Below are 72,089 nucleotides of genomic sequence, written 5' to 3'. Positions count from 1 at the left end.
ATTCATGTTCTTCTTGGTTGACTATGTCCGACAATTCAGATAAATTAGCCATTGAAAAACTGGCTGAAGAACTACACTTGAATAATCTGTTCATTGTGTTTATCCCTAAAGATTCTTCGTTTAGTAATTTACTCCTAAAGTCTTCTCGTTTAGTATTTTAATCCTAAATTATCCTGATAAAGACATACCCTACTAAACACATATCCATAACCTACTGAACACATACCCTAAGTTTTTTCCCAACCCCTTACTGCCCACCTGGGACTTACTCACGGGGACTTTTACGGATTTCTAAGGGTGGTCCAAAGTGGGTGGTCAGTACAAGGTGCTCAACCGAAGATAACTAGAATTAAACTACTAATAGAAAATTCAAACAGGAATAAATAACTAAAGGAAAGATCAAGAGAAATATATATGTATATGTATATATATATGTACAGTTAGGTTCCGGTGAGGGATCCCTCATTTTATTAAAATGAGGGACTCCCCTTCCCGATTGAATTTCGATGATCCGAGCAGTTTTCATTGAACGGTTCAAAAAAAACTGCTCGGATGACGCCCTTCCCGGTCATTTTCTTTGTTGATTTCTTGCAAGGCCCCTTAAAATTACGTTCTGCACACATTGAACGGTTCGGATTTTCAAAATTTGATCGGAAAATGAAAGTCCCTCGTTTTAACAAAATGAGGGATCCCTCACTTGAAAATTCCTCTATGTATGTATGTATATATATGTATGTATGTATGTATGTATGTATGTTCTAAGTTTGGAATAATTAATGATCATCCCAAAAGAATATGAAAAAAGTAACCAAATTAATTAAGGTGCTGGCCGGAGTGATTTTGCCAACTTCACCAAAACTATGCTCTGTGCGGAGTAACATGCATACATGTGTGGAGTTCAGAGTATCAGCTAGCTAGCTTATTAATATAGTACTGATTAATTCATGAATTCACTAGAGGCCGGGAAAACAAAATCAATCAAATGTACGTTCTAGAGTATTGAACAGCTTATACTTGACATTAATACATCATCTTAAGGTGATAGAGTGAATCAATCTGACTTCGTTGTTTATGATGATTTGAGAAAAACCTTAGAAAAGTAGAAACCTAACGCATCGGAGGCATTTGCAAGCAATTAATGGTAACACATAATCAAACGATGGAGGCCAAAAAGGTATGTGTGTATATATTCAGTAAGCTTCTAATGCGGACCTCCGCATCCAAGCAAAGTGCGGACCACCCCATTTCTCACCTTTTTCGATTGAATTTTGATGATCCGAGCCGTTCAATGTGTTCAGAACGTGATTTTAAGGTTAGCCAGGAGAAATCGGCAAAAAAAATGACCGGGAAGGGCTTGATTTGAGCAATTTTTATTTGAATCGTTCAATAAAAAATAAACAAAAACTGCTCGGATGAAGCCCTTCCCGATTTTTTTTTTTTTTTGCTGATTTCTTGAGAGTACCCTTAAAATCACGTTCTGAACACATTGAACGGCTCGAATTATCAAAATTCAATCGGAAAATGAGAGGTCCGCACTTTGCTTGGATGCGGAGGTCCGTATTAGAAGCTTACTCTATGTATGTGTGTCTTACCCCCTGGAGAAAATATGTCCAGTTGCCTGTCATTTTGATCGAAATAGGGCCGGGCCGGGGGTAGATTACACTGCCAACGGATATCGTACAATCAAAAGTCCTTAGCTCTTTTTCTCGATCCTTCTAATTTGTTCGCAACAAATCGATCCCTAACATTTTTTGCCTGGCAAAGTTGTGAAGTTGGTTGGAAGCCATTCCTCTACCTTATAGTCTCTGGCTTGATCAAAATATAACTACCTAGCTTTTTGGCGGCTCAATTGAAACGATCGATGCCCCTTGTTTCCGATATGTCTAAGGAAGGAATTGGCTTAATGATATTTTCTCCATGGTCTAAAAAACCGCATTTCATGAGCATGCGATATATAAAGATTATATATGGAGGGAAACTGCCCAACAAATTAAGAAAAAATGAGACAAGTACTACTCACAATTTTCGGCATGTAAGAGTTACGACGATCCTAATTATTTAACTACTTTTCTATCCCTTTTTCAACACATAGTCATTTAGTATCGATCAGACTGGTACGTACGTACTTATGTCAGCTCATGATTGTGCATGATGCTTAATTAAATTGGTCGATGAGAACTATAGTACTATATATGTACGTTATTGTGGATTTAGAGAGAATAATAATAAAAATAAAAAAGGGGTCTCAAAGCGCTCTCAGTTTAACTGATCATGATGAAGGGCAGAAAATAAAACTCTAGATTTTTTTCAGTGACCACATATATGGAACTGAATACTGGTCTATCTAAGTTTTCGTTAAAAAAAACAAATAATTAAATACACAATTCGATGCACAAACCGATGAATATCACTTAAATCATAGAACCCTCTTCCCCGGAAAGTTCAGGTTTTCACTTGTTCTTTAGTTAAAGCACCAGCGGCCGCCGCAGACAGGTGTTGGAATCCATCGGCAAAAAATCACGATCCTTCAGCTTGTACATCACTCGATTTACTGCTGTTTTGGCTGTCGACTATGGCAACTCGAGGGAGCTTGATCGTGGATTGGCTCTCGAGCTGCGTCGATGGGTATATTGAATTTGTAGAAATTTGATAACTATTTCGGTGGAAGGAAGAGAAACAAAAAACAAGTTCTTTCTTTCTTACTAATCAAACTTTCTTTCTTTTATTTCTTTCCCCACTAACTTACAACTGGATAGTACTCTATTTATAGTGCTAAACAAGACTCTTAAAATTCGTATTAAAAACAGCTTTAAAACAGAACAGTAAATTCTGACCCTTCCTTGCTAAAACTGCCATAACTCTCTGTAGAAGACTCCAAACGCACCCCTTGGCCTTTCAGCTACAAAGCCTCTTGACCTTTTATTTTCCACTAACTTCTAAATTTAAAACCCACTAAAGATAGCATTTAATGTTTATTCAACAGAATTCCGCTGATGTGAGAGAGAGAGAGAGATAGAGGGGGAGGTGGGAGCTTTGAAAACATAGTTTTAAATAGCGGTAGTGGACTGTTTACCGGTAGTGCGCAGTACAAGTGTAGCAACTATAGTAGGAGTATCGAATGATGCGTAGCGGGAATCAAGTGTAGCGATCATGAAATTTTTCAAATCCATTTTGGCACCAAAGCACATCTAATGGCATAGCGGTCATGTAGCGGGCGAAAAATTGGATATAAAGCGATACGTAGCGGAAACCGACCGATACTAGTGTGAACCTTGGATAGTACCGGTATAATAGCGTATAGCGATACCAGAGGTCCGAAAAACCATTACGCAGTGACCAGTACGCTACGTAGCAGCCTGTTTTGAATCTATGTTTGAAAATCTGTTAGTGGCCGGTAATCATATCAAAACCCCAGCTAAGGGTAAATTTGTTTCCTCGAAAAAAACTTGACTATAGAGTAGCTTATGAATAAAGAGGTGTTAAAGGCGGGTCCATTATTACCATGTACGTATAACAAAGAGAGAAATATTTTCATAAAGGGAATTGATTTCTACACACACCCTTTTTTGATAGCCATATTATATTTTTTGAATTTTAGTGTATGTATTTTTTTTTGTTGAAAGACAAAAAATGAAGTTTGATATAAATTAAAAAAAAAGCGTAGAAATCAATTCTCTTTTTTTTTATAAATTGGTGTCGTCTTCTAAGTGCATGAATCGTAGTTTTAACTATATGGAATACTGTACTTCGCTTTAGTAGATCTAGATATCAATTCCACAGTACAACCCAACCATATTTAAGGAAAGGGAATTCCAATCATCACACAAATACACATTTATCAATTTCAATTTTAAAAAACATGCCTAGCTACGTACAAAGAGGATGGCGTGATTTATCCGTACGTACGTACTCAGACCTCAAGTGGTCAGTAGTGCACTTATTCATCGGTGCCCATCTAAGAACCATGGTACATTTCCTCTAGCTAGGCATTGACGAAAGGGTATATGTGATACTCCAACGTACAACTCCCAGCCATGATTATCCCTCCGTCTTTTACATATAATATCTTTGGAACATAACTAATCATCCAATCAAGACAACTTTTACAATTAGCACTAGAAAGATCTCTGGTGCACTGAACCAACCCATAAATGGTCGTCGAATTTCCAATCGCCAAAGCCCCAGAAGCATACAACTTTGGGCCAACATAAGCTTCTCCCTCCAACTGGTCAAGTAACTCCACGACCTTGCCATCGAAATAAGCTGGGTCGCTCACATTGTTATAATATGGATAGTAAAATGCTTCCGAGAAATCGACTTGGCCAAAGAAACTGAGGTTGGAGTATCTCAACAGACAATATTCATACCATATGATTGCTTCTACCTTGGATGGGCAAAGTTGTTGAATCTCAGTGCTTGCCTGACTAACACAAGCTTTGCAGTCTGTGCTATTGATGTCACCTCGGCAGAGAGCCAAGCCGTAGACCTGATTTGGGCTTAGGCCTACCGAGCCATTACTAAACCCGGTCAGCGGGGTTGTGTAGTTGAGATAACTCAAGAGTTTGTTGAAGTTCTTTTTGTAGGGGCCATTGGGATTGGAAATTGTGGTGGCTGAGCAGTCATGGTCAATCGGGTTGGTTGCGAGGGCGAGTTGGAAGAAGAGAGAGATGGAGAGGAGATAAAGAGGAGAGAGAAATCTTAGTGAAGACATGGTTTGGCTTGGTGATGAGAGAAATGGGTAAACTCTATAGTGCATTGATGGGTTTTTATAGATGGAAATTCCTAAGGGTTGAAAGTAACGTCCAATTTTATTTTTGGGGATTGGGAAAAAACTAGTTCAAACTCCATAAGAGGTACATTGAGAAGGGGATGCAAATGAGATACGCATCCCAACAAAAGATTTTAAAAAATTCAATAAGGTCGGCCTTTTATTTTTTTAGAAAATTAATTTGAAGTTGTGAAACGATGCGACTAAAATAATGCGTAGTAAGGGCGGCACTGCTGACGGGAGTCCAACCTCACTCTGAAAGAATATTTTATATTTGTAGTGAGTATAACTTTGAAATTTTAGTCTAGTAAAAATTCCTTCAAAATTCAAATAATTGTATGCATTCTGCATTCGTATGGAATTCTATTACTCCATTGGACCAAGAAAAAATAACTTCACATACTTAATGCTCCGTTGGACCGATTTTTTTGGTAAGTATGCAGAGTATTATAGTCAGGGGCGGAACCATGTAGAGGGCGAGTATGGCATGTGCCATCAAAAAAAAAAAAACTGAAAACTATAATATAATAAATATGTGTAGATGTCTAAATAAAACTATATATGCTTTAGTTTAGTAACTTCAGTTGCTATAGTTCAGTTGCAAAAGCGTGTGTGACTTGTAGCTAGCCTGTGCCTTTACGGGGGGGGAGTTCGAATCACCGTGGTGGCATGCATCCCCTTCTCTCTCTCTCTCTCTCTCTCTCTCTCTTTGTCTCAATTTTTGCATAAATTGCCACAAGACCCTGACCCTGGCTGTGCCGTGCCATACTACGGAAGTTGGCACTTCATCAACTTCTTTCCCATGTTGGGAATTCTTTTTGAGAAGTTTAAAATTATTCGAGTCAAAAAATGTCCACTCCATATCTAGAAAGTTTATACGCTCGCATGAACACACACTTACGGGGCACGTATGTATATCCATATACAGTATATGTTACTACTACGTATTTACATCTAGTCTAGCAAAAAAAGGAAAACACACCCAACCTTTGGTTGTGCACAAACGTCTAGCTTATGATTGCAGCAGTCTTAAATGATTACTAGTATAATTTTAGTGATGTCAATCAGATAACTTTTTGTTGTAAGAGATTAATTGATTATTCAGTGTTCTTAAAGTTTTGCTCAATAGATTTTTCCCGTGTTGTTTGGCCATTTAAAAAAAATACGCTATTATATGAATGGAATTAATTCTAATGGGTAGACTAAATTCATAAGACTAAAAATGGGTTATGATCCTGGTAGTGTGCGGTTATAAACTAGGTTATCTCGGTAATTATCCATGAAATACCAACCGTTCAATTTGATTTGAATAATAAAGTTAATGACAAGACTTTTCTCTGCATATCTATGGTTGATTTTTTATTTTTCTCCATAAAATTTGTTGTAATTCAATTTGATTTCTAATAGCTGTGGATACAGATTTTAGATTTTAGCTTCAGATTCTGCTGCAAATTTTAGATTTCAGATTTTAGTAGAAGTTGAGAAACATGTTTGTTGCAATTGCGATATTATAAGAATTTTATTCCTTTTTTAAAAATTTGTGTTGCAGAATTTCAAAAGCTACTCAAATCCAGTTTTTGGATGTTGAGAATTTTATATACAGAAAAATCAACTCTCTTCCACCCCTAAAAGTTTCGGAGTTCGAGCAATAGGTCGATCGTGTGTTTTGTTCTCGATTTTCTTCTGTGCAAAGAAGGCCGAGCAGAGGTGGTAAATTCTGGGCTGATTTATCCTGGGGACAACGTGGCATTGGCGAACTGCTTGCACAATCTGGGCAAAGCCGGAAAACGTCTTAAAGAAAACGACCTAATCCGTGACTCAACCCAAACGTCGTTCTTCAATTTGGTATTCTGTATTTTAGTAGCAGATTTCAAGGTAATCCGTTCTTGTTTTACAACAGTGGTCATAGGTCACTCAACGCTTGCTGAATGCAAAGTTTAGTCCTATATATAACAGATCATGCTTGTACAAGGCCTATTAAAGTTGTGAAGGTGTCCAAACTCATTAAAATTTCTCAGTTAAGCATGTTCGCCCTGCAGCAATGCTGGGATGGATGGCCTACTGGAAAGTCTATGTCGCTTGGGCGGCTAAAGCGATCAATATTGTACAAGGCAGACGCAGGTCATTACAGATCTTCATCACAATCATTGGTTGAGAATTCATATTTGATTGGGTTCCTTTGAATTGTCAGATATTAATTATTTTTAAGAAAATCTACATATATTACTCCTCGTGATACAACAATAAATAACTTACACATGTATCAAGATATAGTATTGCACTAAAAACTGTTATGAGGATAATTGTGCGGCTTGGGACAAAAATTTGAACAAGATTCAAACTCCCTATATTCCTAATATAAAGTTGAACATGATTCTATGCAAATCTTTTGTAGCATATAACACATGATCTTAATTAAAGAACGTTCGTCATTAACCATCTCAATCGAAGAGATTAGACGACTCTTCATTTTCTTTGTGAAATTGTGACAAGATATCAAATTTATGACAACATTTTTGACATTAAAGATCTTTCAGATTAATTTGTTGTGAGGCGAGCAATCTACTTTTGCAGTCCATCTAATAAAAAAAGTCAATAAATGAAATAATCATGAAAGCAATCCATCTGATCTCCTCATGATGCAACAATAAATAACTTACACACATATTATGATATAGTATTCCCCTAGAAATTGTTAAAGCATCACCAATTCAACACTCCATTTTTGCCTCCATTCCTCCATTGAGAGTATCAAAATAATGTATTTTATTACAAAAATAATTTTTGGAGGAAATCTAACTTCTACCTCTATTTCTTTAAAAACTCACTCCAAATCTCAAACTTCACCATTTTCCCTTCAAAATTTAAATTCTCATTTTTCTAATTTTATAAAAAAATAAAAAATAAAAAACATACTCAATATTGGAGTTCCAAACTTGATCCTCTCAAATGGAAGATGAAATGGAGGATGTGTTGGCATTGTATTTTTTCCAAAAATGGTCCTCTCAAACGGAGAAATGGAGGGTGCATTGGAGATGCTAGCTCTTATGAGGATAATTATGCGGCTGAGACAATAATTCAAACATGATTCAAACTGCCTATTAGTTGAACATAAGTCGATGCAAATCTTTGTAAGGTATCACACATGATCTTATTAATTAAGAAAAGTTCGTCAATGATCATCTCAATCAAAGAGATTAGATGACACCCTTCTTTTTTGTGAACTTGTGACAATTAAGTTATTGAATTTATGACAACATTTTTTTTTTATACTAAAGATCTTTGATGTTAATTTGTTGGGAGGCAAACAATCTACTTTTGCAGTCCATCCAATAAAAAAAGTCAATAAATAAATCAATCATGAAAGCAATCCATCCAATCTCCTCGTGATGCAAAAATAAATAACTTACAAAAATATACTCCCTCCGTCTCATAATGTTTGTTCGGTCCGCAAAACGAAGATGTAAAAATAATACAATTTTTGTAAAAAAAAAATCAATTTTTTTTCAACAATTCACTAGATATCGATGAGTTCTTTTAATTTATGAAAAAAGTTTGAATTTTTTCTTGAAATAAGTGCATTATTTTTGAGTCCTCGTTTTGCGGACCGGACAAACAATTTGGGACGGATGAAGTATTAGGATTAGATATAGTATTGCACTAGAAACTGTGATGATGATAATTATGCGACAAAGACAAAAATTCAAGCATGATTCAAACTCCCTATAATGCTAATAGTTGAACATGATTCTATGCAATCTTTGTAGCGTATAACACATGATACTAATTAAGAAGCGTTCGTCATTGACCATCTCAATCGAAGAGATTAGACAACACCCTTTTTCTTCTTTGTGAACTTGTGACAAGAAATTGAATTTATGACAATATTTTTTACAGTAAAGATCTTTCAGGTTAATTTATTGCAAGGCAAGGAATCTATCTCCATCCAATAAAAAAGTCAATGAATAAATCAATATCAAAGCAATCCATCCAATAAAGAGAAATCAAGTTATGCATCATAAAATTTTGATTTCGTTTTTTTTCTTAAAATGATTGAACAAAATATAAGAGCATCCACAATGGGATAAGCAAAAGTGAATAATCAAAACTTGTTACATTAGATTTTGATTATTCATTTAGAGGTTGTTAGAGCATCCGCAATGGAAATAATCAAAATCAATAACCAAAATATGTCACGTCAGCATTTGATTATTCATTTAGTGCATTTTTTTTAATCAAACTTAACAAACTTTACCTCTACATTGGTTATTTTTGCATCTCTAGAAAAAAAAAACCCCCACAATAAGCAATACACCTATGTTCAATTACAAACGAGTTCTAATCACGCACCCGACCACACCAAATTATTCTTCTCGACGAGACGATTCTAATGTGGGGTGTTTTTTATTTTTTTAGTTTTAAATTTGGTTATTGGGTTTGATTATTGAGTTTTGGTTATCAGTAAAAATTGTTAAGTTTGGTTATGAAATGGATGGAATTTGGTTATTTGCTAAAAGACTTGTAACTTTGATTATTACAATGTGAGGTATTTTTTTAGCATTGTTGTTAAGTTTGCTTATCCATACCAATTTACTTATTACAATGTCGATGCTCTTATTAGTTATTTTTTGGCTCATAATCAAAACCAATGGACCCACTGTTAGCTCTTCCTTCCTCCAAAATTTTCCCGTTCATTTCACGCCTACTTCATCCCTCCAGAGAATACAACCAGAAAACACACCCAACCCACACGAGCCCCATCGTAAAAAATAACCCTAAATTGACTGAAATCATCCACCCATAATCCTCAACCACCCCCAGCAGTCACGAAAAAAACAAAGAAACCATAAGAAATCAAAGAGAAGGAACACAATAAAAAAAAAAAAAAAAAAAACCTCACAATAAAAAATACATAAACGGTGGATTCGATCCGGCGACGGGTATCAAACGGTGAGTTTGATTCACCCAATTCAATTGGGGTATCAAAAACAAAAGGTGAGCTTGATACACCACCAGATCATGGGTATCTCAAAACTTCCATTACGGATTCACCATTCTCAAAATCTTCCCATGAAATATAGAAACCCAAATCGGGGAATCTATGCTCTCACTTTAGCCGAATATACATGAAAAAAGGAATAAAAACATAAAACATAGAAAAAGAAAAACAAGAGCGAAGATGGGTACCTTAATCCGGCAACGGTGAGTACCGTCGCTCGGAAGAAAAGACCTTCAATTTGTGAGAGGTAAAAAGAGAAAGCAACGGTGAGAAGGAAGAGGAAAGAGGAGAACGAAGAGAAAAGAGGAGAGACAGAAGGGCTCAATTTTTCAGCCGACCAATTAAAACCCGTGTGTCACAATAGGAGGCCTCCCAGTTGTAGTAACTTGTGTAAGGTGGGATCCACTAAATTTAATTTCTAGCAAAATATTGTAAGTTTTGATTATTCAAATGTCCAAATTTAATTATTGGTTAAGAGGCCACGTATGCCAAATTTACGTTATCAAATGATCTTAGTCCTTATTTTAGAACTGTATTCTAACATACATGCTTTGTCATTCATTGAGTTTTCAGCGGACAGATTTATTCCAACATCTTTTTCGGCAAGTTGAGAGTTTAGGTGAAGACTCTAACGGTATATTGAGAATTTATTGTATATGACCTCCATAGGATATTGCATTTCAGTATTAGGATTTTATTCATCGCTTCTTCCCTTCATATAATCTTTGGGAAAAAATGGGATCCTTCTTTTTGTCGGTGGTAATTTCTATTGGTTGGTTCATGGGATGGTTGTGCCCCATAGTTATCATTAAGATGAATTTGACTTTGTCTTTGTTTAATAACGAAAATTCATGTATCGTTCGATTACTTTATTATATTATAGGCTGCATGTTCCCTGGGTTAGCCTTGTGGTGTAAGCAGTGACGGATCCAGGAATTTCTACAGATGAGTTACTCCTTTTTAACCAGTCCTATACATGTGAAAGTCGTAGATGAACTCACGTTAATTTTCATGATTCAATTCGAAAATAAGTATATATGTGTATCATATATTTTTCTTGTTAGTGTTAGTTAATTTTGCACTTGTAAAAAATAATAAACAAAATACAAAATATTAATGAAAATAAGTGTTCATAAAGTCAGTTAAGGATGTGTTTGAGTCCCAACCCAGTACTCAAAATTCAAGGAGAGAAGTGTTTTTTTTTTAACCATTTGACACAAAAAGAGACAAGAATGCTAGTGCCCAGAATCAAACCGATGTCATTCAGTTTGGCAGCAGGGCTCTCTACTACTGGAACAACTGAGCAATTTCATTAATTTTCGGCATATTTTATATAAATTACTTACTTAGTTTTGGGAGCCCTCTTTTAGGGCTTTACTTTCAGCTGGATCACCTGATCCATTTGTGCTTTTATTTGATCCGCCCCTGGGTACAAGGCCGATCACTTCTCATTATACTAGTTGTTATGTTTTTTTTTAGTTAAGTTTTTTGACGACTAGTATTTTCATATTATGCTAGGACCCTCTTTATTTCATGAATTTTTTTTATTTTTCATTCAAATTGCAAGAATGCTACTAGCATGCAAGTATTTTGAATGGATTTTGCCCATAACTCATATAGATTATACCAAAATTATTTATCATTGTATGAACTTATTTGAGATGTCAGATATAGTCATAATCTTCATTAATTATTCTTCAACCCACTTTCACAGACCAAATTCCCATATCCCCGTAGAGAGAGAGAGAGAGAGAGAGAGAGAGAGAGAGATGTGCACATGTTGCGTGGAGGATTCTTCAACTCGCTGTAAGTGATTTTTTTGTACTTTAGTGTTTGTTTGTTTTCTTTAATCTTAGACACATGTAATTACTACTCTTTTCAAAGGAAAATCTAATTTGTTTTAACAGTTCCTAATTCCGTTGCTTTATGACTATTATATGAGTGAAGAAGACATGGTATGTAATGTAGCATACAATTGTTAAAGGGAAAATGACGGTTCAAAACATGTTTTGATAGTTAATACCCGCGAAGAACATGTCCTTGGTGGGTATTAATTATCAAAACATTTCCTGGACCGTCATTTTCCCATTGTTAAAATATTAAAGTCGGCAGAAAACCATACAATTGTTTAATTGGGCCATCTTCCACCATTTGCATTGCTTTCATTTGGCTGTTCAAACGTGTTCCTTTACCTTATTAATACTAGAGGCCGGACACATGCGATGTGTGTGGAAGTCGAATTTTGCCTAATTTTAAATACTACTGACAAACTTCTAAAATTGTCTATTTGTAATTTTCAAAAGAACATTTTGCAATTTAAGTATAAAACTATCAAAAATATTCGAATAAAACTCATCTTCATATTAAGCCTCCTACTAAACTTAAAACTGATCATTTGATTATATACAGTATAAATATTTACCATAAAAAACCAATGTAATATAAGTTCCACTAATGGACTTTTGGGACTTTTTTTACTTTTTCTTGTTTTGTTTTTATTCTAATTTTCTTCGGCCTCGTTCAGTTGCCAGGAAAGGATGGGAAAATCAACTTTCCCATAACTTTTGTAGTGTTCAGTTGGCAGGAAAGTAGTGGGAAACTTATTTTTTTAAGTTTTTCTGCAAGATTTACTGTCTTGCAAAAGTGATCTAGCCAAAAGCATAGGATTTTGCATCACGGAAAAAGTTTTCTCCATTGTGGGGCCAAAATAATTAGCGGGTAAGAATAAAAGTGAATGACGCCAATACCAAAAAATACGAATTAGGTTATTAGAAAGACACTTTGAGATTTACGTGAGTAACAATAATTTCGACTACGTACTATGCTGCTTTCTGAGATAATTGTTTTGGAAAAAGATTGGTAGTTTATTTTTTTTGGAAGTATTTATTTATCTTGTCATTGGTCTTCAATTTTGTTTTGTACTAACTAATTTTCAGTGAGTTTTTGCATCGGCAACTAATCAAGCACAGTTGTTTAATGTTTATTTATTTAGTTATCATCTACTTATTTTTTAAACTTCAGTTGTACGGTTGATTATCAGAGAATGTCAATTTAAATGAGGGATTTGCATGACCATTTAGAATATAGCAAATTGAATATGGAACTGCAAGTCAATTTCTTTATTTCATGTTAAGGCTTTGCATTAGATAAAATACATTTTCCGTATGTGCTAATTTTTGAAATATGATAGCCTATTATTTAGCTCTCAAAGTTACTTTTATTTAAAATTAGCCATGAGAATAAAATAAAGAAGCTTCTCCATGAGAATAAAATAAAGAAGTTTCTCATAATTGTATATTCCCTGCAAATGAACCACTAAACTTTAGTTTTCTTGCAAAAAAAAATATCAAATGAATACTCACAGAAAAATAGATTTCTTTTTCCTTTATTTCACTTTACTTAACTTTTCTTGAAAATAACTTTCCGGTACAACATTCCTGGCAACTGAACGGAGCCTTCATGTTTGTTAGCTTTGCACTTAACTTTTGTAGATTATTGATTGGTCTCGTCAAGACGAATCAGAAAAGTAAAAATTTTGACTTTTACCCAAATATTTTTGAAAATACCAATGATAAAGCCTAAAAAGCTGACTTTTTTGTTTTATCTTGGATATTTCAAAAAACACTTGTGTTTAAGTCATAATTTTTTACTTTTTCGATTCATTTTGGAAAAGAACAAACGTGAAAAGAATTTGAATGAGAACAAAATAAGAAAACTTCCAAAAATCTTAGCGGAACTCTTCATCTTCAGTATCTTAAAGGGTTACAATCATTATGTGATCAAAATTCCAGCTGAGAAATATTAAAAAAGAACTTGTTATTAATAACTCATGAGGTTAATTCTTGCTCTTTGGTGGAAAAGTATTCAATCTTCATCACAGTAACTTCAATCTTGTGACGTCCTCCCATAGCCAGGCTCTTGGATGGTCACGGATTTCACATCGCTTAGTGAATGGAAAGTGTAGTGCTATATATATATATATATATATATATATATATATATATATATATATATATATATATAGATCATGCCTCTTGTAGTAGGCCGAATTTAACGGCTCGGACCATGAGTATGAGAAGTACAAACCGAGGTTAAATACGAGAGAGGTAGCCATACCCATGACCAGGTTCGGCAATGATTGGAGCACGAGGAGGGGCCACGCCATACTTACCCAATGCCTTAGCTGAGGAGAAAAGTCTTCCGGTTTGGCTACCGTCAGGATCACTTACTTCGTCAGTGCCATCCCCCCTTCGAGTCACCTGCCCTCAGGTTCGGCCGAGGGTGAGGCTCGGCCAATCATTGCACCACATACCACCCCACGCGCTGAAGTCGTTATGCCAAAAGATAATGATGGGCGCACATAGGGGTGCCAGCTCACACAAAAAACGGTTACCAGACCTTATCAGTGACGTCACGATGACATCAACCAACCTGTGCAAGGCACATGCATGTACTTTGAGAGCAAGCCAAGCAGACTCTATAAATACCAAAGCAGGACAATCCTAAAGAAGTGCATGCTTCTACACACTAAAACCCTAGTCACTTGCTTTTGCTCTCTGCACATTCTCATCTCTCGCCGGAGAGCCTTGTCAGGCAACCCCGGCCAGGTTTTAATCATGCGTTCACTGTGCAGGAGAGGGCAAGAAGGCTAGGCAACGTCGAACCAATTGAAGAGGAGCTCAGACCAAGGATCAAAGGGTCACACATCTTGTAACGACCCTGATTTTTGGTAAATAAAAATTTTGTTAAGTATTTAAATTTTATTTTTAATTACTTGGATTTCCTTTAAAATTCCTTTTTAACTTTAATAATCCGTCATAACTAGATTTGAGACATATAAAATTATATTTCTTTGCACCAGACAATCTAGTCATTTTCAAAAGACAAGTGTACTTGTAGAAACACTTGTATATTTTCCTAGTTTATAAAATAAAATTTTAAATTATATTTCTTGACTTAAAATGCTACCTGGCCAGTAGAATTAGTTTTCAACCGATTAGTTGGAAGAACCGAACTACCAATTCATCTAGTTACAATCTCCTAACCATAGATGAACCTTTACCCATTGGACAATAAAAGTTAGGAAAACTTTTATCCATTGGACAATAGAAAATCTAGATTTTCTATCAAAGATATTTTGTGCTAGATTTGATAAAGTACTCATATATAGTTGTATATAGACTTATATACACATGCCTAAAGGACATTTGGTTATTTCAAATATTATTCAAGTATATATTACATTATTCTTTTCATCCATTGGTCAAAAAATGCAAGGGAAAATATTATCCATTGGATAATAAGTTAGTCTTACTAACTAGTACTAGGGTTTATTAAATAAATCACTTCCTAGATTTTTACATGTGTTTATATGCATTAAAAATATGTGAATATCTAATTTCCTAGATTTCTAAGTACACTAATAAATATATAAGTACTAGTACTTCTTGAATTATTCTAATAAGAAAATCTTGGCCATATATTTTATTTGATACTTGAAAATCTTGATGGATTATAGGATACCTAATAGTACCTACATTTATATTTAAAAACTTGAACATGTGTGTATATATATATAATAATATAATAGCAACATGTACTTATTAGATTAGTTTATTAGGAAATTTTGATCTTATATTTTTTTTATTTGATACTTGAAAATCTTAAAAGATTATATAGTACCTTGTAAAGTATTTTACTAGATTTTCTAAGTACACAAATATATTTATATATGGGTACATGTACCTTTTGTCCTATTATTTTTCTAGAAAAATCTTAACCATTGGACAATAATTGCTAGGGAAAATTTTATTCCTTGGGTAATAGCCAAGACTTTTGCTATAAATAGCACCTCATCCTTGCCATTTAACTCATACCTTCCAACCTTTCAACTTCTCTCTGTAGAAATTCTTGAGTTCTTACTTTGTTCTTTCTTGTTCTTGGTGTTCTTGAGTTTTTTCTTGAAGTTTTTCTTGAAACTCATCTGAAGCCGCCACTAAACCGCCACCCGACCACCCTCTCGATCCAAAAGTTAGTAGTTTTAAGTCAAGATCTAGTTTCGAGAGAAACCTTTCTCTTTCGAAGCTCCCGGAAGCTTACTCTAGGAAGTCACTCCGTCCGATAGCCGACTTACTTTTCCGTAGCCGCCCTACCGCCAAGAAAAACGGTAGATTATTCTTATCCCCTATCTCTAAGTATATGTAGAGTCCTTTGTCCACTAACTCTACGTATAACATAGAACCGTATGTTGGAGAGTATAACGTAGAATCTTCTTATATCCTAACTTTAAGTATATAAGGTTATCTATCGCCTATAAGGTTTGAAATGCATGATAGTTAGTAAACTTATTCTTGCTAATGGAAGTATGAGCATGTTGGAATAATCAACTTCTACTCTAATAAACATGTGTTGTTTTGAATTTCCCACAAAGGAAGAAAGAACAGTTTTTCAAAAGACAAGACTTTATCATTGATAGAAGTATTCATATTCTGATCTTTAGATGGTTATGTGCATGTGTTATGAATTGTTTGTATTACTTGTCTTGTTGTAAAGCATAAGTGATTTTCACTCCAAAGGCTTTCGTACATATGGCGCTATCTTTAAGTAGTGGTTTGAACATGATTAGTAATATAGAGTTGGATGATCTTGCTAGTTTAGTTTCAAGATTACAATGAATGATTTATGATTACGTATGTGAAAAGTCCTACCGCGGAGTCGTTGCATGAAAACGAGACACGGAAATCGAGAAAGTAGAAACATGACACCTAGGGTGTGGTTAATGAAAAGGCGTGTTTTGAAAATGTGAAATGTTTTGAAAACTGCAATGTGGCCGGACATGGTAGCCCATTGTATAGTGTGTGTTTTGTGTGCCAATGGAAACCCGGAGCGGCGGAACCGAGGTAGGGTGTGTGACTTGGTTACCGCGAAGAGGTGCCAATGCCAATTGTGTGCCAATGAGAACCCAGAGCGGTGGAACCATTGTGCGAATACTCGAAAATCCAGAGTGGCGGAATCGAGGTTGGGTGTGTAAAAATTGATTTTGAAAATGTCGATTTGGAAAATGAAAAGTGGAAAATGGAGATACGGTTTACGAGATATTGCATAGGAGAAACTCAGAAATCATGAACACCAACGTTAGTTGAATAGTGAATGTGGATGTGTCATTGTTAATTGTTTTGTTAAATACGCATGTACTATGTGGATCTCATTGATTCTATGCCCTATTATGTGTAAGTTATGGGTTAGTGGTATGGGATTGTTTTGCTGAGCTTTCGTAGCTCATCGTATTACCTTTGGTGACCCTGACATATTATACTGGTGGCGACGCTGGTATAATGTGTCAGATTTTGTAGATGAACAAGGAGAACTCTACACCTTAGAGACTTTCGGAGCCAAAGAGCTGGCTAGGATGGAGGAGCAAGCGGAGCAGTAGGTAGGAACCCTAGTTTTCCTTCTTTTTGTTGAATAAAAGTACTCTTGTGAAAATTATGATGTAATATTGAGCTAGACTCTATTTAGATTTTCAATGAAAATGTCTATTTAACGTTCTCAAAATTCGGGGCGTTACACACCTCTATCTTGTACAAGGCCTTTTAAAGCCGTAAGGGCATCGAAACTCATCAGAACTTCATAGTTAAGCGTGCTCATCCTGCAACAATGCTGGGATAGGTGACCTATTGCTTTGCCAATAACCTTGCCTTCAAATAAGGTTGAATATCCCAAGCATAGGGCTAGGTCGTTGATAGCATAATATCTGGAAATCCGGGATCGTACCTACAAAGAAATTCAAATATAGCTTGCTTGGATTGTAGGTTTGCAAAGGTTTGCGGGGTTTAGACGATCAACTTTTGGTTTTGCTTTAAAAGGTGGAAAACAACTAGGAAATAGTTTTTATCTAGACTAACAAGTGGCAAGGTCTCGGGGATCAAACCACCCGCGACTTAGCCGACTAATGGTTCTCTTTGATAACTCAAGTGAGAGTCACAGCTTTGTGCTCTCACTCGAAAGGTTTAACTTGAAAAATCATATGTAAAGATGAGCCTGCAAATGGACCAAAACTTATTTAGTCATTTAATCAAACACTCAAAGTGCTAGGGTTCCAAGCATCATACGTGCACACACACGATTTACGAGTATAAACAGTAAAGAATCAACGCAGAGATATACGTGGTTTCCCAAAACCGGGTACGTCCACGAGAGCGAGAGCGGTTGCTGTTCTTTATTATCACAGTATGAATTAGGGTTTACAACATAGAGTATTTATATTGACTCTATTCTAACCCTAATCTAGTATTTGGTCTGTATCCCAACAATACCCCTGTACGAACCCTACCGTACAACGCCCCTCGCACCCCCCAATAATATATGAGCCATAATTCTAATAATCTCCACCTTGGCGAATTCACTCTCGTCCCTTCAGAAGATAACCATCGCTATCATGTAAGTTGGGGGGATGCCTCTCTTTTCCTAGCACCGGGAGACATTAACCAAGTCCAAGCAATGCTCAAACTTGTCTGCAGTAACCGTCTTTGTCAACATATCAGCTGCATTCTCAGAAGTGTGCACCTTTTCCAGTATCAAATCTCCTGCATCAATCAACTCTCTCACCTTGTGAAACCTCACGTCGATATGCTTGGTTCGAGCATGATACACCTGATGCTTTGCCAAATAAATGGCACTCTGACTGTCATAATGCAACTGAACTCCACCTTGATCTATGCCAAGCTCTTTAACAAACCCTTTCAACCATAATGCTTCCTTGGCTGCCTCAGTCACCGCCATATACTCAGACTCAGTAGTGGATAAAGCCACCAGAGGTTATACCATGGATCTCCAACAAATAGGCCCACCCACAAGTGTAAACACATAACCAGTTGTAGACCTTCTGTCATCCAAACCCCTAGCATAATCCGCATCCACATACCCAACAATATCTGACCCTGTTGCCTTCCAAACATAATCCCGCGATCTGAAGTACCTTTCCAGTATCTGAACATCCACTTGACTGCCTTCCAATGCTCTCTACCTAGTTTGGCCATGTACTTACTGACTATGCTAACTGCATGTGCCAAATCAGGCCTCATACAAACCATTGCATACATTAAGCAACCCACTGCACTTGCATAAGGCACCCTTGACATATCCTCAATTTCTTCATCTGACACCGGACACTGAGCTGAAGATAATCTGAAATTACTTGCCAATGGAGTGCTGACCGGTTTGGCATTATTCATACTAAACCTCTCCAACACTTTCACCACATAATTCTTTTGAGATAACCACAACTTACCAGCTGACCTATCTCTGCGAATCTCCATCCCAAGTATCTTCCTAGCCGCTCCTAAATCGTTCATGTCAAACTCTTTACTCAATAAAGACTTCAACCTATTTACCTCAACCATACTCTTTGCAGCAATCAGCATATCATCCACATAAAGAAGTAAAAAAATATAGGAACCATCATCAAGACTCTTAACATAAACGCAACAATCATACTCATAGCGCGTGTACCCAATCCGTATCATGAAAGAGTCAAACCTCTTGTACCATTATCTTGGAGATTGTTTCAGCCCATAAAAGGACTTCTTCAACTTACAAACAAGGTGTTTAGTCTCTGGCTGCTTGAACCCCTAAGGCTGTTCCATGTATATGACTTCCTCCAAATCACCATGGAGGAATGCCGTTTTCACATCCATCTGCTCTAACTCCAAATCATCGCTAGCCACCGATGCCAAGATAATCCTGATTGACGTATGCCTCACCACTGGAGAAAAGACCTCATCAAAATCAATCTCCTTCCTCTTTGAATACCCCTTTGCCACTAACCGAGCCTTGAACTTTTCCCTCTTGTTTTCTGTTGCTGCCTCTTTCTGCTTGTATACCCACTTACAACCCATTGGCTTCTTTTCCTTGGGCAGTTCTTTCAACTCCCAAGTCTTATTCTTATGCAAAGACTCCATTTCCTCTACCATGGCTTCCATCCATTGGTCCTTTTCAGAACTCGTAATAGCATCCTGAAAAGTAGATGGATCCCCACTAGTAGTAGTCAATGCATAAGAAACCAAGTCATCAAACCTATACCTCACTGGTGGCTTGATAGTGCGCTTGGTTCTCCCAGCGGCCAAGCTTTGCTACTGCTCCTATTGTTGCTGTTGATCAAGCTGTTCATCTGGCTGAGTATCACCTATATCAAAACTCTCCAACTCAATCTGTACGCCCTGCTGTTTGCTGTTCACTTCCTCTGCCTCAGAATTTTGAACCCTCTGATGTGCCTTGATCATAGAGTCCTCATCAAATACTACATCCCTACTGATCACCACCTTCTTTATCTCTGAATCCCAAAGCTTGTACCCTTTGACCATTTTCTCATAACCAAGAAAGATACACTGTCTAAACTTCGCATCAAGCTTTAACCTCTCATCACTGGGAACATGAACATAGGCCGGACACCCATAAATTCTCAACCCTGAGTAGTGTGGGGGTGGTTTTCTTCGTGACCTTTCCGGTGTAGCTTTCTTTATCTGCTGGACCGTGGGAGACGGTGTTGAACCTGGGGTACCTGCAGAACCGGAGGGGAATGTTCCTCCGGAAAAAAGCTCCGACGAACTAGTCAGTAAGTGAAAAAAGGAGAAGAAGAAGTTTGGTAAGAAATAGGCTAGTAGAGAATAGAGTGGAGAGAATGCAGTTTAGAAGAAGTTTTTCTGATCCCTTTTCTCAGTGATAGTACCCTTCTATTTATAGGCGAAGGGGTAGAGTGCTGAGCAAGTTGGCTTTGCTTTCCACGCGTCGAGTTATGCTCGGATGACGTCATGCAGTAGGGCCATTTAATGAGCGCCACTTCCCAGATCTTACAGAGTCACATGGGTCGATGTCAGAAAGGTCACATCGCTCAGAGATGTCACTTCGAATATCAGAAAAGACAGCTTACTTATCAACAGATACTTCTGGAAGGTTCCATAAACGGTGATACTCGGTGACGAAACTTCTCCGAGCATTTGATGTACTATCCGAAGAACAACTTAGCCGAACGAGAGGACATCCCCGGGCAAAAGATAAGATCACCGAGCGAACTCGAGTTTATGTGCGTTCGGATAAGCATACAACGTTCGGAGAAGCACCCGGGGATCCATCTATCCTTCGGAAGATTAATGACACATCACACCTAAGCTTACCTTTATTTAGAGACGAACTGAGACAACTGGATGATGGGTCAAATAGCATGTGAACCTGCTCCCCCCATTGGACCTTGTGAACCCTATAGTCCTTCTGATATTTCGGCCCCCTACAATAGCCCCTCAACTCCTGCTTTACTTGCTCGGACGGAAACGAGGAGTTGAATAATAAATGGCCGAACGTCAATGAAGATCCGAAGAACGAATGACTAGACGAATCGTTGAAGTTGTTGAACGGAAAAAATGTTTGGAACCTTTTGACATGTGCTTGCAGCTTTCATTTAATGCTTCTGCAACTGCCAATTTGAAACGTTGCCAGGTGTCACGATTACATTGGGTGGTCGTACGGCACGTTTCGTTACTTGCCACGTGTCCTTCATCGAGCGTCACATCAATCTCCCGCTCAAATCCAACGGCCAGGGTTCAATACCGCTTCGAATTCTGCACTCAGTATAAAAGGGCAGGGGATGGAAAGAGAAAATCTCTTTTTCCCCCATTCTCAATCGTTTTCCCTGTTCAAGCGCCGTTTGAAACCAGAAATCACCAGAAATCTGCAGATTTGAAGGATTTGATCACAGATTTCTCTCGATTTTTCAGGTATTTCTCGAGTTCTTTCATTTGTCGATGCATTTTGGTTATTTTTGAATGCCTCTAGCCCCCTTAAAGTTGGGTTTTTTCCTTTTTTCGCCTGAACTAAAACAGTCACCTAATCTCCCACGTGTTCATGTGTTCTTTCGAACATATGTTCATCTTCAACTCGTGTTCTTCCGAACACGAGGGTACCTTTAAGCATGAGTTTTTCCCAAAGGAACACTTATTAAAAAGCTTGGTAATACGTATTAAGCTTCTGAATCACTGGTCTCTTCATTAGAGACACGTAGGGTTCCCAATCGTTTCCTCGAGCGGTAGGAATCCCTTCTTCGGAATTTCTTCCGAAGGGTGATCATTCGGGAAATACCCGAGTAGACTAGAGATCTCTCGGAATAACATAGAACACCGGACATAGGCACTTAGACTTCTGGCCATGCAAATCGCTAACGGTCTTATCCCATGCACTTATTTGTTTCTAGGTGTGGAATCCTCGAAATCAACTTCGTCGAGCGAATCTTATCAGTCGGTGGATACGGGAGCGTTAGACTTCGGTAGAGTTGAGCCTGGATTAGCCGAAGTAATCAGAGACTTAGCCCGGAGCTACCGAACGGGGTCAAGCGGTGGGGTTCCCGAGGGAGTAGAAGGGATCGACTATCCCGCCAAGGTGATTCCCCTCCAAACAATGGGCCCAGACCCCAATATTATAGATATAGACGAGGAATCGTCTGATAGAGAACTTTCACACGACGAAGTGGAAGAGGAAGCAAACGCTGAGGGGGCAGACGAAGCTGAATCCGAAAGAGAAACTCCTGTTGCCTCGTCAAGCCAAATGAACGAGGAAACCGGCGTCGTCGGAGAGTCTTAGTCGCGACCTCCGAAGGCGAAGAAAAAAATCATTCAGTTGGATCCCGATGTAATTCCCAACCGAACGGGGAGGGATCCCTGCCCTTATTTGGTGTGCTTCCAAGACGAGAAGAGCTTGAACCTCTTCCGAGCAGTTTACGACTTTCCTGATGACGTCATTATCACGCCGGTCCAGGGCCCCAGAATAAGATATAGTGACGAACACATCACCGTTCCCTTGATGGCGATTACGGAAGGGGGTCTACGGTTCCCGATGCATAAAGTCTTGAGTGAGATCCTTCACCGCTTCAATCTCACTCCATGCCAGTTGAGTGTGAATTCTTACCGTATTATTCACTCGGTAATCAAGCTTGCTAAGGTAAAGATGTTCAGACTCGAAGCCTACCATTTTTTTGAAAATTACATGATGTCGTGAAACGTTAGGTATTCTCGGTACTACCTATGCTCCCGAAGGAAGATAGAAAAAATCATTCCCGAGGGTATGTACAACTCGGAGAAATGGGCCTCCGATTATGTTGAGGTTCGGGGAAATTTCCAATTCCCCGAACTAGAGTATGGACAGTTCGAAATTGCCACTCGAAGGGGGACTCCGAGTAAGAACAGTTATTCATTTTTTTGGTGCTATTCTTATTGTTGTTCTTATTATACTTATATCTGTTATTTTTGTTGTGTTTTCCTTCGGCAGATACTACCAAGCTCAACAAGATTCTCTTAAGGGCGGCGAGGGGCTGTGGTCTTGTTGATTCTCTCCTGACCATTCCAGCGGAGGAAAGAGACGCCCCAACAATTCTCAGGTACAAAGCTACGTACGAGGGTTGGATCCGACGAAAGGTAACCGACAAGCGTGAGCAAGCTTCTAAAGTTGGCTCCGAGGACATCCTAGAAGAGCTTCTTCCGAGCTTCGATAAACCTCTCCAAGGGACAATCCGCTTACCCACCGAAGAAAAGTCCTTTCATGAATAAGAAGAGATGCCTCCGAGGAGTATCAAAGCCGTTCTTCAGAAGAAGTTGGAGGAAAAGGAGAAGGAGAAGGCCGAGCTTTGGAAGGCTGGAGTCCCAGGTGCTTCGGGCTCCATGCCAAGCAAGAAACACCACCCCCCCCCCCCCCCCCCCCCCCCCCCGCCCCCTCTAAAAAACGTCCTTTGAGCGTTCCTTCTTCCTCGAAGGATTTACTTGCGAGCAAAAAGACAAAAGCAGCTCCGAAGGGGAAGAGCCAGGAAGTGGAGCTACCGAAGGGGACGCTAGGGGAGAGAGAGAGAGAGAAAGGATGGAGCTGTCCTCTGACCTCGACACCCCGTGGGTGCCTAACTTTGTCACAACGAGCAAGAAGCAAGTTTTGAAATCAGACAGCCTGAAGGAGGACCCCTCCCTAGCTTTTACTCTCCACTCTGGGCTGGCCTTACCGAGGGATATACAAAGCCCCCCGTCTCTGAAAGCAGCCTTGAGCGAGTATTACTTTCATGTTGGAAGAGTAAGTAAATTTTTCGTACTTGCAATGATTATTTGTACACTTGCCCTAGTTTCCCAAAATAACTTTCATTTTGCTTTGACTGCAGGGCACCCAGTCCATCATGAGTGCCCAATGTTATCTCACCGAACACGATAAGAAGTCCAAACTGCTGAAGAAATCGGTTGAGCATAACAAAAGCGTTGCCGAGGACTACAAGAAGAGCTTGGAGCAATCCGAGCTTGTGCGACAAGGCCAGGAAGTTCAGATTTCAAATTTGAATGACCTGATAAAAGGACTCCAGGACTCGGCCGAGCGTACAAGGGCCGAAGGAAAAGAGGAGGGCCTATCCGAAGGAAGAGCCTTTGGGCGAGAGGAAATGAAGAAGGAGATGGAGAAAGAGCTGCAGGGGCAGTATGATAAAGGGTACGACAAGGGGTACGCCCAAGCTGATGAGGATGTGGCTGACCAAATTCTTGAAGTTCAAGCTGAAATTAAGGAGGGTCAGCACAAGGAAAGCTTCATGCTCGGGTATAACAGGCGTTTCGACGACGCAGGAGTTGAACCTGACGACGAAAGGAGGACTCCGGTGGAAGTACCTCCCCTCCCCCCTATCGAAGCTGAAACAGAAGATACAACAGTTGACGCTGCCGACTCTACCACCGTACCAGCCCCCGCAGATGCTCCTTCAACAAATTGAATTCAGTCTAGTTTAGTTTGAAATGGCGTTCTCCTGTGTTTTTTTTTTTTTTTGTTTTTTTGAATATGGTTAGCACCGAACAATTGGAACTTTGCTGAACCATTGGATGTAATTAAAACAGGTTGGAGGATGGCGCTGAACGATTTACGACCGCCATGCCTTTGCGAATGATGACTTTTATAAAAAGCTTGCAAATCTCTTTATGAAGTCTTTTTGTTCGGATTAGATTCATTGTGTAGCCAAGTATAAGAATATGCCAAGTCTTTTTGTTCGGATTAGTTTCATTGTGTAGCCAAGTATAAGCCCCATGTCTTAGTGGATGGTCATAGGATAAAAAATGAGAATCCAGTAAGGCAAACAAATGGATACACAATAAAATCATCAGTCGTTAATACGGAAAGTGCGAGTGGTCCATCCGAGGGAAAAGACTTGGCTGCGAAAAGCTCACCCGAGTATACGTTGTATCACTGGCCTGGAGAATTTCTTCCGAACAAACAAACCATCGTGGGCTACGAGAATTTTGCCCGAACATACAAACCATAATGGGCTATGAGAATTTCGCCCGAACGAAAGTACCAAGGGCTACGAGAATTTCGCCCGAACAAATGAAGTGCATACCGAGCATATCGGTCATGGGGAGGAAGTACCTGCGCCCCGAGGGCATGAACCCGGGGCTAGATGAGATACCCCAGTTAAAAGAATAATAGGAGAACAACTGAATAAATAAACAAACTTGCATTAAGTACATGACGCTCAAAGGCGTACATTCCGAACAAAAAATGTAAATATAAGAGAAGAAATGAAAGATGGAGGATGCCAGTACTACCCATGGAATTTCCTAAGTTTTTGAGCATTCCATGGATTAGCATTTGGCATTCCATCCATCTCAGTGAGTTTGTAGACACCATGTCCAATCTTTTCCACCACTCGGTAGGGTCCTTCATAGGGATCCTTCAGCTTGGTTATATTTGATGCTTCGGTAACCATCCGAAGGACCAAGTCCCCAACGTTAAACGGACGAGCGCGTACATTTCGGTTGTAGCCCTTGGCTACTTCTTGTTGATATGCCGCATGTCGAAGGTTAGCATTGTCACGTAGTTCTTCGGCAAAGTTTAACTCGGCCCCCACAAGAGCATTGTTATCCACTGGGTTAAAATTTTCTGTTCGGGCTATCGGAATCATAGTAGACAAGGGGAGGACAGCTTCCATGCCGTAGGCCATAGCAAACGGGGTACGGCCGGTAGACCGCCGAGGGGTGGTACGGTAGGCCCATAAAATGTGTGGAAGCTCGTCCACCCATTTACCGAGTTTCCGATCCAAACGGCGCTTAAGCCCCCGAGTGATAGTCTTGTTAGAAGCTTCGGCCTGTCCATTGCCTTGAGGATAAGCCACGGAGGAATTATGGATCGTGATGTGGCACTTTGCATAAAAAGCTTTGATGGCGGATGCGACGAACTGGGAGCCGTTGTCAGAAAGGATGGCGTAAGGTACGCCGAACCGTGAGATGATATACTTCCAAATAAAACGTTCCACGTCTCCTGCGGTGGTCTTGACCAAGGGGGAAGCTTCAACCCACTTAGTGAACAAATCTGTGGCTGTAAGCATATACTCAAATCCTCCAGGCGCCTTTGGCATCTTGCCAACTATGTCAAAAGCCCAAACCACGAATGGCCAGGGACTCGTGATCATTTTAAGGGGGAATGCAGGCTAGTGGATGAGAGACGCCTGCTACTGGCACCGAACACAGTGCTTCACGTACTCCTCCGACTGTTTAACCATCTTCGGCCACCAATAGCCCTGCGTCAGCGCACGCTGTGCAAGGGATCGTCCTTCGGAATGCGCCCCAATGCTACCCAAGTGAAGTTCCTCCAGAACAATCGGCACGTGGTCTTCATGGACGACACGCAAATCCGGACCAGTGAAAGTCCGTCGGTAAAGGTTGTCGCTTGGATCCAGGAAATAATTGGCTACTCGGCAATGGAGTTTGTGTGCTTCGCGTTTGTTCGGTGGCAACACCTGGTTTTTCAGATAATCAATTACTGGATCTAGTTGACTTGGACCGAGGGAAATCGCCATTACTAGTTGGCACGTCTGCTCGAAGCTCGGTGTTGCAACTTCTTCAAAGGTAATAGTACGACTGCCCGAGGTCTTGTAAACCGAAGCAAGACCTACCAGGGTGTTAGCATGTGCATTGTGCTCCTGAGCAATCCATTCTACTTCCACTGGGCCAAATCCTCGGAACAGGGCCAATACGTGGCTGACGTAAGCATTCATACGCTGGTCTTTGGCTTGATAATCGTTGTTTAAGTGACCCACAATAAGCTGAGAGTCACAGAAGATGTGAACTGAATCTGCATCAAGCCGAAGAGCAAGTTGGAGGCCCGCAATCAGAGCTTCATATTCCACTTCGTTGTTCGTCGCCGGGTACCCAATCGAAACCACGCTTTCATGCACAGTCCCGCTCAGAGACACAAGGACGATGCCCGCATCAGCCCCGTGAACATTAAAGGCTCCATCGACGGTCATTCGCCAGGCGTCGCCAGAGAAGAGCCTCCATTGCCGCTTCGATTTCTTTCGTCCGAGGGTGTACCGAGCGCGGAAGGGCTCCGCGGGATGGCTATATGGTTCTTCCAAAACTTCTTCATCCTGAATCCGAGCTTCTTCCGCAGCGGTGGCCAAGGCATTGGCTTCGTCTTGCAATCCAAGAGTGAGTTCGGCAAAGAAGTCAGCTAAGGCCTGACCCTTGATGGCGGTCCGAGGTTCAAATTGAATGTCCAAATTGGCCAAGTCTTGAGAAAATTTCAGGATCCGGCTTGACGTGTCTGTCTTCCGTAGGACAGCTTTGAGAGGAAACTCAGTGAGGACCACAATCCTATGGGATTGAAAGTAAGGCAGGAGGCTCGTTTTGGCTGAAACGAGGGCCAACGCCAATTTCTCCATGGGCAGATACCTCATTTGAGAATCCATCATCGTTTTGCTTGAGTAGAAGATTGGTTGATGCTCCATCCCCTCTGTCCGAACAAGCACTGCGTTGGTAGCATGATCCGAAACAGCAAGGTAAAGATATAAATCTTCGTCGGGAAGGGGCTTGACGAGCAAAGGTGCGTGGGACAGGTATTGCATTAAGGATTGCAAAGCTTGCTCACACTCTTTGGTCCACACAAATTTGCGTCGGCTAGTAGTGATTGCTCGGAAAAACGGACGGCAAAAATCGCCCAAACGTCGAATGAAATGGTTCAGGGCAGCCACCATTCATGTAAGTCGTTGTACCTCTTTTATAGTAGTCGGAGCTCGGAGATTTTGCACGGCTAAGATCTGTGTGGGATCAGCTTCGATTCCTCGGCGGCTTACAATATAACCAAGGAACTTCCCCGAGCTTACACCAAACGCACACTTCTCAGCATTGAGGCGCAACTTCCGCTGTTTCAAAACATCAAAGACCTCTCCCAGATCCCGAAAAGGTGGTCCCGAGCGAATGTGCTTTTACAAACCAGATCATCGATATAAGCCTTTAGTATTCTTGCGAGCATACTAGGAAACATCTTTGTGATGGAGCGTTGGAAGGTTGCACCAGCATTCTTCAGGCCGAACGGCACGACCTTGTAGCAGTAAGTTCCCCGAGGAGAAATAAAGGTTGTCTTCTCCTTATCTTCTGGAGCCAAAGCTATCTGACGATAGCCCCGGTATGCATCCATAAAGCTTAGGCGCTCGCATCCTGCTGTTGCGTCCACCATCTGTTCAATCCGAGGGAGGGGAAATCGATCCATAGGACAGGCGTCATTGAGGTTTGTGTAATCAACACAAACCCGTAGCTTCCCATTTTTCTTCAGCACAACCACTAGATTGGCAAGCCAGGTGGGATATAAAACTTTTCGAATGGCGCCAGCCGTTAACAGTTGATCCACCTCTATCATTACGGCTTCTACGTGTGCGGCGGACGAGCGTCGGACTTTCTGCACCACCGGCCGCTTACTTGGATCAACATTCAATGCGTGCACGGCGAACGTGGGATCCACACCCGCCATTTCTTGCGGAGTCCAAGCAAATACTTCTATGTTTCGCATCAGGAAGTCACACATTTCCTTGCGTTCGGCTACGCTCAAAGAACTCTCAATTAAAAAATATCTTCCTTCTCCCTCGGGGATTAAAAATCGTATTAACTCCTCGGATGACCTTTGCTCGGCCGGCACACCAACATCTTCAATTACTGGGACGGGAGTGGCCGCCACGCATTGTACTTCCATACAGCTCTGTTTGTTTGTCACAGTGCTGATGTAGCATTTCTTTGACTGGATTTGATCCCCTTGGAGGCTTTCCTGACGACCATTCCATCCAACAAATTTTACCACCTGATGAAAGGTAGAAGCGACTACCTTCATCTCGTGTATCCAAGTTCGGCCGAGTATTACGTTTTATGGGCTGGGAGAAGCGACCACCACAAACTCGATTTCAAGAACCCGTGATCCGGCCCACACGGGGAGAGAGATTAAGCCGAGTGGCCAAACCAGGGCTCCAGTAAAACTGACGAAGGGAGTGGACGATGTCCGAAGTTGAGCGAGAGATAATCCGAGGCTCTGAAATGTTGAATAAAACATTACGTCCGCCGAGCTTCCTTGATCTATCAATACCCGTTGAACGGTTGACTTATCGATAGCAACAGTAACGATGAGGGCGTCCGTATGAGGGAGTTGCACACCTTTCAAGTCGTCAGATGAAAAAGTAATAGGGTTGCCGAAGCTCAGATCTTCCCATTTTCGCTTTCCCGAGACGCCAACGTTGCAAACGGGTAAAGAGGTGACGGTTCTGTCAATTTCTGAATGAAGCTCGGCTGCCCTGTCTTCGGAAACCAGTCCTTGTATAACGCTGACGATATTGCCGATGATCGGTGAAGGTGGAGGAAGTGGACTTCGCCGAACGTCAATCCACTGATTTAGGTGCCCAGCTGCTGCAAGCTCTTCTAGATACCGTTTGAAAGGTTGGCATTGTGTAGTTTAGTGGCCACGCTCCTTGTGATATGTACACATCCCCGGTCCGCTCCCGACGGTGCCTAAGAGTAATATCGGCCAAACAAAGAATGGCAATTTACCGATGATATTAAGGAGTTTGTAGATAGGTTCGGTGAATGCCGTATGTTCAGCCACGTACTCGTCTGGCCGTGGCTCTCTTTTAGTTTGTTGCCATGATTGTGGCTGAGGGTGCTGCGGAGGTTGACCCTTGTTGATCGGCTTGTTGGTCATTTGGCCTGAACTGCCCTGGCCTCCTTGTCTCTGGCGAACGTTTGCTACCTGTTTCTTCGGCCCAGTTGTTGTTTTGGCAGGTTCGGGAGCCTTTGGTGTATGTCGCTTGGCCATGGCTTCTTCGTGAACGCAATCCTTCTCGATTAGGGTCATGAGCTCTCCCATTGTCTTAGGTGGGTTACGAGAGAGGTCACGAAACATTGCCGAGGTTGGATCCAATCCGTTCATAAATGACTCAGCCGCAACTCCTTGATCACAATCTGGGATAAGATTATAAACCTCCCAATAGCGCTCGGTATAAAGCCGTAGGGTTTCTCCAGCCGTTCTTCGCATGTTCACCAGCATAGATAATGTCTTCGGTTGAATGTTGCTGGTTACAAAGTGTTTACTAAACTCCAATTCCAACTCGTTGAAGCAAGTGATAGAATTGGGTTTCAATTGATTGTACCATAACATGATTGGTTCGCTCAACGTGAGCAGGAAGATCTTGCACATGAGGGCATCGGAAAAGTTGTGGAGGCTCATAGTTTGCCTGAAGCGACAAACGAACGCGACTGCGTCCTCCTTCGCCTCGTAACGTTTCAGCTTCGGCATAACGAACCGTTTCGGCGGCTGCTCTTGTTGTATAGCATCCACGAATGGGGAAGCCTTTGCCTTCCCGAGCTTCGAATTGTCTTCTTGAATTGGGGTTTGTGGGACAATAGGAAGAGGAACTTCAGCATGCGGTTCAGGAGTCTTTCTGCGTTCTCGTCGATGGTGCCAGTGATGTTCGTCCTTCTCCATCGGCAGTCGAGCAGCTATAACCGAGGGCGCACGAGCTTCACCTCTCGAGCCTGCCAAACGACCATGCCGAGGCTCAAAACCTGGGTCGACGGGTTGATACATGGTTGGCAAGCCCGTAAATTGATCGTACAGGATAATCGTGTTATCATGCTCCGAACGGGTTCCTCGGCCGTCTGCTCGGCGGCGGCTGCTTGAATTAGCCGAGTTTCGTCCTTCTTGGCGTTCGAAATTATGTCGGGATCGCACCGAGTGTTCGCGGCTACTACCGGTGTGTGTATGCCGAGGTGGATTGTTTAGATCCACGGGCCTCTTTCCACTTTTTGGACTCGGTTGCCGTTCGGAACAAAATTGTGCTCGGGCTGACGCGCCTCCCTTATTGGTTCCAGCTGTGGAGCTTGTAGCTGAAGATCGTGAACTCTCAGCACGAATAATGCTCGTCAGCCGAGGACGTAAAGTCGCCGATGGTTGATATCCTTGGTCAAGACGCTCGAAGACAGCTCGACGCTCGAAAACGGTGAGTTCGGTCGTTTGGGCTGGACGAGATGTTCTGCTTCGTTTGCGATGTTCCCTCGGTTGGCTAGGTTCGGCGGGATGCCTGTGAGTAGGTGTTACAGTCATCCCTCTGTCCCGCTCCTCCAGCCGCTGTTGAAGTAGGGCAATAACCGCTGCCTGACGTTTCTGCTCCGCCACGGCGATATCCAATTCGGTGGGTGGAAAAGAAAGCTGGCGAGCCACGTGGGGAACCGTCCTAGCCACTTGATGGGGCTCGAGGTTGATAGACCCATAACCCTCAAACCCAAGGGTAAAGTTCTCTGGACCCGGAGGTGAGAGGCGTTGTGCCATTTGCTCCGTTCAAACGAGAGGAGCAGACAGAATTCGAACTGGGCCGAATCAGACCCTCTAACCGGTATAATGAAAACAAAGAACACGAAGAACACCACTAAGAACGTGAGCTCCCCAGCAGAGTCGCCAATTGTGGGGGTGGTTTTCTTCATGATCTTTTCGGTGTAGCTTTCTTTGTCGCTGGACCGTGGGAGACGGTGTTGAACCTGGGGTACCTGCAGAACCGGAGGGGAATGTTCCTCCGGGAAGAAGCTCCAACAAACTAGTCAGTAAGTGAAGAAAGAAGAAGAAGAAGTTTGGTAAGAAATAGGCTAGTAGAGAATAGAGTGGAGAGAATGCAGTTTAGAAGAAGTTTTTCTGATCCCCTTTCTCAGTGATAGTACCCTTCTATTTATAGGCGAAGGGGTAGAGTGCTAAGCAAGTTGGCTTTGCTTTCCACGCGTTGAGTTATGCTCGGATGACGTCATGCAGCAAGGCCATTTAATGAGCGCCACTTCCCAGATCTTACAGAGTCACATGGGTCGATGTCAGAAAGGTCACATCGCTCAGAGATGTCACTTCGAATATCAGAAAAGACAGCTTACTTATCAACAGATACTTCTGCAAGGTTCCATAAACGGTGATACTCGGTGACGAAACTTCTCCGAGCATTTGATGTACTATCCAAAGAACAACTTAGCCGAACGAGAGGACATCCCCGGGCAAAAGATAAGATCACCGAGCGAACTCGAGTTTATGTGCGTTCGGATAAGCATACAACGTTCGGAGAAGCACCCGGGGATCCATCTATCCTTCAGAAGATTAATGACACATCATGCCTAAGCTTACCTTTATTTAGAGATGAATTGAGACAACTGGATGATGGGTCAAATAGCATGTGAACCTGTTCCCCCCATTGGACCTTGTGAACCCTATAGTCCTTCGGATATTTCGGCCCCCTACAAGTAGTCAACCTCTTTCTCTGTCCACATCTCCTCAACTACCTTCCCATCTAAAGCAACACTAAGTGACCTGTTTATAACAAAGCATGCCTTACTCACTGCTTCTGCCCAAAAAACCTTCGAAAGTCCCGCATTCAATCTCAAACACTGTGCCCTTTCTGCAATGGTTCTGTTCATTCTTTCTGCCACCCCATTCTGCTGTGGTGTCTTCCGAACTGTAAAGTGTCGCTGAATCCCATGTTCCTCACAAAACTTCAGAAAAGACCCATTCTTGAATTCTTTCTCATTATCTGTCCTGAGGCACTTAATCTTTTTCCCTATTTGGTTTTCCACTTCAGCTTTCCACACTTTGAACTTAGCAAAAACTTCAGACTTGTGCTTCATGAAGTACACCCAAACTTTCCTCGAAAAATCATCAATAAAGGTCAAGAAATACAGAGATCCTCCTTTCGAAGCTACCCTCACTGGCCCCCAAACATCTGAATGAACGTACTCAAGAATTCCTTTTGTTCTGTGAGTTGCATTCCTAAACTGCACCTTACACTGTTTTCCCAGGACACAAAACTTGTAGAAATCCAATTTACACGATTTAACCCCTTTCAACAGATTCCTCTTATGCAGCTCTAACATCCCACGCTCTCCCGTATGTCCCAACCGCATATGCCAAAGCATAGTATCATCAGTATCGTCTGTTGTAGTGGCAGCAGCTCCGCCTACAACTGTACTCCCTACCAACTTGTAAATATTACTAGGAACTTTACAAGCCTTCATCATCACCATAGCACCCTTCGTAACCTTCATGACTCCACTCTCTGTTTTATACCCACAGCCATTGGAGTCTACGGTTCCCAACGAAATTAAATTCTTTCTCAATTCTGGAACATGTCTAACATCCCCCAAAGTCCTCACAACACCATCATACGTTCTGATTTTAATTGTGCCTATTCCTATGACTTTACACGATGCATCGTTACCCATAAGAACATTACCACAATCCACTGACCTGTATGTGTTGAACCATTCCTTGATAGGAGATATATGAAAAGAACATGTTGAATCCATAATCCATGAATCTGCCATGTGATCTGAACTTGCTAAGACCGAAAGCATATCACCATCATCTGACTCCTGCTCCACAACGTTTGCAGAAGTTGATCCATCTTTCCTCTCCCTTGTCTTTCCCTTCTTCTTCCAGTCAGTTCCCTTCCTCTTCTACGGAGAGTCTTTCTTCATGTGCCCCGGTTCATGACACCGTAACACTTGAACTTAAACGTGCCATCGGACCTGTTCTTTGACTGAGAGCTCCCACGCCCCGAAACTGATTTACCCCTCTCATTCTTCTTGCCACGATCCTTGTACCCCTTAACCACCAGACCTTCACCCTGCAGCGATTCTGTTTGTTGCTTGCGTTGATTATACGCCAAAAGGGTTGTAGTGACTTCCTCCAGTTCTAGGGTTTCTTTCCCCCAGAGTAAGGTTGTAACTAGGGTTTTGAGAGAAATCGGTAGTGAACACACTAACATCAGCGCTTGGTCTTCCTCCTCAAACTTTACGTCAATCCGTTGCAGGTCGCTCACAACCTGATTGAACGTGTTGATATGCTGAATCAGATTAGCACCCTCGGCCATCTTCAACCCAAACAATTTCTGCTTTAGAAATAGTTTGTCATCAACGATTTTGACATATACCTCCTCTACAGTTTAGTCCAGACCCCAGCCGGCGATTCATCACCCAACACGTGATACATAACTTCGTCTGTAAGACACAAACAAATCGTACTCACCGCCTTCATCTGGAGTTCTTCCCAATCGTCGTTAGACATGGCTTCTGGTTTCGCCTTCAATCCCTTTGTACAAGGCCTACTCCACCAACAGATCCTTTACCCGCTGTTGCCACAATCCAAAATTTGAAGTTCCATCGAACTTCATCACATCGAACTTCGAAACAGACAAATTCGATGACATCGTTCTTCTGTGTGATCTAAAACAGTGTGTAGCTCTGATACCACTTGTTAGGATCGACACACACACGCACACGATTTACGAGTATAAACAGTAAAGAATCAACATAGAGATATACGTGGTTCCCCAAAACCGAGTACGTCTACGGGAGCAAGAGTGGCAGCTGTTCTTTATTATCACGGTATGAATTAGGGTTTACAACATAGAGTATTTATATTGACTCTATTCTAACCGTAATTTGGTATTTGGTCTGTATCCCAAAAATACCCCTGTACGAACCCTATCGTACAACGCCCCTCGCACCCCCCAATAACATATGAGCCATAGTTCTAACATGTGCCAAGTTAAGCTTGGCAACGCATGACCAAAGAAGTTAATAACTACATGCTTTGAATGAATTTAAGAGGTTTGATCCATTCACAAACCGATTTTAAGCTTAAAGGCAAGAGAAACCATTAAACCAACCAAGTCTCGGGGTAGGAATCACCCCTTGACCAAGCCTAAAAGACTACTCACTCATAGCTAAAGAACTAAGCATAAGGATAAAAGAGACATAAGATTTAACCAATAGAAACGGAAATAAACTTGATATTGAGTAGAATCTAACCTGTATGAACAACTTTAATGAACGAGAAAACTACAAACAATAATTAACTAAAGGTGTTCTTGAAGGAATTACACTAGAAAGCTTGAAGCAACAATGGAGGAAACTTAAGTAAGAAGAAAAGACTAAAGCAAAAAGTTAAGATCTACCTTAATGGGAGAGAGAAGGCTATTTATACTCTTGGCCTTTCTTTTCACAAATATCTCAAAAACAAGCTAAAAAACTAGACGAAGGCCCTCGATATCGATACAACCAAAATGGGTGTATCAATACCGAGCAGCTAAGCTAAAAACTGGTTCTAGACGTAAAGCTCCTATATCGATACAATCAATTTGTTGTATCGATACGCTTTTTTTTTTTGTATCGATACACTGTTCTTTGGACAGAAAGTAAGTTTATAGTATTGATACAACCTTTTGGGCTGTATCGATACCATATTGTTATCTTTGCATCTTCCTTGCTCCACAAATCCCAGCATCTTATTAATAAATGAAAATAAGGAAGTACTCCCATTTGGATCCAATGGCACAGCCAAAAAATTTAAATTTTAATCCAATCAAAATATCAACCCCCAACTTTTAGTGTAAAATAGAAAACTATACGTTTTTCTCAAGAAGTAATGGCTCAAAATATGACATTGCTCTTTAAATAAAACCTTGCAAATTTGCAGTTGCTCTTAGAAAAATTCAAGAATCAATTACCGCCATTTTTCATTCCAAAAATCGATACTTTTTCGGAAAGTCATTTTTTCATACTTAGCTTGATTTTAAGAGGTCGACAGGATCTTCCTTGGTTTCTCGGGTACTTGGACGCACTCGGGCCATCCATGGCATCAAAACGCGCCTTATTCACACGATTTACTTGAAACACTTAAGAAACTACCTTACATGCAATATCAAAGAAAACACTAACTTTATAAACATAAATACAATAAAACTAAGGACTTAAGCACCAAGAATATACATTATTGGGTGCTTATTACCTATTGGAAAGTTTATGGAGCTTGGGCATCGAAAGCGGACCATATTATACAAGGCTGTGCAGGTTGTTACAGATCTTCATCACAATCCCTGGTTGAGATTGAATTCATATTTGATTGGGCGACAAATTTGAACAGGATTCAAACTCCCCATATTCCTAATAGTTAAACATGGTTCTATGCAAATCTTTGTGCATATCACATGATCTTAACGGAAAAACATTTGTCATTGACGATCTCAATCGAAAAGATTAGACAAAACCCTTCTTCTTTGTGAACTTGTGACAAGATATCAAATCTATGACAACATTTTTGATAATTAAGATCTTTGAGGTTAATTTGTTGTGAGGCGAGCAATCAACTTTTGTAGTTCATCCAATAAAAAAAAGTGTCAATGAATGAATCAATCATGAAAGCAATCATCCGATAAAGAAGAGTCAAGTTATGCATCGTGATTAGACGACACCCTTCTTCTTCTTTGAATAGGGTATACATCATGACTAGACGACACCCTTCTTCTTTGTGAACTTGTGACAAGATATTGATTTTATGACCACATTTGACATTGAAGATCTTTCAGGTTAATTTGTTGTGAGGCGAGCAATCTACTTTTGCAGTCCATCCAATTGATCTCCTCGTGATGCAACAATAAATAACTTACACACGTATTAGGATATATTATTGCACTAGAAACTGTTATAAGGATAATTCTGCAGCTGAGACAAAAATTCGAACAGGATTCGAACTCCTTATATTCCCAATAGTTGAAAATGATTCTAAGCAAATCTTTGTAGTGTATAACACAAGATCTTAATTAAGAAATGTTTGTCATTGATCATCTCAATTGAAGAGATTAGACGACACCTTTCTTTTTCTTTGTGAACTTGTGACAAGTTATCGAATTTATGACAACATTTTTTGTATGAAAGATCTTTGCAATGAAAATCAATCATGAAAGCAATCTATCTAATATCCTCGTGATGCAACAATAAATAACTTACACACGTATTAGGATACAGTGTTGCAGGAAAAATTCAAAATGGCCCCTGAATTTTCACCCAAATGTCCTATAACATCTATACTTTACTTTATTTCAATTAAACACCTATACTATACAAAAACTCCTAATTTAGATTTCTGCCGTCACATTCCGTCAAATTTGTGAAAAATGTGGTGACGTGGCATTTTTCTCTGTTAAGTCCCTAAAAATTGTAGAGAATTAAAGCCCCTTTCTTTTCTTCCACCAGATCAAACCAAACCCCACCCCCCCCCCCCCCCCCCCCCCCCCACACACACACACACACACACACACACTAACTACCCTCTTCCAACAATTTTTCAAGTAAAATTGACCCAGACCAGGTCCAAAATTTTGGTTATTCATCATTTATTCATGTTGGAAATTTCACCAAAAAAATTCAATCTCTGATTGCTTGAACAAACAAACTTATCCATTATTGACGAAATGGTGAACCTTGTCGAGTTGGGAAGTAGTGGATTTCACCACTTGTTGTCGAGGATTAGCTTTTCGAAGGCGTCGGTGGAGGAGGCACTGTTTGTGGACATGGAGGAGGCGGGGAAGTGGTGCGGCGATGGTCACCGTTATTTTGCCGTTTGATTGGGGGAAAAGGAGATTCAATTTCAGGCGAGGGGTGTGACTGGGTTTGTTTCAAGATGGGATTGGGGTTTCGATTCAACGGCGTCGTTTGCAGCGGTGATGTACCAATCCATAAACTGGACAGAGTCGATTGAGGTGAACCGGCTAGGGCCCAAGTCTACAAAAACACAAATAAAATAAAAGAGCCAGCTTTTGAGTCAAACCACCCGTCGTTCTGGCTCTTCTTCCCATCAGAATCTGATTCTTCACTTCTCCTTTCAATTAAACACCTATACGTATAGGTGTTTAATGAGGGGGTCCCGCCGTAGCAAAAATTTATAGAGGGGGTGATTGTGAAAAACGGGTAAACGTGGAGGGATGTCTAGGTAAATAACCCAATTTATTTTTTACTAAAATTTAATTAATGCAACAGTTTAGATGTCGCTACAAGTTTCAAATACGGTGAGTATGAATTTTATCAAATAAGGTGTTTACTAGTATATGTAAGGATTATTTTTAGAACTAGAATTTCTTTTATGCTATTTAGGAATGAAACTCTTGAATTTATTTGAAAACACTTACCTATAGCAGAATAGATATCACTTCGTTTGTAAGTATCCGCACTTATTCTCTTGTGTTTGCTGCTGATGCAGATCAGAAAGACAAGTAGAACGGAAATGTTATGCAAGAATTTCTAGAAATCTGGTAGTACAATAATACTCCAATACTCATGAAGACTAAGAAACATGAAGTAACAAGTAACTTGTTAGAAACAATAGATTTTGATAGATATTCTAATATATAAAGAGAGAAGTGATTTTGGTGTGATCAGTTTTTGAAACTCTCCGTCACAAAAGTGATTTATGTGACTTTCTCTTAAAAAAATAAGTATTTACAACTATTTTAACGTGCAATTAAATATAATTATTATAAGAAAAATAGTAATCGATTTAAAATCACCTACCATGACCATTACTCCACTATTCCCACCTATCCAAAAAATATGCAAACACATATCATTCGCCATCCCTCTAGTATTTTTTATCACACTATTGATTTCGTAAAAAAAAAATGTGAAACCTCTTGTAATATTAATAATATGCGGTTGACCCATTTTAACACTAGTCCTTCGGCCATATGTTATCTGGCCCGAAACAAATCCCTAAGGGAAAATGACAACCTAGGATATGTTTTGATAATTAATACTCGTCAAGGATATGTTGAGAACATTTGCTAATGCTGAAAAATCTCCTTGGCGGGGTATTAATTAATAAAACACATCATTGGCCGTCATTTTCCCGGGATAACAGAGATTAAAAGGAACAAAAGCAAACGACATCGATAATACATCCCAACTAAGTTTATACCCAGTGCCGGCCCCAACATTTGGGTTGCCCAAACTCAACCTCAAGTTTGGTTGCCCGCTAAGTATCAAGTCGAGAAATACAAAAAATAAAAAACAAGTAAAAAAAATAAAAACAAAAACAATGATACATTGTGCTTTTAGCTTGGATTACATAGAAAAATTCAAAATTCAACCTCGGTTATAGTTGATCTTCCATTTTGGTGAGTTAATTAGAGTGAATTTATTAGTATGGTTCAAATCACATAATAGAAATCAACTCAAATCACATTGCTAGATCTTCTCATTTGCACATATTTTCACATATTTTGTGCTTTACATAATAGAAAGCAAATAAATAGAGCAATAGGTTAAAAAATGAGGATAACAACCTATTAAGCTAGTGTAACAACCCGAATAATTTTATTAATAATAATATCATTTAATTAGTGTTATTAATAATGAAATTAATTCTTTCCTTAATAAGATAAATACAAATAAGAATTATCCATTTATAATTATCCTATTTTAATTATTTTCAATTACATACATGCATGCATACAAATTTCCTTCCATCTCTCCCTCTTCTACTCGGTCTCTACTTCCTCCCTAGCCACAAATTCGTCTGTATTTACGTCCATCTCCTAACCCAAGAAATAGAGTTTTATTTAAATACAAACTTGTCACCCTCTTCCAAAATATCCTATATATACCTCATTAATCCGACCCTAGGTCATACCACCATATTTTCCACACCCCTCTAGTCCAAAAAGGAGAGAAAAATCGGAGAGAACGAAACTCCAATCCATGGAGTTTTAGAGAGAGAAAGTGAGAGAGAAAAAAGTGAGTTTTGTACCAAGACCTAACCGAAACTCGATTCGACCGTTCCAATCTCTTCCTACAACCCTTAGCGTCACCAAGCATCGTCCAATTCAATCCCAAGATCCCCCGATCAAGGAACCCGAAGTCTTCTCCCCAAAAATTCAAGATTCGTTTTTAATTCAATCCGATCCAATTCGAGATATTATAATCCCTTCCAACCACCTCTTTAAGTATATTAAGTGTTTTTAAGCGTAACACTATGCCCTACATGGACCCATGCATCAAAACCGTGAAGAAAAACTAAAAAAACCGAATCTGGACGCAACCTTGCAACCGCAAGGTTCAGGCCGCAAGAACCAGGCCTGACCTTGCGGTGAAGGCCCCAGCCGCAACCTTTGACCGGTCCAACCTTGCGGTTTGGACTGTTTTAGTTCGAATCAACTTTTCGACATCCCGAACACTATTTTTGACCCCCGAACTATTTTTCCTAGACTTTTCACACCTCAAAAATCATAACTTGTTAAGATCATATTTTTTTAATTTAATTATCTATTTATTAAATTATTTATTAGTTATCTATCAAAGTTTACAAACGAAAAATCTTTGCGACCTTCCAAACAACGTTTTAACACTCAAACTAATTTTCCTAGACTTCTTGCATCTCAAAGATGACATCTTGTTAAATTAATATTTTTTTTATTTAATTTACTATTTATTGTTATTTCTATAGCGTTTCCAATCAAAAATTCTTTACGACCTTATAAACCTTATTATAAATGCCCGAATAATTTTATTTAGACTCTCTACATTCTGAAGATGAAATTTTGTTAACCGCAACATATTTTAATTTATAAATTATTTATTATCTATTTACTTTACTTTTGGTCACTTTATTTAACGTCTTTATTTAAATTAATCCCGTGACCCTCCGAATCCAACTTTTGACACTCAACTGGTCGCATAGGACCTTTAGGACTCTTATTAAGGTCATGATAAATATTCTAATATTTTTATCTAATTAATGTATTTAATTAGTTTTTAATTAATCTATTATCTTAGAATTAATTAATAAGGGCCCAGAAAATTTTCCTTTTAAATTATTTTAAAACTCTTACTTTATTATTGACATTGTGACCATACAAGATTAAGGGCAACGGCCCATCCATAAAAAGTTGCGTGATTTCATTATTTATTAATTATTTTAATTATTATTGATTAATTGCATATTGTGTCGATACTTGATTTAAATGCTAGATTGGACCCTAGAGACATGGGGTGGTATTGTGAAATAGAATTCATCTAGACGATGCTAGATAATGGATAAACTGAAAAGTTTTTTTTTTAATTTTTAGATTGCCTGCAGGTGGATTTTGTGATTGTGATGAGATTTGTGATGAGATTGAAACTGGCGGGTGTCCAATGATGAATTAATACTGGCGGGTGTCCAGTGGTGATTGTGATGTGGTTTGTGAAGTGGTACATAAGATAAGCGAACCCTAGTCGTGATTCAGGCATGATAAGCTTTCCCCTTATTGTAGTTATTGGGATGCATACTCGGTACATAACTTAGGTGCATCTGCGACAGCAAAGGGAAGTGATCTCATGGGACCGAGCATGGCTAGCGGTTGGGGGAGGAAAGATCCGCGGAGGAGATCTTAGATTACACGTCAAGTTAATGGATAGTAATAAACTGGTTTATGTGGAACAAACTCTGTCTTACTTTTTCGCACTACTATTATCCTGCTGCTTGCTAACTGTAAAGTAAGAGGGGTAGTTGGGTTGGATTATACTACGGGGTGAACTCTTTCACTCAGATACGGATTGCCTGGCTTCTGTGCCAGATTTTGCAGAAAATCAAGAAGAGACGCAAAATTCCGAAGGTGATCAGTTTTATGCGGAAGAGAACCCAGAGGTGGGAGCTGAGCCAGAATACACTTGAGATCCGTATCAAACTTAGAAGATGGCTCTGTTATTTTGTTTAGTTTATTATCACAAAGACTATTTTCAGTATTTCTACAATAATTTGTAATAGACGAAACTTTAGGGTGAATTATCCGTTTTGGATTTTGAATTTAATTTAAAGAATTTTCAAAAATTAATATTTAATACCTTCGATTTTATTTCCGAAAATCGGGGCGTTACAGCTAGTAAAATAAAAAGTAAATATTTATGGGGCGAAGGGAGCAGAGGGCAAGGTTGGTGAGTGAAAATACAAATTAGATTTACAATTTAGTGAAAAAAAATACAAATTAGATTTACGATTTAGGGAAAAAAAATACAAATTAGATTTACGATTTAGTGAAAAAAAATACAAATTAGATATACGATTTAGTAATATTTATATGAGAGTTTGAAAAGATAATTAAAAGAGCTAGAATCTATTTTCGGTCCAAAGACATCCCGTGTCAACCTCATGCGGATAATTTTTTGTTTGATAATTAAAAGGACTGCTTTTACAAAAATACCCCGCCAATGCCTTTCTGAGCGCTTTTTGGGTTTAAGATTTAGAAAAAATTATCCCATGCGGATGAAACATCCCATTGTAGCGCTCCAACCCATGATCATTGGTTAATATTGCGGGACCCATTACCTTTTGTTAGTAGTTTGAGAAACAAATTGATATTTAGCATTTGATGAGTGATGAAGAATTGTTTGGAAACTGCCAAATAATAATTCTAATCATAACTTTTTCTATCTCTCTCTAGAATTGTCACATGTTTACATACACATACTTATTCATACATAATTATATATAAATCTCATATATTGTTAAACTTTAAACAATTATAATTTTTGTTGTACATATCAAAAATTCATAAAAAATATATATATATATTTTTTAAACCTACCCGATGAGATCTTTCAAACAATATGTACACGTAAAAAAAGTTATTTTACACCGCTTAATTAAAAATTCAGAATAATTCACACCCTCTAAAATGAAATAATTCACATCCCTCAAAAGAATTCACACATCACAAATCACTCCTTTAAATGCACAACTCACACCCCAAGGTGAAAGAATTCACGTCCTTCAAATGCAGAATTCACACCCTCTAAAATAAAAGCATTCACACCCCTATTGAACACAATTCACACCCTCGATAGGGATGTGAATTCTTTATTTTGTTGGGGGAATTTTATTTTTGAGGGGTGTGAATTCTGTCAAATATGGCATGTGAATTATGTTTCTTAGGTTTGAATGTTATCATGTAGGGCATGTGAATTCTGTCAAATAAGGTGGGTAAATTTTGTTTTTAGAGGGTGTGAATTCTTTCAAATATGGCATATGAATTTTGTCAAACAGAGCATGTGAATTCTGTCAAATAGAAACTCTAAGAATATTGAAAAGAACTAAAAAACTAAAAATAGATGGATGAACCCTAGGGGGTGAACCTATGGATGGCAAAGTGAACCGAATCGATGGGTATCCGAACCGTAACTGAAATATTTTCCCGAACCATAACCGAAAAATTTCCCGTGGGCATGGGTATGGTTGAGGCCTTGGATGACCAAACGAATTCACACATCACAAATCACTCCTTTAAATGCACAATTCACACCCCAAGGTGAAAGAATTCACGTCCTTCAAATGCAGAATTCACACCCTCTAAAATAAAAGCATTCACACCCCTATTGAACACAATTCACACCCTCAATAGGGATGTGAATTCTTTATTTTGTTGGGGGAATTTTATTTTTGAGGGGTGTGAATTCTGTCAAATATGGCATGTGAATTATGTTTCTTGGGTTTGAATGTTATCATGTAGGGCATGTGAATTCTGTCAAATAAGGTGGGTGAATTCTGTTTTTAAGGGGTGTGAATTCTTTCAAATATGGCATATGAATTTTGTCAAACAAAGCATGTGAATTCTGTCAAATAGAAACTCTAAGAATATTGAAAAGAACTAAAAAACTAAAAATAGATGGATGAACCCTAGGGGGTGAACCTAGGGATGGCAAAGTGAACCGAATCGATGGGTATCCGAACCGTAACTGAAATATTTCCCCGAACCATAACCGAAAAATTTCCCGTGGGCATGGGTATGGTTGAGGCCTTGGATGACCAAACGAGTATTGATGCGGGTATGGTTCAACAGATCCCCGAACCGAACCGAACCGAAACCATATAATTACAAATTTACCCTTCATATATATATATATTGGAAGGGTTCAAGGGACACCCAAAAAAACACCTAAAAAATCACCTGAAATCTCAATCTCATAGTTTCCGATCAAATTTTTATGATCCGAACCGTTCAATGTGTGCAGAATGTGATTTTAAGGTTGCCCACAAGAAATTAGCAAAAGAATGACTGGAAAGGCTTGATTTGAGCAGTTTTTATTTGAACCATTCAATGAAAAACTGCTCAAAACTGTTCAGATCAAGCCCTTCCCGGTCTTTTTTTTTTGCTGATTTCTCGCTGCTACCCTTAAAATCATGTTCTGCTCACATTGAGCGGCTTGGATCATCAAAATTTGATCGGGAACTATGAGGTATTTTTTTAGGTGTTTTTTTTTGGTGTCCCCAGAACCGCCCCGTATATATTATAGCCTCGTATATATTTATAATATAATATATTTATAATATATAAGGGGCGATTCCGGAGACACTCAAAAAAACACCTAAAAAAACACCCAAAATCTCAATCTCATAGTTCCCAATCGAATTTTTATGATCCGAACCGTTCAATGTGTGCAAAATGTGATTTTAAGGGTACCCGAGAGAAATTAGCAAAAAAAATAACCGAAAAAAGCTTGATTTGAGCAGTTTTTATTTTAACCATTCAGTAAAAAATTGTTCGAAACTGTTCGGATCAAGCCCTTTTCGGTTATTTTTTTTGCTGATTTCTCGAGAGTACCCTTAAAATCACGTTCTGATCACATTGCTCGGATCATCAAATTTTGATCGGAAATTATAAGGTATTTTTTGGGTGTTCCTTGAACCGCCACGATATATATATATATATATATATATATATATATGAAGGGTATGGACGTCCTTATTTTAGCAAAATGCGGACTTCTCTTTTAAGCCGTTAGATCTCATCCAACGGCTGTAATAAAAGGGGAGTAATTCGCGGGTTTATACAGGCATGGGTCGGGTAAATGTGTTCCCGGGTCATCCAATACGGGCCCCAAACAAAACCCCCTCTTCCCTCATTCAAACGCATTCCACAGAAGCACAAAGAGAGAGAGAGAGCCACAGATGAACAAAGAGAGAGAGAGAGAGAGAGAGAACATGAGGCGATCGAAGAAGAGGAGAAATAGATTGTAACGCCCTTAATTTTAGGTACGTTAAAGGGATAATTTATTACAGAACTTAAAGAGAGTCACTGTTCATTATTACAACATAACTCTCGTAAGAGTATTTTAAACACAAAATAGGAAACTTAGGGTTCCTAACTACTGCTCCGCTTGATCCTCCATCCTAGCGAGTTCTTCAGCTCCGAACGCCTCCAAAGTGAAGAGTTCGCCCTGTTCATCTATCAGATCTGACATATTATACCGGCGTCGCCACCCATATTAGATGTCAGGGTCACCAGAAGGTAACATCATGAGCTACAAAGGCTCAATAGTAAAATCCTACTTACTAACCCTTAACTTATGAACAAGAGATCATAATAACAATGATTCTAGATAAATCATGCATATTGTCGAATGGTTAATCAAATCCACATTCTTTGTTCAAACTAACATTAGTGTTGACTTTTCTGACTCATCGTAGACCGTGTCGTTATTTTCACTTTTCTTTTTCAAGAACACCTTTCTAACTCACCCAACCTCGGTTCTGTCGTTCCAGGTTTTCGAGTATCCTCACAATGGTTCCGCCGCACCAGGTTCCCATTGGCACACGATTGCATTGGCTCCTCTCCACGGATAATCAAGCCACACACCCAACCTCAGTTCCGCCGCGCCGGTCTCCCGAGTATCCTCACAATAGTTCCACCGCGCCGGGTTCTCATTGGCGCACACACACATACAACTCACATAATGTCACCAAACCGGTCATTATGTAGTTTCAAAATATTTCCTTCCTCGAAAAACATTTTTTCTTGTTAACCACACCCTAGGTGTCATGTCTCTAACTTTCTTGATTTAGGTGTCTCGTTTACATGCATAGACTCTGCGGTAGAACTTTTCACATAAACAAGCATTCATCAAAAAAATTCAAAACTATTCTAACAAGATCATCCAATTCTAGATTATTTTAGCATGCTTATACATCCATTAGCAAAACAAGTTTACTAATCATCATGCATTTCAAACGCTCCAAACATAGATAACCTAATTTATTATAAAAGTTACTCCTACTTGAACTAACGACGTCCTATTCTCCATCATATGATTCTATACTATACATAGAGTGAATAGGCTAGGATTCCTACCTTACTTCTTGGCGGTGGTCGGCTACGGTGAATTGGTTGTCGGTTTTGCGATTCGGCGGCGTAACGGCTCCGAATTGCTTCGAAAGGAAGAGAGATGGACTTTTCTCTTCCTAGAAACAACTTGCTAACTAAGCTAAGCTACAATAGAGATCTAGAGGTGGTTTTGGAAGTGGTTTGGTGGTTTCTCTCAATAACTCTCAAGAAACTCAAGAAAACAAGAACTTTAGAACTAAGAACACTTAGAATTTCTAGAGAGAAGGAAGAGCAAAGCTTGAAGGTGTGAGTTTGAAGCTTGGAATGGCTTCTATTTATAGGCCAAGACTCCCCTCTCTCTCTCTAGCCGATTCTCTCTATATCTCACTTTCTTTCACTTGTCATGGTTGATTGATAGGTTGATGGGTGAAGTGAAGGCTTGCTTGCACACTAACCATCTAGTTTTAGGGTTGCATGGCTAGTTTTAGTACTTTGGAGGGGACTATGGAAGATATGGAGGTAAAGTTGTACAAGATTTGGTGTTTAATTAACAATTCAAGGACAAAAGGTGATGGATTTGAAAGATATTCATCCCAAAAGTTGAAAGGATGAAAGAATAACAAGGTACAAGTCCCATCGTCCTTCTTCTTCCTTCCCCCTTCCCTCTCTCTCTCCTTCTTCCTCCCTCTCTCTCTCGGCCTTCTTCTTCCAAAACTTCTCAGCACGTACGTGTTAAAAATTTGTAATATAAATTTAATTGTTTCATTATTTACATGTTAATTGGTTTCCTTTTTTTGTTAGGTCTTCGCAAAATACTAGGTTGAATGACGAAGACGATGACGAAGACAAAGACGACAACAACATTAACTATGATGATGTCGATGACTATAAGTCTTTATAATAAAATGCTTCAATTTTGTTTTGTTTTTTCTATTTATATTATCTTTATTCATGTTTCAAGATGGCTTTGGAACTCCTTTCAAGATGGCTTACTGAGTAATTTCTGGAGAGAGAGAGAGAGGTGGACTTGTGTTTAATTTCAATTATGGTTATTTGGCTTTGGACATGTAACTTATGTGTAACTTGTGGTATTTATCTTAGCTAGAGATAATAGGGCATTTATCTCATTTCCAGTGCCAAAATTGTGATATTCATTTTAGTTCTCTCATTTCTTTATGCATCTACGTCCAATGGTACAACTTCAATCCTAGTTTTATTCTACTGGGAAACTGCACTAACAGGACACTACCAGGAGTCCAATAACAAGACATTTGTGTTTTTGTATTGAACTGGTCCAACTTCAATCCATGATCGCTAGTAAAGGTTGAGAGGCAAGACGACTATTAAGTTTCCCAAAATTGAACAAATGAATGATAACAAGTTGTTAGAAAGTATGGGGCCGCGGTGCAAAATTGGCCAGTTCCAGAGGCTTGCCTATCTCTTCCCCCGTTTTGTCATGTCTTGATAATCTACATGGTAGCCAAAAATAATAGGCACAACCAAACACCACATCTAAAAACGCCCGTTTCTAGATAAAACTATGTAAGTACAAAACGAGATTAATCTCCATAGATTTCTAACAGGTAGTCAAGAACACTTGCTCAAGCTCTAAATTTGTACACATCACAAGTTATACATTGTCTTGAACATAAGCATTGCATAACCCAACTAAAAGAAAATATACATGACGACCAACACAACTAAAATTCCTATTATTGCTCCAAGTAAGAATAATGGAATTTACACGCAAAGTTTCGACAGCTTGTAAGGAGCTTGGCTTTCCATGTTTGCTTGCACAAGTATGAGCAACGGTGGATAATCGGTGGGGAGTTGAGCAAGTTGAGGAGACGACAATTGCACATTGGATTGAGATTCAACAAACACACTCCAAGCATTATTTGCCTCTTCCAATGACGGATACTTTTTAAACATAGCCCTAGAGAAGCGAGTTACTTGTTCACTATAAGCTATCTAACTTTCATAGATTTCGGGGACTTTTCCAACAAAAACAACATAATAGAACCTCTTTTCTGCCATTCCTAGATAAAAAATCAAATTCATAAGCAAATAAACCTAGAATGTGAGACTGAACTTGCTCTAGCAGAACACCAATCCCATGGTTGTATCTTTAATTTGTCAGAGAGCTACAACACATGTAGTAATGTAATTGCATTTGCTAAGGGATTTTTGTGAGATCATGGCACACTTTTGGTGCACGATGTGGAGCAATCCTTCCCTCAAAAGATTATCAACAGGAAGCAACCCAAATTTTGAACCACACCAAAAACTTCTAATTCCATCTCATCTCTCAAACAAACCCTACTATTGAACCCTAAGAGCATCTCCACTTCTTACTCAAATTTGAAGTCAAAGCAAAGAGTTGATCGTGTCGTCTTCTTTTCTCTAAATGTATCGCGATCTGTTGGGTTTTTAAGTCTGATCGTGGTCCTCTGATTTTGAAAAGAAAAAAAAAAGATTTGAAAGAAAATCCTAGTATATACCTCATTCAAAGAGATAGGGAATCAGAGAGATATCTCATTCGAAAATTTGGATTTTTCAAAATAATGCCTTGTTTAGATTGGTTTTTTAAATTTTTTTTGAAAAATAGTAGGAGTAATAAGTGGAGAGAGATAAAAAAAGAAATATAAGAAGTAGGGAAAATCTAGGGGAAATTTTTTGAAAAATTCTTTTGGAGTTGTAAAGCAAACAAAGAATAAGTGTTTTTCATAAACCCATTCAAATTTTGGCAATCCTAATTTGTGGTTTCTTTTTCTTTTTTTTTTCTGCACTCCCTATTTGGGAAAAAAAGGGAAATTTTTATAAATGGTCCCTCTAGTTTGCATGAATTTTCATTTTCATCCCTCTAGTATCAATTGTGTTACTTTTAGTCCTCTAATTTGCATTATGTCTCAATTTCTTCCCTCTAGCTTACGACGTTAATGAAACAAATGGAATTGGAGGACAAAATTGTCATTTCTCCTCACAGAGGGACTAAATTGAGATTTCATGTAAACTAGAGGGACTATTTCTATAATTTTGTTTTTTACTTTTGTTTTTGTAAATAAATTTAAAATACATCATATATAATATATTTCTCATCTCATTTTATATTGAATAATAAAAAATATGTTGAAATTTTGTAAAGTTTTTATTATATACATCACAAAAAATATGAGAAAATTCGAAAAACAACCCTTATGATAATTGTCTTGGTCTTGTATTTTTTTTTTTCAATTGAATTTTCACTATCTTTATTTTTTTTGTCACATGATTAAAAAGAAAAAGTTGTTCAGTAGTATTTAGAAATCTTGTAATTGTGTTTAATTAAGCAATGAAATACTATTAAATATTAAGAGATCAAATACATTAAAATATGGGTATAAGTGTATTTATTTTGGGACTTACTCATAAGATCACTCATATAACAAATAAACACGGATTTTAAACATTTTTTTTATTGGGTGAAAAAATAAGAAGATTATAAGAACATGATACAAAGACATTAGCTAAGGGGTTGATTTGTGTATTTTCTAATATTTTTGTAATGTGTAATGAAATATAAATTTTTCAATATAGTTTAATTACCCAATAAAAAATAATTCAGTTGTCAAATACATTACTTATGGTCTTTTTTATTTTATTTGCAAAAAATGAAAATAAAATGTTAAATTTTAAAAATAATCCCTCTGGTTTGCATAAAATTTCAATTTGGTCCCTCTGTGAGAGAAAATGACAATTTTGCCCTTCAATTCCGTTTGTTTCATGGACGGCGTCAAGGAGAATGACGAAATTGAGATGGAATGAAAACTACAGGGTTAAAATTGATACAATTAATAGTAGAGGGACGAAAATGAGAACTCGTGCAAACTAGAGGGACCATTTTTAAAAATTTCCCGAAAAAAAAATATAGATTCGAAGCCAAAGGGAGAGATACCTTCAATTGTTCTGATTTTCGTCATCCTCTTCTTTGTTGGTCGATTTGAAATGGAACCCAAATCTTGTGGATTTTCGTTGTTCTTCGATCGTGGTCTTTTTTTCGTGGATCTGCTCTGTGTTAACAAAAAAAACCCTAACATTAGGGTTTCGGGTTTCTGCTTGCTAAGGGAAAGTCAAGAGGGGAAATCGAGAGAGAGAAAGAGAAACGGAGAGATACCTTGGTTTTATTCTGAAAAATCTTCATTCGTCGTCGGTTATCGTGTTCTTCTTGATCGATTTCTCCTCTTCTTCGATCATCTCCTGTTCTCTCTCTCTTTCTCTCTCTCTCTCTCTCTCTCTGAATGAGGGGAGAGGGGGTTTTGTTTGGGGCCCGTATTGGATGACCCGGGAACACATTTACTCAACCCATGCCTATTTAAACCCGCGAATTACTCCCCTTTTATTACAGCCGTTGGATGAGATACAATGACTTAAAAGAGAAGTCCGCATTTTGCTAAAATAAGGACATCCCTACTAGATACACACACACACACACACACACACACTATATATATATATATATAGATAGATACACACTCACCTTCTGATGAGGTCGACCTTACCTTTAAAAAATGCGGACGTCCATTTTGTGCCGTTGGATCTCATCCAACGGCTCAGATTTTAAAAGTCTAACTCGCGGGTAAGAATAGGGATGGTTCGGGTAAAATGCTTCCCGGATACCACACGCGGGTCAAAATCCCTCAGCTTCCCTTTTATGCCTCATTTTTCAAATCACGCCACAGAGAGAAAAGAGAGAAGACGAATAGCGAGAGAAATGCGAAGGACGAAGAACAACGAAGAAGAAGAAGATAGATCGGTCTCTCTCTCTCCCTCTCTCTCGCTGACTCTCTCTATCTCTTTGAACGACTAGGGTTTTGTTCTTCTTTTTGCAGAAGAAGAAGAAGAAATCGAACGAAGAAGATGATGACGAAACACCAAGGTCGATTACTCTCTGTCCCTCCCTCTCTTTGTTGGTTCAACGATTAAAAAATTAGGGCTTTTTGCCGATTCGAACCAGATAGGGCTTTTCATGAATGACTAAAGCTCCTGTAATATTCAATGTCGAATTTAGGGTTTGGGTTCGAAATGATTTATGTACTCCGGAAGAAGGTTTGAACGATAGAGATTAGGGTTTTTTTATTGACCGTGAAATTAGGGGTTTTTATTGAATGCCAACTTAGGGTTGTGGGTGTATGGATCTGATTTTGATTCTGATTTGGGGCAATAAAGGTGGAGATTTGGGCGTTTTGAAGGCTAGGGTTGTTTGTAATTTTGCGATTTTCCATATGTATGTTCCGTAGGTAGATTTATGTATGCAGTCATATTCTTTCCGGAGTTCGGATGGGATGACATTTTCCTGAAGTAAGGAATGTGCCATGCTTGGGTTTTTTTCGAGTCACCTTCTTGTCCAAAGCTGACTGTGAGAAGTGGTTGCCATAGCTATTGGACAAGTATTGAATTTCTTACTTGTGACTCTTTCACTTGTAACGCTGATTTTTTATGGATAAGTTTGATTTTGGCACTGTTTTGGATTCTAGTTTGAAGATGAATGGATCCAATGCCTTCCATTCTATGCTTGGTGCTGGTTTTTTTTGCTAATATTAGTCTGAATGTATTGGTTCTTTTGCTGATCTTATTTATAGGTGCTGGAGTTGGAAAGCGTACAAGCTTAGCTTATTTGTAGGTGTTGGAGTTGGAAAGCTCACAGACCAAGGCCACGAAATCCCAAAGAACTTATTTTGTTGATGCATAGCAAAATTGGTGGGGAAGAAAAACATTGTACTACATTAGGGAACCAATAAAAATTCGGATTTGATTTCTGTAACTACGCTAGTTCGAGCTTTTGAACTCTTTCTTTTGTGCTGATGGGCAATGTTCCTACTTGAACTTTGTTATTTTGTTGTGTAATATGAAACGAGGCAGTGGGGACTTGAGTTTGCTATAGAGTATACAGTTCTCATTAATTTTTATGGAACTCTTGTGTGTATCGCAAGTGTGTTGGACAATAACGTGTGATTGTATCCGTGTTATATCGACGTATCCGTATCGTGTCACATCCCGTCCTATATGTGTATCGGTACCATTGCATGCCTACATTATTTTATGGCTGCTAAAGCGAGCTAAGTCCACACATTTCTAATTACCTACATCAACAGAACCAATTTTTGCTTTTACCAACAATAGTCACCTGTTTTTGTTTTGATGATCAAGACATGACAACAGGAGAAGAGAGAGGCAAGCCTCTACAACCGCCTGAATGCCACAACAAAGCAAGGGAAGAGAGAGGCAACCCTTTGTTCGGTGGTGTAATATATGACAAAACAAACCTTCCTGAGATCAAAGCATATATGGACATGTAAATTGCTGTTGGCCTTACACTTTCCCAAGACAAGTGAACTAAGTCATGGTTCCCACTTCATTGAATTTTACAACTGTATATTTTTGTTATGCAAGTAAGTAATTTAACCAAGTTACCATTCACAAAACAGAAGCTTGAATGGGAAAGGGACCAAGACTTATACAACTCAACAAAAACCACGAGCATTTGACAAATACCAGTACATTAATCATATGCAACTTTTTGTTCTACAATACACCACAAAATAAAGAGAACACAAGCTTAAAGTTCTCATTAAAATCTGTGAACAGCAGTTCCAAACAGTGAACAACACCCACAAATCAAGTCTTCTAAACATGCCACCAATTCAGCCTCCAAAAGAACAGATAGCAGATCTCCAAAACTGAAAAAAAAACCCACCAAACAGTTCCACAAAGCAGTTCCAAACAGCAACACCAATTCATCCTGCAAGCCGAATGTGTAAATATGAGATGTACCACAGAATCCCATGGGAAACAACGGTGCAAGAAATATTTGAAGCATTTTATAATAAACACTTACAATCATTGGCATCGCATAGTTAATGTCAATGTCGTTGTCGTCATTCATCCTACTATTTTGCGAAGAGCTAACAAGAAAAAGAGAGCAATTATAATGCAAACAATGAAACAATTAAATTTAGATTACAAATTTGAAACACGTACGTGCTGAGAAGTTTTGGACAATTTCTTTTGTCGTGCGATTGCCCTGTTAACCCACAACCGTTACAACGCCAATCCTTCTTGGCAGCCTTCTCTTTCCCTCCCCTGAGTCTTTTACCATAACCCCTTGCCCTCACTTGAAGCAGTTCTTTCAAACTATGGTCATGAATAATCGGCACTTGGATACGACTCCCTTCACCATACTCGCTCATTTTTTTCAAGCCACATAGACCTTGGTTAGCGGACGGTCGGTGGTGGCATATCTAGTTGGAAAAGAAAAATTAGAAATGAACCTTCTTTTCAAACTGATTTTGGAATTAACCCTACTTCTAATAATTGTTCATGTTTAGGTAAAAAAATGAAAAAGAAATGAACCTTCTTTTCAAACTTATTTTATACTTTCAAGATCAATGCTTCTTCCGGAGTACGGAAATCATTTTGAACCCTAACCATAAATTCGACATTGAATATTACAGGAGCTTTAGATTTTGGTAGTAACACTACTTCTGATAATTGTTCATGTTTTTTTAGGTAAAAAAAAAGAAAAAGAAATGAACCTTCTTTTCAAACTTATTTTATACTTCCAAGATCAATGCTTCTTCCGGAGTACATAAATCATTTCGAACCCAAACCCTAAATTCGACATTGAATATTACAGGAGCTTTAGTCGTTCATGAAAAGCCCTATCTGGTTCGAATCGGCAAAAAGCCCTAATTTTTTAATCGTTGAACCAGCAAAGAGAGGGAGGGACAGAGAGTAATCGACCTTGGTGTTTCGTCATCATCTTCTTCGTTCGATTTCTTCTTCTTCTTCTGCAAAAAGAAGAACAAAACCCTAGTCGTTCAAAGAGATAGAGAGAGTCAGCGAGAGAGAGGGAGAGAGAGAGACCGATCTATCTTCTTCTTCTTCGTTGTTCTTCGTCCTTCGCATTTCTCTCGCTGTTCGTCTTCTCTCTTTTCTCTCTGAGGCGTGATTTGAAAAATGAGGCGTAAAAGGGAAGCTGAGGGATTTTGACCCGCGTGTGGTACCCGGGAAGCATTTTACCCGAACCATCCTTATTCTTACCCGCGAGTTAGACTTTTAAAATCTGAGCCGTTGGATGAGATCCAACGGCATAAAATGGACGTCCGCATTTTTTAAAGGTAAGGTCGACCTCATCAGAAGGTAAGTGTGTGTGTGTGTGTGTGTGTGTGTGTGTGTATATATATATATACCGGAGTTAAAAGAGACCAGTGGTTGAAGTGCATATGTCCAAAAATTTAGGGACCAAATTGTTGTATGTGTTAAGGTCTAAGGACCTAGAATGTGATAACCTTTTATATAAATTTATAACAACAGTCATCAACTCACTCCATGCAAACCTCAAACCCAGCCCCTCCTTTCCTTTGCACCCCTCGCGGTCTCCGCCGTTCATCGTCATCTGTTGTTCGTCGTCATCCTCTCTCTCTCAATCACAAACATGAGATAACAACCCCCCCCCCCCCTTCTCCCATGGTGTCAAGCACAATCTTCAATCGAACTCACAGATCTGCGGCTCTAGCGACGTCCAAACACAAATACTCATCTCTCTCGAACGAACGAACAAACGAACGAACACACCCCAAAAGCCATTAACTTTTTTTCTCTTTTTTTTGGATAAAAAACCAAATCTGGTTCGGGGATTACCCGAACCTTGAATGGTTCAATAATAGTTTCATTTTACTCTCCCCATTCGGGTATCAGGGCGGATATGGGTAGGAGTTCGGTTTCGGAGATCGGGTACGGAATTTCCCATATCCGCCCCGATTGCCATCCCAAGGTGAAGCGGATGTTACGGACAACTACTTATCGTTGTGGGCTTAAGGGTTTAGGGTTCGCGAAATGCCAACTCTAGACCCTAAACCCTAAGCCCCAACTCTAAGAATATTGAAAAAAAAACTAAAAAATTAAAAATAGATGGATGAACCCTAAGTGTGAATTGTTAAATTGTGAGTGTGAATTCTTTTTTTTTCAAAGTTGTGAATTCTTTAAATTTGTTAAATTTTGAGCGTGAAAATGCAAAATTCACACATTCTCTACACAACTCACTCCCTAAAATACAGAATTCACACTCCAAAATGAAAGAATTTACACCATTTAAATGCAGAATTCATACTTTCCAAAATAAAGTAATTCATACCCACTAAAATGCAAAATTCACACTTCTCAAATGAAGAATTCGCACTCTCAAAAATTAATTTTTTTCTACACATAATTTTTATTCAATATAGATCTTGTTTGATAGATCTCATGAGTAGGTTCCAAAAATATAAATTTCATGAAAAATGAATATATATAGTAAGAGATATTCAATTTTAAAGTTTTGAAATGCAAAAAGTAACTAAATATGCCACGGTAGCATCACTCAACATCATCCACATGTTTTATACAATATGCGTCTAAAGTTAGGGCTGAATAGTAAAAGCGCCTTAAAAAAAAGTCCTAACATGGGATTCCATGTCATGGCAGTCCTGGCGTGGGATAGGATGGAAAAAACGGGACCGACCCATCATTTCCCACTTATATTTCAATGATAGGAAGGAGGAGAGGTGGGGTAAATGAGAAAGGTAAAATACCATATATGCATTGAAGTTATACAGAGGAGAAGAAGTGGGGTAAATGGGAAAGGTAAAATACATTTGGGTTGAAGTTGTAATATGCAAAAAGTACAAAATGTCATGATGGTTTTGAAGCGTGTCAGACAAAAGTTGAATATCAGCGCGTGAATAGGGGAAAATGACGGTCAATGACGTGTTTTGATAATTAATGTCCGTCAATGACATTTTCAGCGTTAATAAATGTTCTTAACTTATTCTTGACGGGTATTAATTATTAAAATACGTCTGAACCGTCATTTTCCCAATTTGAATTGTCTGATTGCACAACCCTTTTTTTTCCTTGGATGGGCCTTTAGTTTACACGTATTGGGCATTTGTATTTTTTGGTTCACAAAAAATTATTTTGGGTTGTCCTAGCCTAACGGCTTGCTGGGCTCACCCTTGGGCCGGTCTTGCTTATACCATACCTCAATGATCTCCAAACGGTTACACGATTGACAAGTAATCAACCAATGAACCAAAGTAAAAAGAATCAAACCCAAAAAATAACCATAGCTCCAAAAACAACCTCACGCAGACACACAAGGTCATCAATTGACCTGTATTTGGACCAGCTTGAGGGGGGAAATAATGAACATAGCATTTTAAGACTTTTTTATTCTAATCAAGTCCAAATCAATTTCAGGTTTAATCTAAGCGCTTATTTGATTTCAGTCAATATCTTTGAAGTCATTTAATCAATTAAAGAGTCGTTTAATCAATTAAAGAGTCATTTTGGTTTTGTATATGTACTTTGTGTAAGCAAAAGAAGTCTAAAGATTAGTTCTAGATTATGTATTGTGGGTAGATTAAGAGTCAAGTATAGTATTATAAATATGTTTGCAGGCCTTGTGTAAAAGGGAGTTGACCCAAATTGAATAATACCAAGTTATAACAAAGAGAGTATCTCTTTTATCTTCTAAGGCCCCGTTCCAAAATGAAGGAAATGTTCTTATTTTTTAAGAAGGCAATTTCAAGCTCAAAAATTATGGGATTATTGAAATGTAAAATATGCAATATGGATCTTGTTTGAAATATCTCATCGAGATCTTTTAAACAATGCAAAAAAAATAAAAAATTTATTTTTTATTTATATTATTTTTTAGTTTAAAAATGTAAAATAAGTTGCTTATTTTTTAAGAAGGTTTCTGGAACGGGGCCTAATTTTTTTGGTATTTTACGAAATCAACGAAGTGTTTGATACTTTTATTCTTGGGTATTCTCAAAATCTGCAAGTTCGAAGAAGGATTTGATTTCCGGGTATTTATGCCCGAATCAACGGATCTTAACTTGTGTTAATTTTGTGTTTCTGCAAGCTTTGCACGCATCAATGAGCTTAGGTTTATAAGAATTTCTTTCATGTAACAAAAAATTTATGTGCGTGGGAAAACGTCTTCTTGTTTTCCCTTCCTTATTCGTTAGAATACAGGAAAAAATGGAATTTCAAATAAATATGAATAAATCTAATTAAAATCACAATGGTTATGGGAATGTTAGTTTTTTTTATTCCTTCACTTTATTTTTATATTTACACATAGAATCGTACCTTTCAAACCAAGAACTTCGAACGGTTAAATCTATCCGAGTGAAAAATAAATTATTTATTAGATTACTAAGATGAATATGTAGGATTATGGAGGAAATGAGTTCCTACACTTTACTAAGATGAGTATGTAGGATGGCAATAATATATGGCCCCAAATTCGGCTTCGCCGGGAAAAATGAAAAAACAGGGATGAGCTAATACATGGGAAAAAATGACATCCAAATCGACACCAAATAAGTCGTGTCAACCCCTCATCCAGGTGTATAGCCCAATACATCCTCCTAACACATAATCCAATCTAGTCCTTAATGGCTTAGGTTGGTGCTATGTATTCTATTTGAGACTGGTTCAAAACATTGTAGTTACAATTGTCGCAATAGAATTATCGTTGTCTTATACACTCTAAATAAATGTATTTTTGGCATATAAACACTTGCAAAAAACAAAAAGAACCCACCAATATTCGAACAGCATTCTGTGGAAAAGGTCTCTTTTTACCGATGAACCATCAAAGGCACCTTTCATATATTTTGGACAATAAATATATATACATATTTAGAAAGGGGGCCCCTATTTTTTGGCCCCAAATTTAGATGCCGTGAGCGGTAACCTTTTGGGCTTTGCCCTAACTATATGTCCACAATTTAATAAGTTTATCACCTAAAATATTTTGTTTCGGTCAATTGGAAATTCTCCTAAAATATATTTGAACGATGATGATTCATCAAATTAAAATGACAAGTTTATCAATCCAGATTGATGGTTAGTCATCAATGAAGAGAAAATTAGAAAACAAAAAGATAGGTAGTTCGAGAGAGAATAAAATCAAAGAGAGACGGCGGAGAAAATTAATTCCTATAATCTCTTGTTTAATGAACATGGACTTTATTATCTATTGTTCGTTTTTTTTTTAATTTTTGTTGTATTTGCGTTATATTTTTTGAATTAATTATCCGTCTCAACAAGAGGAGTTTAAAAGTAAGAAATTATAATCTACAAAAAAAAATTTCACTAAGGACGAAAAATGTATCAAACAATTACTCTCTCCGTCCCCTAAAGTTAGTCCCTTACAAAATTACATGCAATTTTTAAGCTTAAAAATAATGTACTTACCGAAATAATTTTGAAAATTGATTTTGACACTCTACTTTTAACCATTAGCACTCCATTTTTTGTCTTTTTCCTATTTGAATTTAAAACAATACCCTTTAAAGTTGATGAACACTAACAAAATAAATGGTATAGAATTTAGTAATTTCACATAGGATAAATGGAGTGTCAATGGCTAAAAGTGGAGTACCAAAATCACTTTCCATAATTTTCCGTATAATATAAATCTTATTTGATAGATCTCGATGAGATCTTTTGAATTGTGAAAAAAATTAAAAAATTATTTTCGTAAATACATTAGTTTTAAGTTTGAAATTGCACGTAGTTTCGCAAAAGACTAATTTATGGGACGGATGGAGAATTTTTTTGTAAAGTGTTGTCTTGCATGAACTTTTTTTTAACATCTATCAATATTTTTATATTTTTCCGATTTGTTTAGTCAAGTTCATCGAGACAAACGATTTATGGTAAAAATTACCATAAAAAACTAAACAAAAAGTTTCAAAAAATACTTAAAAAATATTAAAATAAGTTTCGGACAAATAAGTTTTGCAGAGTGTGTTTGGTGTTTGTAAAAAAGCCCCTGATTCGCATCCAGTTGGGCGTGCATATTTGCAGCTGCTGTAAAACGAAACCCTATATCTGATAATCAAAAGCTTCGATCTACAAAAACTTCTTCCAAGGAAGCTCCAAACTCTTGAAGAAGACGAAGGGATCGAATCGCTGCAGAAATGGCGATGACTGCGTTGAGGCGAGAGGGAAAGCGTGTCTCCACTCTAATCTCATCCCCTAATCTCCGCTCCTCCCTCGCTCCTTCCGAGTACGATCCTACCCCCCATTTCTCCCTACTGATGGCTACTCCTTCATTTCTAGGGTTCTTTTGTTTGTTTGTTTGTTTGTTGGATTCCTACTTTTGGATGCTTTTTATTACGATCGATTGTCAGTAGTTTATCTTATGGAGTTGACTTGTAGTGTTCGAGGGTGATTGTACCTGTGTTGTTGTATACGCGACAGGAAAATTACAGGCATTGGTATAGCTTGAAACGTAAGGGTAGTTATGGATCTAGGGATGTTCATTTTTGTTCCGTCTTTTTCTTTGTTGGCAAAAGAGGTGATGAATAAAAGTTGTGGGAGCGAGGAGTATACTGTTGAAGAATGCACATATGACCGAATGAGCTAATCCTCAAATTTTCAACACATACTGTTTGGTACATGATTTTTATGATGTCATTTATGGTACCCCTGTAGCATTACAAATAGTCCACCTAAATTCTTGGTAGCCTCAAAAGATCCATGGCGTTCCATTCCAATGCTTATTTTTCTTTGAATCCCTTGATACTTAGGAGTATATGTTACCTTCTATATATCTTTTGTTGAATATTGATTTTTTTATCAGTACTTGTTTAATCTATCTGTCTTTTCTCCTTCTTTTTCCTTTCATTCTCTTATTGCTTAAGTCTTCTCTAAAGTTGAGTGCACCATGGTATATTGCAGTGGTTAATGAAATTTTGGAGCTATAAGCGATTGTTTGGCAGAAAATACGAATGTCTTGCGTGTCCCCATGTCCTTGATATGAAAATTAGAAGAATTCGACACATACACTTACACAACACCTGCACCTGAGTCCACGAAACATAGGAAAGACCATTTAAAAATCAATGACCAATTCGATGAATACATGTTTATCTAGGGAAAGGTTCTCCAAATGTGTTCACAAGCCGTATAGGATGAGTTGGATTCTACCACAAAATGTTTGCATTGCTGCTGCTGCTCACTTTGGGGCCTCTTCATGGGGTGTGAAAAACTTTTGTCGACCAATTGGGGTTACTTTCTGGAAATACTTTAGGCTGATCTAGTACCATCATTGTTTTTCTATTGGGATTTCATGAAAAGTTTCAGCCACGCAAAGTAGTCAGAGAAAATAAAGAAACTGTTAAGGTATATTGGGGGCATCATTATGGGTTCTTTAACTGTTTGTAAACCTGCTGGTTTCTCAATATCAGCTATGAGTTTTGCTGTGTTACTTAATTCTTCTTTGTTGTTCCCATTTGTTTGCAAACAATGCCTTAAAAGTTGGAGTTATGGAGATGAGTGAGGAGGTAATGTTAATATCAATGATCATTGGTTTAAAGACCAACAGTTGCAGAGAGAGAGAAGTGAAAACAGGCGGAACCAACTATGGTTACTGTAAGATGCATATTTACGTTTCCAATTTCTCTGGGGATTCCCCATTTCATGTTGTCACCAACCCCAATAGTGGAGACAAACATAACTTCAGCATAGATAAACCCAATTCTTTAGTGTTCATTTCCTTGGTAATTCTTAATTATGCTGATTGATTGCCTTGATGATGATTTACCAAACAGTGTGTGTGAGATCACCATGAAGAGTATGAAGTTTGAGTCGATTTTGGTGATTCTTGTTGCTTAGTTTTTCTTGGTCATGCATTACAGCTAATGAGATGTTCATTTCACTGCGAGAAGTTTTAGTATGATCTTCTATGCAATTCTAGTCCTCCTAACAAATTCACTTGGGTGGGCAGGGAGCAGGTCTCTTTCGGAGTTCGTTCTATTTCTACCCAAATTGGTAAGAACCAGCATTATTCGATTGGTGCTGATGTACTTCAGTTGTGACATTAGTGATTAGACTTAACCTGCTTTATTTCTTCATGCTATTCAACTCTTTCTTGTGACTGTTAATTTTTGTTATTTTTTATGCAGTCCGAAACCGGATGAAGAGTGTGAAGAACATCCAGAAAATTACTAAGGCAATGAAAATGGTTGCAGCATCTAAGCTGCGAGCTATTCAAGTTAGGGCTGAGAATTCCCGTGGCCTATGGCAGCCATTTACTGCACTTCTTGGTGACACCCCAAGTATGTTTTTCAATAACACTGAAGTGCTCAGATCCACCTACTACATTTTTATGATTTTATTTGCTTGCTTTTTGCCGAAGGAATATTCAGTTTTACTTTTGAATTGTCAAGACTAGCTATTGATTTCTTTGTACTCTCCATGTTTGAAGTGAAAAATTGGGTCGTACATATTTTAATCGCATCATTGTGATGCCCTAACTGTAGGTAGCACGATTTGTGCCATTTTTATTTTGATGCTGCATAACTGAGGATTTTTAATGCTGAGTGGTAAGCCGTTGCAAGAGTTAGATTAAAGTAGATGACTAGAGATGATATTGTTCTTGAAATTGGTTTTGTTCTTCAGTAATCCAAATGTAAATTTTTATCTTTGTCTTTCCCGTATGATATATTATTCTTGGGTGTCGATGCAATTTAGTTAGTTTCTCGACTGACAAGTGTGGAGTGTTGATTCAACAACTAAGAAGCATGATTCTGGACACAAGATACAAAAGGAATGATGTGGTCTCTACAGTGGTTAAAATTAACAACTTACAATTTTCTATGAATGTAAACCAAACCGAGGCTTATGTCTCAATCACTTGGGGTCGGCTACTTGAATCCGTTTCCTCCATTGAGCACTGTCAAGGGTCACTTGTTCACACAAATCCATTATACTCATATCTTTGCGCACAACAACATCTAATGTCAATTTCGGTCTATCCCTCCCCGTAGCATTGCTACCTAGAGCTATCATATTCGCTCTCTTAACTACTACATCTTCTGGTCTACGGTAGACATGCCCAAACCACCTTAGCCTATTTTCCCTCAACTTCTCCTCTATAGGTGCTACACCTACCATCTCACGAATTGTTTCATTTCTAATCTTGTCTCGTTTTGTCTTACCACACATCCACCTCAACATTATCATTTCCGCTACACTCATCTTGCTCACATGTTTCTTAATAGGCCAACATTCTGTCTCATAAAGTATCGTTGGTCTTATGGTAGTTCCATAGAATTTTTCCTTCAATTTTGTGGGTATCCTCTTGTCACATAGTACACCAGTAGCGCTTCTCCACTTGAGCCACCCCACTTAGATCCTATAGGTCACATCATCAGCAATCTCTCCATCTCTACTAATAATTGAGCCTAAATACTTAAAATGATCACTCTTTGGTATCTCCTGGTCTTGGATCATTACTCGTTCTTCATGCGCACTATTGATACCATTAAACTTGTACACCTTATACTCAGTTTTACTACTACTTATCCGTAAACCTTTGACTCTAATGCTTCCCTCCAAATTTCTAGTTTCGTATTAACACCTCCAGTGATTTCATCTACGAGGACAATGTCATCTGCAAACATCATACACCATGGAACATCCTCTTGAAATTGTCTAGTCAATTCATCAATAACTAAGGTAAAGAGGTATGGGCTTAGGGTTGACCCTTGATGTAATCCTACGGTGATTGGAAATTCGCTTGTATCCCCTACTGGGAGAAACGATAATGTTGCCCCTGTGTGACCTGGTGTTTATGGGTTCAAATGCAGAAATAGCCTATCCCTTGCGTTGGTAAGGCTCCGTACATCCAACACTTCGCCAAATCTTGCAGCAGCAGAAGCCTTGTGCCTTTGGTACCCTGTTTTTCTGGAGACATTTATAGGGATGTATAAATAGGTTTAGACTTTAGAACCATATCCAATGCATGTTTCATGGATGTGTAGGTCCTCCAGGAAATAGGTAGCTCATGTTCATATGCATCTGGTTCGTATACAGTCATGTATGCATCTGACTTTATGCAGTTCTAAAAATTGTAAGTATATGTTGATTGTGTTTGGTCGTGTGCTTGCTACATGTGCGGGCATTGCCGACAACTGTACATCAATGTGGTAGTTTTCTAGGAAATGTTCATGCTACTTCCATTCTTTGTGCATCAATTTGTATGAAAATGTTATGTTGCTGTCATGGTCCAGCAAAGTGCCATTTGGTAGTTCATAGGTGTCTCTTATGTGTTAGGTGCCATTTTTGGGTGCAAAACTATGATTTCTTGTTTATGATGTATTTGTAGTTAAGAGTTTTTTTTTTAATCCCCTAAACTATGCACATTTTCTCTACTTAGTCCCTAAACTATCAATTTGATGATTTCATCCTCTCAACTATCATACCGTTACCTACTTAGTCCAATAGATAACGGAAATTAGAAATTTGGTCGGAAAATGTCATGTAAGGTCTTATTTGGGACCCTGTAAAGCAGATACTTGATTATGAGAGCTTTAGAGATAAAAATTAATTATGACCTTTTGGGATAAAATGATCAAAAAAAAATGATCAGAAAAATAAGACCTTCGCATCAGTTTAAACAGATTAAAAATTGGAGCACTTAATTTTTTTACAAGGTTCATATATTAGAATCTTACGTGGCATTTTATACATTTAAAAAAAAAAAAGGACGAGTTCGTTATATATAATTTAGACTGTTTATATATTTAAAATATGGTTAAAAATTAAGCGCTCTAATTTTCAATCCGTCTGAACCGGTGTGAAAATCTTATTCTTTTGATCATTTTATGTTATAATTAATTTTTCTTTCTAGAGCTCTCATAATCAAGTATCTGCTCTAAAGGGTCTCAAATATAAAACATATATTTAATTATAATAGCCCTAGAGATAAAAATTAATCATGACTCTTTAGAATAATATGATCAAAAAAATAAGATCTTCGCACTGTTCCAAATGGATTGAAAATTCGAGCACTTAATTTTTTTAGAAGGTTTATATACTAAAAAATATAGTTACAATATTAAGTGTTCTAATTTTCAATCTATTGAAACTGGTGCGAATGTCTTATTTTTCTTATCATTTTATCCTGAAGGGTCATAGTTAATTTTTTATCTCTAAGGCTTTCATAATCAAGTATCTGCTCTACAGGGTCCCAAACAGGCCTTATATAGCATTTTCCGTCCAAATTCCAAAATTCTGTTATCTTTTGGACTAAGTAGGTAACGGTATGATAGTTGAGGGGATGAAATCGTCAAATTGATAGTTTAGGGACTAAGTGATGCAAGCCAAATCAAGGGATAGATTCATAAAAGAGAAATCCCAAAATGGGATACAAGGAGCAAAAGCTCTCTATATTCTTTTATCAATACATAAAAAAAGCTAACTAATGAGGGCACAAGACACCTATTTATAGACTCAAAACCCTAAAGACACTAAAATGACAACAATATCCCTAAATCCTACTGCATCATACACCCCCTCTAAAGAAAACAACATGTCCTCAAGTTGGACACAAGACAACTAAATAAAGAAAACATAGAACTCTAGAACTATTTATTATGCAGCTCCGAAGTAGCGTGTGACTGCATTTCCTTAATTCACATCACCCTCATGCAATAACCCATCTTCAATACGAGCTTTTGTTTGTGTACATCCACCGCGTCCTTGCTTATATGCGAAGAAATCACCCATTTGCCAAACCAACGCTTCCTCAACATAGGTGACTACACTTGGCTCTAAAACGTCACAAGAATCATCAACGTTAGCGTAGAGAAAATTCAACTTCACCACGTGTCCAAGATCATACCCAAGACTTTCTCGAGTGAACACCATTCCCAAAGGATCTTCAAGATGTCCCAAGTCGTTTCTTCTCTCTCTCGGCCACTTTAGAAGTTGTTCAGGCACCACAACGTCACAAACTTGCACATCTTGGACCAAAGACAATCCGAGAGACATGTTTGGAGAACAATCATCAAATTTTGGCTCTATGAAGTCCTCTAGACCCGCTAGGACTTCAAAAGCAATCTCATTTGTCTTGGGTAGCACACACAATGCAACATTCGCTCCATGCCCTTCTTCTTGTACTTGTTTGCTATCATCCCATTGCAAGAAGCGAGGTTCATTGCTAATAAGAAGGGGCATTTCTTGTTCTTCATTGGAGCTTCCAATGTTCTCAAGTCCATCTTCATCATCATCAATATCCCCACTTGGATACTCATCACAGATGGGAACGTCTTCCACGTCAATATCCCCCTTTGAAGACTCGTCAAACATGAGAACTCTTTCAAATTCACCCTCCAACATCTGTCATCTTCATTTGGAGACTCATCAAAGATGGAGAAATCTCCACAAACTCATCTTCAATCTCAGAGGCACAATCATCTTGAAGAACACCTTCAAGGTCTTCACTAGGATATTGATCAAAGATAGGAAAATCATTGAAATAACTAAGTTCCATCCCCCTTTCAAACTCATCCGAATTGAGGTTCACAGCCTCCTCAGTCTCGTTTGGATTAAACTTTCCATAAGATTCAACAAGGCCAACATCAATGTTGCTCTCCTCCTTGTAGTTAAAACTAGACTTAAATTGACTATAAGAATTATCAATACCTCCACGAGGTAGTAAACGATGCACCTTCGTAATCAAGGTAGCAACTTGTCTTTTCAACATCAACAATTGCACCTTATCGTTTAAGGTAGCAATTTGTGTACTCAACTCTTCAATCTCATTCCTATAACGATTTTGATTGCCAAAGTTATCAATTCCATCTCCATTATTCACCACCAAGCCTCTACCTCTTCTACCTCTAGCCTGATAAACCATTACAACACCAACAATCAACTCCAAACAAGTAAATCAACCCAAATATTAAAAACCCAGTCAACTCAGTGATTTTAGACCCAAACTCAGTCAACTCAACCAAAATTGATCAAACCCAGTCTCAATACCCAATCAACTTAGCAAACAATCATCAAACACAGTTACATAGATCCACCCCCAATAATGAATTGATTCAACCCAAATTTGAGCAAAACACAGAAATTGACTTCGGAACAGCAGTATCATTTACCTGTCTGTTCGATTTCGCAGCACTACACTCAAGTTCGAGTCGATTTCAAATTGTTTTTGCGGCACATCACGAGATTTGGGGCTCGAAATGGCTCGATTCAGAGCAAACAGGGTCGAAACCTTCAGATCTTGTTCGAACAGGTTTTATTTTGGACTCTAAATGGCTCCAATCAGAACAAACAACCTTCAGAATGGCTCCAGGTAGCTCGAATTAGGGTTTTGAAGTTTAGATCTAGGGTTTTAAGAATCGATTAGGGCTTGATTGAGTGCAAAAATGCTGGATTGAGCTCGAAAACTGAAAAAACGAGTGCAGATCTGGTCAAAAATATAGATTCGAATGCGTGAACAGTGCTGAAATGGCTGGGCCAAGCTTGAAATGGGTTTTGGTGGTTCAAAAATGGTCATACAGTGCTCAAAATGCACTAAATCAGGTCGATTTGTGAGTTATGAGAGTCGAAATCAAGTTTTAAGGTCTTGGGTTGGGTAGAACTGTGATTTTCAAGTGGATTAGGGGCTCCGGCGAGGTTTAGGTTTCCGGCAAAGTTTCCGGCGAGATGAATGTTGGGGATCGAGCATAGAAGCTCTTATACCAAATGATGCAAACCAAATCAAGGGATAGATCCATAAAAGAGACAAATCCCAAAATGGGATACAAGGAGCAAAAGCTCTCTTTATTCTTTTTTCAATACATCAAAAAAAGCTGACTAATGAGGGTACAAGACGCCTATTTATAGACTCAAAACCCTACTCACACTAGACACTAAAATGACAACAATACCCCTAAATCCTATTGCATCAGTGCATCACTAAGTAGAGAAAAGGTGCATAGTTTGGGGGATAAAAAGAAAAACTCTTGTGGTTAATAGATATTGTTGGTGATGACTAATGAGTCTTGGTTTGTTGCTCTCTCTCTCGATCGATATTGTTTCTTCTCGTTTTTCTCTCCCCTTTTCTTTTTTCTTGTTTACCTTATGTTTTTGTATGTGAAGAATCCTAGTACGGGTTGTCTTTTAGGAATCTTTCTTGTATTAAGAAAACATTAGGATCTTGAATGGAAGATGATTTCTGGAGGTCTGTGTTGCATGGACTCCGGTTTGAGGAGCATGTGTAAGTGTCTTCAGGCGTCAAATCTCCCTAACAGGCTAAGCTTAGGCTACGGGCACACAATGGCGGCTGCAGGATTTGTAACTAGTGGGATCTCCGAACTATATGTGTTCCCTCGTGATAATGAAATTCTCATCTTTATACATCAAGACATACATGCATATCCATAGATAACAAAAAGTAGATTGCTTATGTACAAATTGCTACTTGCTAGGTTTGGGGGAGAGATGAAATTGTCTGCATATACATTGCCGCCGTTTAATTCTATTCATGCTGATCCAAGAATGGTTGATAGTTTGGAAATTTAGGGGTCTTCTCTCACACAGAGAGAGAGAGAGAGAGAGAGAGAAAGAGAGAGAGATTTGTGGGGGCCAATCATCATCTAGGAATGCAGTGCATATTACATGGGGTTGGGAGAAGAAAAGGTCTTCCTCTAAACTTATTAAAAGAAATAATTAGATTCCATGTACGTTTTTTTTTTTTTTTTTTTTTGGTTGTAAGAAGTGATTCCATGTAAGTTTGTAACTCAAGCTTTACTATGGAAGGTTCTAAGAGTGTCCTGTATTGATAACTTGATATTGTGGAAGTTTGGCTGTGGTTCTCTTTGGATTAGCTTGGTGGGAACCTTCTATGTACTGCATCTTTAATTCAGTCCTCAAATTTTGCTTGCCTTCACTTTGTTGCATTACCAGGTGTTGATGTCAAGAAGAATGTTATTGTTACAATTTCTTCGGACAAGGGTCTTTGTGGTGGAATTAATTCCACATCGGTCAAGATGAGCAGGGCTCTTCATAAATTGAATGCCGGTATTCTTGCTTATCATTACGTCATTTCTTTTGAAAACTTAACATCATAAAGGTTGAAGCCATTTCAGTAGTTTAATGTTGTATTGTGACAGGTCCTGATAAAGAGGGTAAGTATGTTATTTTGGGAGAGAAGGCAAAGGCTCAACTGATTCGGGATTCAAAGAAGGATATTGAGATTAGCATAACTGAGCTGCAGAAAAATCCTCTGAATTACACCCAGGTGATTCTACAGAATTTATTGCGGCTTATGGTTCTGGGGATGAACTTACTCTCTAAATTCAGTCCGATTACCTTCTTTGTTATTTACTGGTGTCCTCTTTTACCATGTTATGTGTCTGAATCTTCTCCCCCTCTTCACTCTGGCTGGGTGTGAATTTCTTTTTCCTTCAAATTTAGTAAGGATTTACTATGTATTCGTTTGACAAGTCAGAAAGGAGTTTCTCTTCCTCTGAAGACATGCTTGTTCTAGAGTAGATATATGGATGGAAATGAACCAAATACCCTACTCCATGCCATCATGGCGAAAAAAAAAGATCAGCCATGAATCTGCAACTATGGGACAACCCCTCACCAATTTGCCAACTTCTCCCTGGATTTAGTGCATTTGGGATATATGAGTATGTACGTACAAGCTCTTGGACCTTGCAATTTTGTTAGCATATGTGACTAGGGAGACAATGAAGTATCAATGAAGGAAGCATGATAATGTGCACGTAAATTGATTTGGGTCTCTAGGCCTGCCCTCTTTGATGCCATTTGGCTTTGATTTGGGGGCATGGTTCTACAACAAAACGTCCTCCTCGGTTCTTGGAGGTTTAGGAGGGCCACTATTTCAGTGGTATTCTGAGAGCAGCCACTTTGTGCATATATTGCCAAAGGTTATGTCTATCTCCAATATTCCCCCGCCCATACCCCCAATGATTGGGGACTAGATGGGTTATGTTATGTGGTTGTATGTGACTAGGGAGACAAATTTTCTGTGAGCGAGGAAGAACAAGGGTCCAAGCTTTATTTAAGAAGGTGAGGGGTGGTCAAGCTATTTGCTATGATTAGATTGTCCTTGTTACAAATTTACAAAGCCCCAGCGTACATTCTGCACTTCATGGACTGGGAAAAGCATTCCCAAGTCCTACGAAAAAGCAAATGATAAAAAGGCAGACTTTTTCTTTTGTGGAAAGTAATTAACCTTAGGAGTATGATATAGGTATATTCTCTTTATTTGTCTTGTGGATGGCCTTCATTAATCTATGCCTATGATATCTTGTAGGCAGCGTATAAGTTTATTTGTGAACATATGTAATTTGTAGGGATCTCTAATTAATTGAACTTTAGACGTAATGCTCTCAAGGTATTTTGCAATTCAATTGGGGGGCAATGAGAATATTAACACCTGTACGCTGGCACAAAAGGTATTGGTGGAGGAAAGAATGGAAGAGTTATTGAAATTTAGTTTTGTTAGAGCTTGTCACGCATAAGTTAATTATGAACTTGAAAACTTCTATATGAGCTTGGGTGCCTCTCTACTCATTAGTCATTACCCATTAGTTTTGAGTTCGATCGTTAACACAGCTTTCTGAAGGTTTCAGACAAGACTTTCTTACTGTTTGTGCTTTAAGGGCACACTGTTTCCTGTAATGCCAATGTCATGGATCCTTCAAATTCCTCTCCATGTGCGAGTCGGGGCTGCACGTGCGGGGAGTAGTAGAGCTTGTCCCACATTTATAACCTCAGTGTATGAGCTTGGCTGGCCTCTCCACTCATTGCCAATTGTTTTTGAGTTAGATGCATTACCAAATTTTATTGGGACTTACGTCGAGGATCTAAATGTTATTTGTTTGTTAAGTTTAATTATGTTTTCCTAGCATGCATGTAGAATCATAGATAGACTTATATATGTAGTTCAGGCAGACTGATATTGGGTTGAGCCGTAGATCAGAGATTTAGAGGTCCTATTATTACTCTTGATTTGTTTCATTTCTTATCTCTTCGATTGCTTTGATCTATCTTGCTGGTTGTCGACATCACTCCCCGAAGCACTTTCTTCTTCTGATAATTGAGGAAAGAGGAAAGAAATTTTGAAGTTGTGTACTTGCATTTGCTGTATTTTGGCTATTACACTTTGAAAAGTACAATTAACAATCCATTAAATGCAAGATAGTTGATTGTTGTTTTTCCTCTATCTTTACTCATTATGTACTTAAATTGTTGCTTTTCAGGTTTCTGTACTTGCAGATGACATCTTGAAGAATGTGGAATTTGATGCATTGAGGATTGTTTTCAACAAATTCCAGTCAGTTGTCTCGTTTTTGCCGACAACAGCAACTATATTATCTCCTGAGGTACTGAGTGGGATTACTGCTCAACCACAAAATTGCTAATTCCATATTTCTCTAGTTTGAGAATATAAGTACGATTCCATGTTAATATAGGTTGTTGAGAAGGAAGCTGAAGCGGGAGGAAAGCTTGGTGATTTGGATTCCTATGAAATTGAAGGCGGCGAGACAAAGTCAGAAGTACTTCAGAATTTAACAGAATTCCAGTTTTCTTGTGTAGGTCCTACCTTTAGAGGCTACAGCCCTTTCACGTTTGATGTTTTCAGTTGCTGTCGAAATTAAACGGGTTCACTAACATTTTGTGGTATTAAAAGCTGTTTCTAGTTCTCTAACAGATTTTTTTTCCTGCCCAGGATACACTCGCACAAGAGTGGCGGATAGTATCAATATTTGTAACTTGATTCCAAGCTTTGCTTAATCGCTAACAATTTTTTACAATTATCTCAGGTTCTGTTCAACGCTGTCTTGGAGAATGCTTGCAGTGAGCAAGGAGCAAGGATGTCTGCCATGGATAGCTCCAGTAGAAATGCTGGCGACATGCTTGACCGCCTCACACTTACTTATAATAGGTCTCTCTCTCTCTCTCTCTCTCTCTCTCTCTCTCTCTCTCACACACACACACGCGCGCGCGGAAAAAACCACCACAGTACGGATTACCTGGATGATGCAGCATGCTATTTGAATGCGCTCTCCTAAGCTTTGGATTTTCTCTGTTTTGATACTGGTATATAAAAGTTTCACTTGTTTTTTCTTAACCTGTGTAACTGATCGTCCTCTTGACAGAACCCGTCAAGCATCGATCACCACAGAACTGATCGAGATTATTTCTGGAGCATCCGCACTAACGGGCTAATTGCCAGAATTTGTTATCCTAGTCTGATGGTGATGAAATAAACCAGTGAGGACAGCATACATTGTTGATGCCTTTTTGAGTTATTTGCTGCCTACTTTAATAATCTGCACAGGTCAACTCTTGTCTCCTGTGGAGAAGATTATCTTAAACGGTTTCAGATTATTCTGGAGCAGTTTTCTTTGGTATATCTTGGTTGAATGATCGGAATACATTGTAGTTCCCAATCATGATCATCTGCATGTCTTTTGAGTTCTAAATTTATTTTCTATTTTATGTTTGTTATAGCATTTCTGGGTTGTAGATTGATAGTAATAGACTAAATAGTAGTCCATATGCACTACTTTGTTGTGCTGTTTTTGTTGGGGAATAAATGAGCCAGACCTTCCAGAGAGCCCTCTTGACCTTTCTGGTCAGGGGCTTAAAGCCTTGAGTTGACTCTCTTTTCTTTGCATTCATTGAAGTCCCTGAAACTATTGAAGAAAAACTTTTTCAATTTCACTCCAAAACCCTAATGATCTGTAATAGGGACCTCTGGCATGAAAAAATGTTTTTGTGAACTTAATTTTTGACTAAGGTCTAGCTAACCTCCGCCTAGTAGGTGTAGGATAATATGCATTAAATTGTCAAAAAGTTTGGATATCAATACATATCTCACGAATATTAATGTACTTTCACATATATTAATATATTTTCCTCGGATATCGATGCATCTTTTACATATTATCCTCTCCCCTTGGGGCTCAGGTTAGCATTAAAAGCTTGGAGTTAACTGTTTGGTTTCCAAAAAGAAACTCTTTGAGCAAGTTATTATAAAGTAATCTTAAACCGTTTACTTCCGGCACGTTGAGTTTTGTTCACCGCACTTAAGAGGGTGAATATTATCCTCTTTCCTATTCCACTACAAATAGTATGGATTTTACCATAAAGTGATATCATGCTTACCAAAAAGTATATTGTAGGGGGTGAGGCCTACACTATTTTAATCAATAAGA

The 72,089-nt window shown here is 38.6% G+C and overlaps 4 protein-coding genes, 1 long non-coding RNA gene and 1 other non-coding gene across 7 annotated transcripts; 3 read left to right on the top strand and 3 right to left on the bottom strand.

Annotated features, from left to right (window-relative positions):
- Window positions 1–3,982: 3,982 nt before the first annotated feature.
- LOC131298667 (cysteine-rich repeat secretory protein 38-like) lies at window positions 3,983–4,711 on the bottom strand. The gene has a single exon (XM_058324141.1). It carries the CDS (start codon window positions 4,709–4,711, stop codon window positions 3,983–3,985), a length of 729 nt encoding a protein of 242 aa, XP_058180124.1.
- A 21,557-nt stretch (window positions 4,712–26,268) lies between these two features.
- LOC131298666 (uncharacterized) lies at window positions 26,269–27,792 on the bottom strand. Its single transcript, XM_058324139.1, has 2 exons — window positions 27,457–27,792; window positions 26,269–27,366 (listed from the first exon to the last, which is right to left on the bottom strand). Exons 1-2 carry the CDS (start codon window positions 27,790–27,792, stop codon window positions 26,269–26,271), a joined length of 1,434 nt encoding a protein of 477 aa, XP_058180122.1.
- Window positions 27,793–50,856: 23,064 nt separating this feature from the next.
- On the top strand, window positions 50,857–51,961 carry LOC131299176 (uncharacterized). The gene is made up of 2 exons (XR_009190648.1): window positions 50,857–50,926; window positions 51,630–51,961. It is a non-coding gene; the product is annotated as an uncharacterized LOC131299176 (long non-coding RNA).
- Window positions 51,962–52,347: 386 nt separating this feature from the next.
- LOC131299175 (uncharacterized) lies at window positions 52,348–54,083 on the bottom strand. Its single transcript, XM_058324784.1, has 3 exons — window positions 53,791–54,083; window positions 53,029–53,288; window positions 52,348–52,952 (listed from the first exon to the last, which is right to left on the bottom strand). Exons 2-3 carry the CDS (start codon window positions 53,235–53,237, stop codon window positions 52,619–52,621), a joined length of 543 nt encoding a protein of 180 aa, XP_058180767.1. The 5' UTR covers window positions 53,238–53,288; window positions 53,791–54,083; the 3' UTR covers window positions 52,348–52,618.
- A 4,758-nt stretch (window positions 54,084–58,841) lies between these two features.
- LOC131299174 (ATP synthase subunit gamma, mitochondrial) lies at window positions 58,842–71,354 on the top strand. 2 transcript variants are annotated; one of them, XM_058324783.1, is made up of 9 exons: window positions 58,842–59,116; window positions 60,839–60,882; window positions 61,017–61,169; window positions 67,798–67,911; window positions 68,004–68,131; window positions 70,128–70,250; window positions 70,341–70,460; window positions 70,692–70,813; window positions 71,028–71,354. In XM_058324783.1, the coding sequence occupies exons 1-9, from the start codon at window positions 59,028–59,030 to the stop codon at window positions 71,095–71,097; spliced, it is 963 nt and encodes a 320-aa protein (XP_058180766.1). In that variant the 5' UTR covers window positions 58,842–59,027; the 3' UTR covers window positions 71,098–71,354. The 2 variants fall into 2 exon arrangements, with proteins under 2 accessions (XP_058180766.1, XP_058180765.1); XM_058324782.1 differs by having other exon boundaries at window positions 58,852–59,116; window positions 70,692–71,354.
- On the top strand, window positions 68,598–68,705 carry LOC131299348 (small nucleolar RNA snoR100). Its single transcript, XR_009190734.1, has one exon. It is a non-coding gene; the product is annotated as a small nucleolar RNA snoR100 (small nucleolar RNA).
- Window positions 71,355–72,089: the final 735 nt, after the last annotated feature.

This window comes from Rhododendron vialii, chromosome 8a (assembly GCF_030253575.1).
Source record: "Rhododendron vialii isolate Sample 1 chromosome 8a, ASM3025357v1".
NCBI classification, from domain to species: Eukaryota; Viridiplantae; Streptophyta; class Magnoliopsida; order Ericales; family Ericaceae; genus Rhododendron; species Rhododendron vialii.
The sequence above is the reverse complement of the archived record's forward strand: the minus strand, read 5'-3'. Positions and strand labels throughout refer to the sequence as shown.

Bases quoted from the DNA above. Each gene is read 5' to 3' on its own strand.
- LOC131299174 (XM_058324782.1), top strand. From the start codon at position 59,028: ATGGCGATGACTGCGTTGAGGCGAGAGGGAAAGCGTGTCTCCACTCTA. The intron at 68,132-70,127 runs GTGATTCTACAG...GTTGCTTTTCAG, and splicing joins ATCCTCTGAATTACACCCAG to GTTTCTGTACTTGCAGATGA. The intron at 70,461-70,691 runs GTAGGTCCTACC...CAATTATCTCAG, and splicing joins CAGAATTCCAGTTTTCTTGT to GTTCTGTTCAACGCTGTCTT.
- LOC131298666 (XM_058324139.1), bottom strand. From the start codon at position 27,792: ATGGTGGCTGCCCTGAACCATTTCATTCGACGTTTGGGCGATTTTTGC. The intron at 27,367-27,456 runs GTTTCAGCCAAA...GTCCTACGGAAG, and splicing joins AGAAATTGGCGTTGGCCCTC to ACAGACACGTCAAGCCGGAT.
- LOC131299175 (XM_058324784.1), bottom strand. From the start codon at position 53,237: ATGAGCGAGTATGGTGAAGGGAGTCGTATCCAAGTGCCGATTATTCAT. The intron at 52,953-53,028 runs GTACGTGTTTCA...TTTTCTTGTTAG, and splicing joins TGTCCAAAACTTCTCAGCAC to CTCTTCGCAAAATAGTAGGA.
- LOC131298667 (XM_058324141.1), bottom strand. From the start codon at position 4,711: ATGTCTTCACTAAGATTTCTCTCTCCTCTTTATCTCCTCTCCATCTCT.